At 39.8% G+C, this 60,948-nt stretch overlaps 1 protein-coding gene and 1 long non-coding RNA gene across 2 annotated transcripts; both read left to right on the top strand.

Moving 5' to 3' along the window:
- Nucleotides 1–16,692: 16,692 nt before the first annotated feature.
- LOC116792401 lies at nt 16,693–23,901 on the top strand. Its single transcript, XR_004359112.1, has 3 exons — nt 16,693–16,740; nt 19,371–19,479; nt 22,393–23,901. It is a non-coding gene; the product is annotated as an uncharacterized LOC116792401 (long non-coding RNA).
- An 857-nt stretch (nt 23,902–24,758) lies between these two features.
- On the top strand, nt 24,759–36,744 carry RFT1 (RFT1 homolog). Its single transcript, XM_032699303.1, has 13 exons — nt 24,759–24,948; nt 25,034–25,119; nt 25,691–25,807; nt 27,582–27,771; nt 28,337–28,438; nt 29,424–29,558; nt 30,459–30,537; nt 30,803–30,853; nt 31,509–31,639; nt 32,475–32,619; nt 33,093–33,198; nt 34,219–34,468; nt 35,337–36,744. Exons 1-13 carry the CDS (start codon nt 24,886–24,888, stop codon nt 35,499–35,501), a joined length of 1,620 nt encoding a protein of 539 aa, XP_032555194.1. The 5' UTR covers nt 24,759–24,885; the 3' UTR covers nt 35,502–36,744.
- The last annotated feature ends 24,204 nt before the right edge of the window (nt 36,745–60,948 follow it).

Below are 60,948 nucleotides of genomic sequence, written 5' to 3'. Positions count from 1 at the left end.
TAACAGAGTCAGCAAAATGTCAGCAAAATAGTTTCAGGTCCTGTGCTTAAGGTAGTTGGTTTGCTGTTTTGTTTTTGGTTTTTTTCCATTTATGGTGGTTAAATACATTTTAAGAACAAAAGATGACACAGATTATGACACTAACACTAAACTTAAAGCTTGAAAGGTTGTTGTGGACCTGCAGCTCGTCACCTGGGTGCTCAGGTTAGACCAAGGGCTCAGAAAGAAGAGCTCTAGTAGATGTACTTGTTTAAAATTTTGTAACTGAGCTCTGCTCTTTGCCATATGTGGACCAACCTACTGAAAGCTTTAGGTGAAAACTGAAAACCCACTTCAGTTTGTGTAGCAGGCTTTGCACAGTGTGGCTGGGACACAGGTGTGTGTCTGGCTTTGCTGCTTTGTTTGTAACCTCTGGCAAAGGGCTGGTGTGACTATCTTGGGACAGTCCTTTTTTCAATTACTTTAGGGAAATCCACCAAAGAAAGATGGAAAGAAACTTCCTGGACTCCTCCTGTCATAGAGAATCTACTGACTTTTCCACTTAATTTTCATAGTAAGTGACCCTGAATCCAAAATTTCTGTAAAATTCACTGTACTTAATTAGTGTCTTTAATTTTATTTAAAATTACATGAAGAAATTAAAACTGATCTTTTTTTGTTTTGTTGCAGTGCAGTGCATCGTTTTAGGACCAGGCATTTTCACAATTTTTTTTTTCACAGAGTGCTGAGTGCTTTGTTTTATTTTTAGTGTAATGATAAGTCAAAGTAAGCCTTACAAAATCACAGGTCCAGATATCTGAAATACAATCATCCATCAAAAACCCTCAGCGGGACAATTACAGCCCCCACATCCTCCCACAGCAAACCACGACTGTAGGAGAAGAATTTTGGGGGCTGTAGCTGACATTACACAATGTGAAGTACTCTTGCTTCAGCCTTCATGAAATCACCTGCTGTGAGTCTTAGTGATGAGATTCATATTTTCTCCATTAATACCAGCTTTACGTATTTCAGTTTATTTCAGCATCTGTGGTAATATCTGTTTAAATTAGGTGTGAATCTCTTACGTGGTTTTCGTGTTCTTTACAGAGCAAATACAGCTTTAAATACTCCTTCAATATAAAGTACATATCCAGTACTTCCTCTTCACCATTGAGTGCCCCCAGCATTGCTTTTTCTACCCCACTTGTGTTTTCATTGCTCCCAACATCCTCTGTGCTTCTTGGAAGCCAAAAAAGACCCCAATGTCTTCATTCCTTCCTGATGGTTTTCAGTGTTCTTCCTTCCTCTATTTTAACTCACTCTAGAAACCGATCTTCAGATGATGCACATTTTATTGTCATTTAGATGACTGTAAAGGAACGGTAAATGAGGTCTAAGGTGTTACTCTGGTTTAAACAGAGAGTGCTGTGATTTGCTAATGCTCTGCACAGACTGCAGAGCCCTGAGGTGCCGGAAAAGATCCTCAGCAGTGAGTGATCAAGTCCAGAATCTTGCTGTGCCATATGCAGACCAGTCAGACCCGTGGTGCTTCTGTGACTTTCCCTCACAGGAAATGTTTCATGGGGAGCCTGAGCTCCGAGTCAGACTTTTTTGTTGTCTGTTTAGAAATTCGTTTGCAAAGGTATATATAGGAGGATAACAATTACCTGTTGGGGACAATAATATTACTAATGGTAATAATGACAGAATCCATCAGTGAGAAAATGCATGTGTTTATTCCTCTGGGTCTTCAAGTGCATCAGATGAAAATCTGAGCTACAGATGTATCACATGGAAAACCATATGGCAACATGCATGCTTGGAAAGGCATTTGACTTGACTAAATAAATTTCTCAGCAAGGTTGTCCTTGCTGACTGCAGGGTTTTGGGGATTATAAGAGGAATGTGGACAAGGCTGTCACGTCCTTCAGCATTTTCAGCATGATGTAAGTATGGGCACAGGTGGGCAATGAGACATTCTGTGCTTCATTTCCCACCAGGTGTCAGTTCTCCTGTCACTCCCACGACTGGAAATAAATATCAGTGATGATGGAGCACTCTCCTCTATGGTCCACTGTCAAATGGAGGCACAGCAGCATCTGAGAATCTGGCTCTTTTTCTTTCTGTAGGGGATGCTTTGGCTCTTTTTTCCTAGCCAAAAAGTATGTCTAAATCTTGCTTGCTGTCATGGATTTTTCCTCAGAGCTGCACTGCCACATCTCTAATGATTTGGACAATGTTTTTTGCGATTGTCGTTTTGGAAAAACTAAGGGACAGAGAATAAGAGAATAACATGTTGTCCTCTTGTGAAAGTGGATGCATGATTGGAGAAGTCTGCAGAGAGTAGTGACAGATAGCAAATGGTGCTGAGTAATATTGTCTGACTTTTTTTTGCTCGTTTTAAGGAGAGTGTGGATGCTGGTTTAGGTAATTTCTTTTAATATAAAGAATGGTTTGTAGTAGAATCATTCAGACTTGTGAGTTCTGAGTCCAAGTTTTCATTTATAAAGCACAGCTGTATAAAGTAACAGGGAGACAAATTCAACCTCTACAGCACAGATAATTTCCATCTTGTGCTATGAAGCATAAAGCAAGGTCCCAGTTTGCTTGTGACTCAGGTGCAAAGTCTCCAAACTGACTTTTGAGTGTCCTTCAGTTTGGCTGCAAGAAGCTGAATTTTTATTTTCTTAAACTATCATCTTCTCATTTTCCTAAAGGAAGCTTGTAACATGGTTCTGGGAAGTAAGAGCAAAGATGTTCCCACCTGAAAAGCTCATTCTCCAAGCTTGGTATTACCCAATATTACTTAGCTCTTGTCTGGCGAGGTTCAGTGGGTGGAGGAAGGGAATAGGTCTTATTTTGAGATTTTAAAAGGAGCTGAATTTTGTATTAGCTTCACAGTTTATTTGTTTTTGTTCCTGTCCAATAGAAAGCTGCTTCTCCATGGGAGCCTGAGGAGAGCTTCAAGATGAAAGGAAGTGGAATGTGTCTGAAAGAGCAGCCAAATTTTGATGGCTTTTTCTTGCTGATGGTACGAGCAGCTAAATCTTTTAAAAAGGGGGTGTTGCTTTCTTCTTATCTCTGTTATTTGCATGACTTTTTTCCATCCTTTGTAAGTGTATCATACTTGATCATCTACCAGGATCTTTGTTTAATTAACCTCTTTTAAGAACAAGTCATTCTTCTATGAAGTTTTGAACAATCATGTGCAGCTTTGGGTTTTCCCTGGTACATTCAGGTTGGTTTTGATCATTACCGTAGCACATTGGATTAGATTGCCTTTATGAGCTGCTTAGTGACATGAAGGGGATGGGGCAGAGTTGGATTTATGCTTCATTACCTATACAAATATTTAGCTTTTCTCTGTATTTTACAGTTGTCTGTTTGTGACTTGACTTGAATAAGAAAGCAATGTAGCTGTAAAGAGATGTTTATTATTATTTCTCACTAAATGGACTGATAACCCAAATCATCCACACAGTGGTTACTCTTGATGTAATCCAAGGAGTCCTTGTGGTGTGAAGCATTGATACCTGTATCTCCTCAAGTTGTCACTGGAATGCTACTGCATAAAGAATCCTGGCAAACTGTCTTGGATAGGGAAGCAATAGAGGACACCTAAACACCTGTGCTGCTGATTTATTGGTTTATTGGTTGGAGTAGCTCAGGCAATGCTCTGATCAACTAATTGAAGCTTAAAGTTATTGGCAGGAGTTCACAGGCAGCTCTTTTTCTACTTCTTGCCTTTCCTTCTCATCTTTGTTGTAATTTTTTCCCCCTCTTGTTTTGTTTTCCAGAAATGTATTTTCTTTTGCATGTTGCAGCTTCACTTCTTGGTAGGAGTTTTTCCTGCTTTAACTCCACTGACAGCAAAGCAAAACAACTGAATGTGTCTTTTGTTAAAACTTTAAAACTTTGTTTGTAGAGATAAGTTCTAGTAGTTAACATACAGCACTGGGTAGGAGTTTACCTCAGTACAGTGGCCAATTATCACTTCTTTTCAGAAGCTCACTCTGTCTTGCTTTATATCACCACCTACAATTTCAAAAACTACTTCCTGACATACAGTGTTCAGAACACTCTTCTCAGAGGAGAAAGAACTAAACAGTTTGAACAGTGTTGGAAAACAGGTTTGAATTTTTAAACAGAAAATATGTTACATATGCTTTAGTTTGTTTCCTTTTTTTCAGAAAGTGTTTATAATTTAGTTTTGTCAGAAAGCTGGTTGTTGTTTATTTTTCACATTTCTAATTCTTCAGAGCTTGCAGACTCAAGGGACAAGACCATTCTTTCCTTCTTTTTTGTGATCAGTTGTTCAAATTTTCTTTTTCAGTCATACTCCTTTTTTTCCCCCCAGAAATAATTTTTACTTCTAGACCATCAAAAGTCTTCTATCAGATCTGTCTGCTAACATGCAGACTGGTTAATCTGAGAGCTACCCAAAGTCCACTAGTTGTTTTTATCAGCAGCCTTTTTTTGTCAAGTGATCCCAATTTCCCTTTTAATAGGAAGGTGTGCAAAGTTATTTACCCCTGAGCTAGTTGGCTGATTTTCATTCTTTTCACTTTATATCAAGGGAATTACTTTGCTGTTGTAGTACTGACTTTTAGCTGTGTATGTGATTTGTTTCAGGCTATGCTGTCCCTTCATATGCTTATAATTCTCATCTATGGTGCCCAAGCCTTAATTATTCTCATTGCTTCCCTTCTTTTGGACGTTTCAAGTATGTCATGATTTATCATATTTTGCTTCATACTGTTTGTGAGGAATAATTTAATGTCTTGTTTATATTTTAAGCATTCTTCAACTTGCTTTTCGCACAAATGGATTTTAATAGTTCCCTCTGTTTCATATTATCAACTGTAATTCTTAATTACTGAAATGTCTCCTCAGAATCTAACCCATCACACAATTACACTTTATATCTCTTTTTAGTTTTGCAGTGGATTCAGAAAGTATATGAGCAGTGGTTCAGGTTTTCATTACTCTTATGGTAGTAGCAATTTGTCTCTATCAGGAGTCATCATTGTCAAGTGGCTGCAAAGGTAAAACAGAATTAATTTCTGTTCACTTAATTATATGTACCAGAGTATTTGTGCACAGTCTGAAGAGTTTATATGCAGCAAAGTCTGTAACTGGTAGTAACTTTTCAGCTTTATGGTAGATTAATTTTGGTTATTTCACTGTCTTTGCCAAAGATAAACTCTATTTCATTTGTATTGGAGAGAGGGTTTATTATCTTCAATGCTGTAACTGTCATCAGTAGTGGTCATTTAAATTCTAGATGCCAAAGGGATCTTAATTGGACCCCATGTAATAAGGTCAAGTTGACTGTCAGAGCTGTGTAAGCAAGGGAATTATTCTCTCCAGCACTTTGTCTTTCATTACAGTTGTGTGATTCCAAGTGGCAGAGATGAGTAGGCACACAGAATATCTGTGACAGAGTTTTTAGACTGCTTCTAAAGCCTTGCACGCTGAAGATCTAGAAATGTTACTAAATTAATAAAAAGAATTTCATAGAGTATTAATGATAACAAAATGCCATTCTCATTCTTTAATGTTTTCATGCGAGGCAGTCACACAGAGTGAATGAGAATATGTAATGGGAAGACATAATTGATTAAAACCTCTGTGCAGTAAATGGGAATTTCAGTTTGAGCTCCATGACATTAAATACTGAACTTTTGATTGCTGTTCACCAAAATCAATGCAGCACAGAAGTCTGTAGCTAATCTTGTGCCTGCAGCAATAATGCAGTTTGACAATAAAAATCAATGCCCAGTCTCAAAATTGAGCATTTAATAGTATTCATGGTTTATGTCTTCTATTGATTCTTATGGTCCTCGAGGCCATCTGTTAAATTCCTCCCCTTCTCTGGATCTGGGGAGGTCAGTGACTTACAGAAAGAGGTTATTTTTTGCTTATTTTGTATCATGATTGGGTTACTGCCACTAAAAGCCATAACTCTTGCCCGTGGAATTGTTGCTCAAGGCATTAACCCATACACATCTCTAGAAGAAATGCCATCACCCAGGTAGTGAATAGGCAGGACTGTTCCTTTCACAAAACAAAGCACAGTTTTCATGGTTTGTTCTTTAAAAGTCAGTCTCCTGACAGTAGCAAAGACAACTTTGTTTGTTTTTCGGAGTTTTTTTTTAAGTCTGTAATAGACTCCGTATTAAAACCAATTTTAATATAACTAACTTAGTGCAGTCAATTTTTATATACCTTGTAGAAATATCAGGACTGGAGGTTAGTTACAGATAGATTCTGTGTCATCCTAGAGTAAGCTATCCAACAGCAATGTATGAAATAAGTGAAAATTTAATCCATTGTTTAGCAATCAGACATTTTACAATTTTCCTAGAAAGAAATTGCATCTTATCCTCATTCGTCAGTCAAAAGTTAAGAGCTGTGTGCCCTGAACTTTCATTTCAGTAGCAGTTCTTTCTTTTCCCAAAACAACTCCATGCATATGAATGTTTTATAGAATATAATGACAACTCAGTTCTTAATATTTCTCAGTGAGTCTCAGAATTTTTACTATTAACCCATTTATTTTTGTGCATGTATGTAGTATGTCTTGTCCTGTACTGTATTATCTTTGTGGAGTATTTTGTATACAATGGAAAATAAGGCACTTAAAATGTGGATGAGTACTTGAAGTCAGGTCTCAAACATTACTGGGAATTGAGCCTGGTGTCTTGACTTGCAGCCCTCTAACCATTAACATTTCTTCTTGAATGGTGAAGTACCAAACCCAAACTGAAATAACCAATCATTTGCAAACCTAGAACACAGTCCAGTTTCAAGTTGCCTCAGAAATCTTCTACACATCTGGCAAGTTGCAGAGCATGCTCCAAAAAAGTGGGGGAGAAGTTTCTGTGTCCATACATGGTAAAGAATTTATAAAAATTGTTTTGGAATTAGTGCTGAATCACTCTTAAAATACTCAGGAGAGACTTCTGAAAAATGTGGAGTGATGTGAAGCAAATTAACTGCAAATATCTGTCCTGCCACCAGAAGTATGTCTTTTTAAAAGGCAATTAATGCATACAATTTTCCCACTATAAATTTTGCAGAACTACTGTGATTTTTATAGTGAGAGAGAAATGTAGAGTTGCAGTGTTAGTCTAGACATTTATCTGTGGTTAATTTAATTGTAGAAACTGCAAATGCAATGTCTGGTAGTGTGACAGTGTGCATGGGTTCCAGAATCACAGAATGGGTCCTGCTGGCTCATCTGGTCCCACCCCCCCTACTCAACCAGGGCCATCCCAGAGCACGTGGCACGGGATTGTGTCCAGGTGCTTCTAGAATATCTCCAGTGAGGGGAAACTCCACAGCATCTCTGGGCAATCTGTTCCAGTGCTCGGTCACTGCACAGGAAAGGTGTTCTTCCTCATGTTCTGGTGGAACTTTCTGTGCATGTTTGTGCCCTTTCCCTCTTGTCCTGTTGCTCAGCACCACGGAGCAGAGCCTGGCTCCAGCCTCTGACACCTCCTTGCAGGTGCTTGTGTGCATTGGTGAGGTCCCCTCTGTCATCTCTTCTTGAGGCTGAGCAGGTCCAACTTCCTCAGCTTTTCCTCATAAGAGAGATGCTCCAGTCCCTTAATCACGGGATCACATCCTTTTGCTGCTTTTGTTTTAATGTCCTCTTAGGTAATGACAGCAGAATTATGGCTGATAAAAGTATACACATACCCCCTAACACCAACACAGCTTATTTTGTGCAGTTACAGTAGGCAAAAGAATTAACTTCCTGATGATATGGCTTATTTTGGTTGTTCCAGTGATGAGAGAAGCAGGACAAAATTTTGAAAATCAGGCTTGTGTGTTTATTTTATTAGGCCAGCTCGCTTCTCTTTGTTAATCAAAGGGAGTGTAATACCTCTGCCTTAAATTCCTGCCTTGCTTATTCACAGATCAACCTAAACAACAAAGGAAGGCTCTGTATCTTCAGCATTATTCTGTGTAGTCTGTTCCAGCAGAGCCTGTGACACATCCAGGAGCCTACAATGATGTAGCTGTGGCAAGTGGTACCTAATTCACTCTTCATCTCTTAATCTAATCAACTGGGACACAGTAATTCCCAAAACATAACTGGATTATCAGCACAGTCAAGCTTCTATCCAGTCACAGTTTAATATGAACCACCTTACTGAGGCCATGATAAAGGCACTTAATTGATAGAGACACTTAAAGCACTCTTAATTATGCAATGTGATTAGTCAGAGCATGTTTGAAATCACACTGAGATTTATCACGTGCAAGTATCATTCTCTTTTCCCAGCCTTAAGGTACGGCTGTTTGCTTCACTGAAGGAGATTTTTGTTCCTCACAATGTTTGTAAGCAATAGTTGCTTTTCACTGAGGGACGGGTATGAGTCCTTTTTTCCCCAGTTTTGTTTGCGTGTGGAGAGTTGGTTTGGTTTTGTTTGGGTTTTGTGGTTTTTTGGTTTTTTACATTATGGAGGTCATATAGAGAAAGCCTATGAAGGCAAGGTACTACTGGATAGTCTGTAGCCTGGATAAACCTCTGAAGTTCATAGTCTCTCATGTTCCAACAAATTCTATCACTTAGCTGTTTCTTTTTTGTTTGTTTGTTTGTTTGGTTTTTTTTTAAACTCTGTTAAATTAAATGTCGAAGGATTCCTATTGTTGCCATCCACTGGCTTCTGTTTAGGAAGTAATTATAAATTTTAGAATTTTCAGCCACTCCCTGGTAGCAGCATTATAATACAAAAGCAGCTTTTGAAGAAAAGAACTACCTCTCAGATCCTAGGGCTACACCTTCATCTGGGATTCTTCCAGCTAGGAGTGAGAGGTCATTCAAGAGCAAAGTGAGTTTGTTACCTACTAACACTTTCACTCTGCTGGCTTGGCTATCACATAATATGTCAAGTTCAGACAGGAGTTACCTCATCTTTAAGCGTTTGCCCCAGAACAGTACTTTTAAATACTGTCCTGCAGAGCTGAACTTCAGCAGAGGTCAGTGCAGTCTCCGGGTGGGTTTAGTTGCAATAGCACAGGTACTCAGAACACAATGCACTTGTTCCTGTGTAAGAAAAATGTAATCCAGTAACCTTGTGATAGTCAGAATTGGTAGTTCAGTTTTACTAAAGACATTGGAAGCTTCTGTAGGTACTGAAAAATCAACTTAATAACTGTGTAACTCGAATAATTATGATACCTGCTGATTTAATGCTGTTAATGAAAGAGCTTCCTGAAACTTTTCCAGGAATTACATCCAAGTACTGCATCCCTTCAACTCTTAATGTTTTCTCTATCCATAACACTTAGCTCTTACAGAATAATGGATATTTTTGGCTTTGTCAGTGTATCAACAGTGACATTAAAACAAACTTGGAGACTTTTTGGTGAAGATTTCAAGTAGCAGTAGCCTAAATATGCTCTCAACAAAGTCAACACAATCAGTTTAATGCTTTTAAAATTGAAGTCCAGAACTGTACTAGGGTGGATGTGATTATTAGGGTGATGGGACAAAGCTGGAGACAGTACATGGGTCTGCAGTTTTGTATTTTTTAAGAACTTTGTGTCTTTGTTAATTATATAAGTTACTAGAACATTCTCCAGTCCATTTATATTACAGCTTCTGGGTACTCTAGCTTAAAAACCTCTAAGCACATGCTAATTTTCAACTCCCATTTTACAAATGTAGTTTTAATTGTGAACTGATCTCTTTGCTAAATAGTGAGTCTTCATTAACTTGGATTTACTGCAAGTGATAATGAGAGGCAGATCCTTGCAGAGTGCCTGATGTCTGAAACATTTGTGGAAGGCTTGTTTTTTCAGATATGGCCAAGTTTGTGTCTGTACCAGCAACATCACTGGTATCAATACCTGCTCAGAAGCCTACATGAAGTGATTGGCTCTTGCAAGGGCTAAAATAACTTCTCTTCCATCATGACCAGTGACAGGAGATGTTCCTGTGGCTCCCAGGGCTGAGAAAGCCTCAGGGGAGGGTCCACCTGTTCTGACAATTGAGTGTAAAAAAACAAATCCTGGTTGATTCCACCCCTGAAATCTGTGGTGACTCACAAAAATGCCACGTACATGGAATGGGTCTGAGGGTACTGATGATTGTCTCTTTGGTTTGCCCAGCTGTGTGAACAGATTTTGGATACAACAGTCAGCCTGCCTGGTTTGCTGTAAGAGGGAAAGCTCTGTTCCTGAGCAGCAGTGCACACCTTAATGTCACTTGGTTGTGACAGTGGCTACTGATGCCCCGTTGTTAATGAAGACACATCACTATTAACAGAGATGTGACTGAAGTGCAGGAAGAAGGGCCAGAAAACTACTGTCTGCATGCAAAAAATGCTTTATGAAAATAGAGGCAGAAAGCCAGTCAGATAAAAATCAGCATTTCCTGGACACTGATTGTTCTGTTATAGTTGTCTGTCTTTTGCCACGCATTATTATTAAGTGCTTAATAATCAGTATTAAATCTAATTTTGGGATAACTTCTGAGAAATTAGTTTACAGCATTAGCAGCTGGAAGAATGTACTGCCTGTTAATTATTTATATTATCTGTCTCTTGGGATAACAGCTGGCAAGCAAAAGAGTCTAGAATTAAAGCAAGTACCCAGATAAATGCTACATTTATGTCAGTGTAGGAGTATACTGTGTAATCTCTTAAAGCCAGTGCCTTCAGAAGGTGATGTAAGGACTCATTTGGAGTACATCCTGTATTGATGTGTTTGAAGTAAATGGGAGGTACTTTTCTCTGTGCAGGCGTACACAGGATATGTAATACTTGGAGTTTTGTAATGTGACAGAAAAGACCTAAAGAGTCACTGCATGGGTATAAGCCTAAAAATGTGTGAGAGAGACAGCTGTCATTTCTGAAATGGGACCATCCTGGCTGATTTTGAGGAGAATATCAAGATACTTTTTGTGAAATCTTGTTGGGGTTCTGACATGTGCGGGTTTGCTCCTCATTTTTCAACAGTGTTTGAGCACAGATCACTAAGCCACAACACCCTCATTCCAGGTAGTGGGAGTGGGACTTGTTGCCAGAACTGCTTTTATTTCTGGACAAGCTGTGAATGCTGTTGTGCTGAGAAGGCAAACTAGTAAAATAAACCCATGTATTTTGTCCTTTCAGAGTCTGAGCCTTTTCAATCTGATTCCCAGGGTGGCAGGTTTCAGTCTGTTCCCCAATTTATTCACTCAATTTCTTCAGGATGGATCTTCCCATGGGAGTATTGTGAGGAGTTCTACATGTGCTCACTCTTTGCTTGGGGATGCAGCTTTAGCAGGTCCTGTGAGGTCTTGATCCATAATGAGTCATTTGACCCCTCTCATATTTTGTCTTGGAGAAGGGAAGTATCACACAGACATCCTTTTAAGGAGCCAGCATGATTTGTTGGTGACAAAAAGGAAGACAGCAGACAAGCTGTGGCTCTTGAAACCTCTATGTGATTTTTATTTTTTTAAGAAGAGGACATTTGCTCTCAGGATCTCTGAATTATTTCAGTCTTTGAACACAACTTTCAGGTTCAAGTAATTAGATGTGCTTTTTCCTCCTCTCTCCAGCCAAGCTGTAGTGCTTGAACAGTGGAAATACTGTGTTTTCCCCAGAGGCAAATACAATCTTGTGATGGACGAAGTATCTGGGAAAAATTGGAATGAAAAGGAAGTTTAGGAATTGCATGGCATAATTTACAAATAAAATTCTCAAGATGTTTCTTAATCTTACAAAGGAATTGTTTGCTCCTTTCCCTCCCAGCCCCACGATTCATTTACTTTTGGAGTTGGTTCTGTAGGTATGTACTGTGTTGTAATGCTTACTGAGAATATGCAGCTGAAGTTATACTATTCAGACTGGAATTACTAGGGAAAAGCAATGATAATAATATAATGATCCGATTGACTACAGTGCTGTTGGTAGCATCTGGCTGTCAGATTTCTATTTGCTTGTCTCATATGAGCATTCTGACAATTAATCAATATTGAAATGGTGCTCTGGATGTGTGAAGCACTGAATAGAGTAAGTGCCAACACGACCATATGCCTCTTGGCAGAACTCGATGGACTCAAAGAATGTTTGGCTTTTTAAGTTGTACAGATTTTCACTGGGTGTTAATTTTTTTCTCAAAAAGTTAGAAACTAATAATGAAGTAATATTTTTGAGGGCTATGAGCGAGACCCTTTTTGCTATTCTTGGTACACACATTCAGAAAAAGCACTAATGTTGCATGTTCAGGCCATTCATTTTTATCTATGTTGACAATATATTCACAAATTTTCTGCAGCTTGCAGCAAAATACTGGCTAATGTGCACTGCTTATTGACTTGGAAATCCTCTTGTGCACTCCCAAGGGAAGTCTTGCTCTTCCATCTACTATTCCTCTTACAAATTGCATTGGAATAAGAAGAGTGAAATTTCCTATTTATTCACAAACCAGCCAAAAATGGGCAGTAACAGCAGAAACTGTCCCAAAATTGCCCAAGTGGTTCTGGTGCTGTCAGCATAATTCAGTCTGTAGCAGTCCAGCACTGCCAAATTTACTTTAGCACTAGTTGCAGAGGAGAGTTGTGTGGAACTTCCCCACCCCCCACCAGTGTTTTGGGGTGAGTTAAAAAAAAAAAAAAAAAGGCAATTCTTGGCCCTGTTCTGCCTTGGCAATCCCAGCCAGTTTTCCCTTTAATGTTTTCCACATATGGTTGTGAAATCCAGCGTCTGACTTGTTTTCTAAATATAGAATTGTAATTCTTTTTAAAATTATTGATGCAACAAGTCTTATTTGTTTTTAGGACCTTTTCCTTCTCCTTCTGCAATATAGTGAAGTATTGAGTGTTCTTGTGTTGTCCATTCCCCACAGTCACTTTTGAAAACGTTTAAGTCTTTATGTTTTCCTGCATATTGAGAAGTATCTCCAGTTTTGAAGCAAAGAGCACAGTAGCAAAGACCATACTCCTTTGGCAGTGGAAGAGTAGCCGGGCATGAGTAGCCCCAGTATTAGCCCAGAGCCTGTTTTTCACACAGCTGTGCTTGGTTCTTCAGTAGCATTGGTAGAACAAAAGCAGTGGTAGTAGTAGCTGTAGTAGCAAAGCAGAGATTTACTGGTTTCTTAGCTGAACTTTGAGCATTTATCTCTTACACTGCACTACCCAGCTGCAATTTCTTCGTGTGCTCCTGCATTACTGGAGTAGTCAAATGGAATTACCTTTAAATGAATGACTTAATTCTCTTTTGTGTGGTGCAAGATTTTGTCTCAGAACTGAATGTAAGTCTAGATTGTGCAAAAGCAAGGAAAGTGAATAAGTTTTATTTCCCCTGCTCCCCACAAATATTCGTGTGCTTTTTATCTACACAAAAAGCAGGAAACAGCCTGTGATTTTAGTAATATGCTTAGAACAAAATCTGAGGTTTTGAACAGCTGTCACCACTTTGGCAGTGCTTTCCATTGTCAAATTTACAATGACTTATTACACAAGTATTCAGAAGCAATTCCACCAGCACAGATTTCAGTTTCAGTGGCCTGTAACACCCCAAACCACTTCACTTCTTTTGGTAAAGAAAAAAACATACAGTGTCATATTAGGGAAGAAACAGGAAAATGGTACTTGAAAGCAAACAGTTCTACACATAAAGAGAATTAATTATACAATTGGTAGTCACAACTGGCGATGGTTTTTTAAAAGCAGACAGTTCTTCTTGGGTAGTGGAGGTGAGGGGTGGGTGATACAAAAATATGAAGTTATTTTAAAATTGCCTGATATTTTTTTTAAGTTGGACTCAACAGGTTCCATCCTGCTAATATATGTGTTGTTTTGAATAAAAGCATGTTTGGAAAAAATCAACAATCAAGGAAAGGAGCAGTTTTAAACAAGATTAGTGAAAAATCCAGAATTACACGAAGAAAAGGATTGTTTGTTTTATGTCATTACAGGTTGCCAGAGTACCTGAAGTTTTGGGCCTATATTGTTGCAGAATATGTATTCTGTACCTGAATAATGGAATTAATTACAGTCAAGATAAGAAGATCTCTGTTTTCTTTCTTGATAATCGCATGCAATTAGTGATATAAAGATGTGGAAAACTGCCAGAATTGTAGTAACAAAATAAACCTAATTTCTTACATAATTTCCTGACTAGCACTTTCCCAGGCCACAGTAACCCTGCATATAGATCTGAAAACATTATCGACAGTTTTACAGAACAAAGCCCAGTACAGTTTAGTATCTGAGAAAGGATGAAGTGATTCAAGTGAAAGTTTGAGAATTCAGTGTCAGTGGAATGGTCAGAAGGGACATGTGTTCCTAGATGTTTCTATAAGAATGTTACAGTGTTCTCTGGGTGTCTGACTGAAAGGATTTCAAATTTGGTACTAACTCTTTGCCATTAGCAATTTCTGGCTCTTTCTGTTGGACTTTTAGTGAGACTGATAACATAAAATAGTGAGCTTTGCATGCAGATGGAAAGGAACTTGTTTTGTAACAGATTGGGTTTTAGGAGTAGGGTGTGGGCAGAAGAAGATATGTATTGCTGGTTTAGTCTCAGACATGTGGTCAGATCCTTTTGTTTGAACCTCCCCACATTCTTCAGGATGTGAGTGGGAGTATTCTCCCATACATGAAAACCTGAAACAACTCCTGTGACTTCTCTTACAGTGAGACTCTGATATTACTGGTTTCTAAGAAAAGAATTTTAAGTTTATGTTTAGGTAGGACAGACATGGAGGTCTAAAAACACACGGTGAAGTACACAGGGCTTCTGAAATCTTCTGATGAAAGAACTGTGGTGTGAACCACGGCCTGCAAGCTGCAGAGTGGTGAGTAAAGGTGACAAGTTAAGGTTCCAGATTGGTAGCAGTTGTGTGCTGTGCCTTTAGCTTTCTAGTGGAATGCTTGTGAAGTCAGGAAGATGAAACTTCTTCCATTTAATGGTGTTTCTCTTTAATGGGAGCAGTGGTCAGAGATGCAAGAGAGAATACAAGAGCCAGGGTGTGGCTTTCCTTGCCAGGCATGTGCACTGCTCTGTGTGGACACCAGCATTTGTGAGAGGGATGCCCAGCTCCTTTGATCTGGCATGAGCAGTTCTGTCAGCTGCTCATTCCGTTTCTCCCCTTTGGTAAGGACAATAAATCTTTTCAAGAATTTTGAACTCCTATAAACCTGGGAAGGCCTACCTTTTTTACTATTATTATTGTTTTGGTGGTTTTTTTTTTTTATTTGAGTTACTTCTGTTGTCTTATGGGCTATAGAGTTGACTGTGTTTGTTTCCAACCTCTGTTCCACGGGGCAAAAAGTCACACCATGACTCTTGATGTAGGGATGCAGATTTTCTGGTACAGTTTAATATCTGGTAGGAAATAGAAGTCTTTCCACAGCATAAATTCTTAGGAACATGGAAAGCATAGTGAATATAGAAATATGAGCATCAAGGTGCCCATTCAGCCCTCATGCAATTATGAGGGAAGGAAATAGAGCCCACTGAATGTGTCTTTAGTGCCTTCTTATTCATGTTAAAGCTCTGCCTTTACTATTTATGTGTATATTTAAGTTGCCTGATAATTTATGCCCAGGTGTCTTCACAGCACTACCAGCAATCTTTTCACCAGGATTTAGGCAAGGTCAGGAATGCATTAATGGATGACAACATCTTCTATTGTAATAGGCAAATTTTTACCCTCTGCAACTAAAACATGAACCTGCAGAGGGAGAGAGGAAGCAAAAGTGAGTAGCCCAGTTGAGGCAACAGTTTGTTGCTCTTATCTTTGGGGGCTTTATTCCAATTGTGAATTTAGGCTAATATACTGTTGCTTAAAAAAAACCCCTCAATCACCTTCTCAACCAAATCTTAGTAGTGAGAGTGGATATATTAATTTCTCTTTCTTTCAAGTTCAGACAAACTGTTGACACATCACGGTTCAGTTGTAATACAGTTACAACTTGGCTGAACAAAGGGAAATATTTTTTTTCTACTTGACTGCTTACCACACAAACTTAGAATGATTGGCAAAGCTGGAAAAAAAAAAGGTCTTTTAGAGCAGCTTGTTTAGTAAAGAAGCAAGAGTTTTACTTTACATTTCCTTAACGGACAAGGTTGGGGAAATCCCTTCCTATTGTTAGCATGACATGAGATCTTGTGTTTGAAGACTTGCAGAAAGATCTCTCATGTGATGACTAATCTCACTTGTCTTTTCTGTTTTTCTATCACTGTAACTGTGATGTTTGAGGACAGCTGGTGTCCTTAGAGCTGAAGACATCCTATGTTTGTTTGTTCCATATAAGTCTACAGACTGAGCCAGCAAAGATGGCAGTGAAGCCAGACTTGGAGCAGAGTCTTATTCCTGATGAACTGAGAACAGTTGGACTTTCAAGGTGAGTTGTCTTATGACCTTGGGCCTCCTTGAGCATGAAGAGAATAGCTGTGCTTTTATCTGAAGAGAAGGATATGCAATGAAGTCATGTTTTTGATTCAGGTGGAGGCAATGAAGCTCAGTAGCTTGACTATATGGACATCTGGAATAGAGGCAGAGATAATTTTGGCTCTCAATATTATTTCTCTATATTGAGAAGTTATTTTTAGGTAAGGTAAAGGTAAACAGGCCTTTTGGGAGCTCTCCTTTACCCTTATTTTTAATTGAGAGAACTCTACTGTGCACAGTGTAAGTTCTGCTTCCCATATTGCTAGTGAGTTTTTTTTTTCTAATATTTCAGGTTTTTGTACTGAAAGTGAAGTTTGACTGTTGAAGGATAACGTGGGATTTTCTGAAACTGAATAGGTAAACATATGCTGGGACTGTCTTTTTTAAGACATCCCTTGTTTGCCACTGAGGAAGAAGAGGAATCCAAAAAATGTTTTCCACTTAGCTGTAGCTGTCATGAATGCTAGAGGAGGTCCCATAAAGCAGCTGAAGGTATTTTATTCTGTCAGTTTGTCACACTAATCACTGTCTTGCTGAGAGGGGTTATTTCAGTAGAGAATGAAAGTCAGCTCTCAAGTGAGATGGAAATGAATGACATGAATACATCCCTGACTGATAATTAACTCTGATCGACAGGTGATCATGCACAGTATTATATAATATCATATGAATGTAATTTGAAGGCAGTGTATGGTGACTCACAAATTCTGTATTCTCAGCCTCTGTAAGGCATTGCATTGAGTGATCCTTCTCCTCCTAGATGCTGAATTACTTAGGGTAGCAAAAGCACTCATTCCATTTCACATCAGATATCCTCCTGGTTGTAAAGTAACTCCTGCACGTCACCATCTACTTCAAAAGTAAGTCTCTCAGTGACATGAAGAAAAGGAAAGAGAAACTGGAATATTTTTCAGGAATATCTTGCATTCAGTGCATTTGCAGAATCCAAATTCCTCTGATGTGTATTTCAGAAGCACTTGCCAGTTGAGTCCTTCCACTGTGCATATTTTACTGTGTTCACTGAGTTATTGTCACTGTTGATTTCAAAAGTCTTAAGGTTATTTCATGCACAGACAAATCATGCTGAGGTCAAAGTAAGTTTAATAACACTTCTTGTTGATTTCTTAAATACAGGATTATTCTCCATGAATACTTGGCAGCTGTGAAAGTGTTTTAATGAACAGAGCCTTATTTCTATATGACTATTAAAGCAAATAGTGTTGGTGAACATATGTGTTTGTATAGCTAGCAGACTTTCTGCACCTCTCTTTCAAGTACATTTTTTTTCTCAAGGGATGTAGCCTGGAGCTCATGGAATAATTTTGTAGTGTAAAAATGCCCAGCACTAGTTAGTGAAGGGTTTTCAAGTGCAAGTGCTCACAGCTGCAAAATCTTATTTCTGTAATTTTATTCTGGCTGTTATGTCCAGAAAACATGGCTGGCTGTTCACTAGTAATGCATTAGCACCAAAACTGCAGCAGCAAGTGTTACTGTGAGGTTAATCCTACAGAATGCATAGGAATGAGGTAAAATGTACACCTACTCACCACCATCTTTACAATTCAGGTTTATAGGGTAGGATTTGGGATCTCCTGCCTTCCAGAAACAGTACTGATCAGAGTGATAGTTGAAGTTGTCATACCTGACATGAGCAATAAATGAAGGCAGTTAGGTTTTACAAGGTAAAAGAAACAATCCACCAGAGAACTTCTTATCTATGATTACTGCTGACATGATAAATGTTCCATTATATTTTTCTTATTTTATATATTGATATGCTTCAAAAGCACACAGCAATTAGATAAATTGCCTATCAGTGCTCAAAGTGAGGGACTGATACAAAGCTTCCTAAGCCACTTAAGAGACAGGTAAGACAGAGACTTAGATTGCAGCAAAAATGGCTGGAATTTCTAGCCTTAAGAAAGGCAAGACAGAAATCATCTTTTGTTGAACATATATGCATACATACAAAGGAAATGTTTAGTATTTAGAACACATAGGACAGTAAAGATGGTGCACAATTGATTATGTACATGTTCAAGGAATGTACAAATTTTGCAAGAATTCTAAGCAAGAGGCTTGCCAGTTCTTGTGACAAAATACTTTAATTTATTACATCCCCCAGATTAACTAACCAGAAGATGTTCTTTGTAGATTTTTAGAATGTCTCTTGAATGTCACAGATTTCTGAATTGAAAAGAGACCAAGAAAAATGTAGAGCTTATTGGAAGTAGACAGCATTGCAGCAGACAGCAAAACACTTGGTTTTGCTCTTCTAATCAATACATAAGATTTCTTAAAATCTGCCTAATATACTGTGAAGTATGCAGTTCAATAACTTAACAGGCTTTTTGAAAATTTAGCACTATCCAATCTTTAATATTTTACTATCTGACTTGTATATTTGCTACATTTCTTTGCCTTTCCTTTGAGTTGAACATTTGTTTGTTACATTTTACTTGTATAAAAAGTGTCAGTCTTCCATATACTTAATACATAAAATATTTCAATAAATAAAAGTTGAATTCAGAAGTGAAATTGATAGGCTAATAAAAACTGGTTGATCAAATTACATATAAACAGTGCATTAAAGGCACTGTGAAAATGTGTGAGGCAAAATGAACATTACAAAGTCAAGGGCTACTCTGTAAAGCTGGGACACTGTGGTTTCAAATGTTGCATATCACAGAAAAAACCACTGCTCTGCATACTTCAAAAAGCCCCTTTATTCTTTCATCCCAAAGAAAGGATATAAATGAAATCCTTGCTGAACTAATAAGGCAGCCAAGAAAAAAAAAATGCAGATTTTTGTTTAACCATTTAACATGCACAGGGAGATTAACTCAGTCCACAGGGCCTGGGGAATTAGTCTGAAAATCCCTCTGGGGACACTTTGGTTGGAGGGAAGAAAATCTGGCACAGCAGTAACTCCTAATGTGTCCTTAGCTGGTGAATGGCCTGTGACTCTCTTCTTTTTCTTCCTGCAGTTCTGCACTGAATTGGAAATGTTACATCCCCAAGCCCAGATATTGCTCTGATCCAAGAGGGGTGCTCAGAGGAGGGAAGAAATCTTAATGAGATTTAGTGCCTAGTCTGGTAAGTCTCCATGTGACTCTCTGCTTTGACCCAAACCTCCTACTTATTTCTGAGAAGGAACAAGCTTTTATATGATCAGGAACAAAGAGACAGATCTCTTCTATGCTTTCTTTTCGGAAAAAAACCCCAAAGAAAATTAAACCCACACTTAATGTAATTTGTCCTGTGCTGGCAAAAGACTTCTGAGCAGAATAGGGAAAATAATAATACAAGTATTTTGTCCTTGTTAGTTAAATGGCAAAGTGTGGACTTGTAGCAGAGGCAGGGCAGTTGTGTTAAGCATCACACTCCCTACAAAGCATGGTGGGGGTGTTGTGATAAGTGAGCTGTGCAGAGCCAGCTCTGTACCCACTCCTCTGCTTTACTAGAATCCACATGTCCAGCCATGAGGCAGAATCCTGATGCAGGCCAGAGGGATGGGAAGAGCAGTGTGTATCCATCTGTTAATGCAGTCCATGCTCTCAGGGCCTGCTGCCCTCACTGCCTCTCCCCCTAGCTGCAGAGGCCCAGAGCAGGGCTGGGTACATGAGCAGCAGCATTTGGCTGCTCCCTGGGGATGTTGAGGATCTTGGTCTCTCTGCACTGAAGAAACTGGGCAAGGTGCTGTTGAGGGGGAAGGTTGCTCAGGCAGCATCAGGGGTTTTGAGTATTTGTTTTGCTCGTTTCTAAAATTGGTCCTGACTCCAAAGCTAAAAGCTTTTTAAGCAGCTGTAGAAATCTACAGTCTTTAGCTCCCAGCCCAGTCTGTCATTTTGTGTTACATCATGCACTATTCCAGGAGGTATCAGGCAGCAGCAGAGAACTGCCTATGATTTCATAGCACAGTTGATTTTCTAGCTTGATTCTTCATGGGACCTTTAAGGGAATGGAAAGCCACAAATAAAAATGAAGAAACGAAAATATATTACTAACTGTAAACTGCAGTATTTATTTGGATTAATAATATAAAAATTGCTGACAATCCTTTATACTGGATTTGAATTTGGTTCTGCAATGAAACTTTTTTTAGGACAGATAAGAAATTAGAACTGATCAGGCTTCTTTCAAGGACTCACTGCTGATTCAATAGATTCCTGCTTTCCAGTGTCACCTTGTTGTTAATTTGGGAAATTTTGTCCTGAGGGAAATTAGCTATAATGTTTTAGCTGAAGAGGATTTCCTCTCTGAGGGAGGTGATACTATGGAAGTTCTCTAATTGTTCCAACAGGTTTTAAATTTTCAGTCTGTATAAAAGATGTGATTTGAAATCAAAGTCCACTTTTCATCTTGAAATAACTTATTAACGGAATAATTAAATACCCCAAGTTCCCCAGGTGTAAACACAGATTGAAGCTATTGAAACACAAAGATTTTTCATTTTTTAAATTCTGAAGGAACAGTCCCAACTCATTCTAAGGCCTGTATATAAAGCTGTCTGGCCTTTTTGGACTCATTAAACTTTGGAGTAGATCGAAGGAGTTCTCTCTGATGTAGAGGTTCTGCTTACCTCTAATAACATGTTTATCCCATTGTCCCAAGTCAAGGAGTGTATGGGGACTGCTGGAGGAACATCTGGCCTAGTTTAGTTCCAGATGCAGCCTAACTTTGGAAGTCAAGGTCTTTGCAGTAGTCAATCTTGCCTTCTTTGGTGTTAAGGAAAGTGAACTATTTTAGAGTATCCTGCCACAAACAGTTGCCTCAGGACAACCAAAAGATATGTTGTGATGAGAGGATGCAGGAATGCTCTAAGTAGGCATTGCCTGATGTGGAAATTGGAGAGCAATTGTTTTGATTTCATATTCTCGTGAAACTGTTGTGACACTGTGTGCCAGTTCAGTAACTTGGTCCTCTTTTAAGTTATTCTCAAATTATATTACTAAAAGTAAGCATTTTCTGTTGACTCACTTGTTAAGCATACTCATACATGGTTGTGAATAAAATTGATTTAACTGATAGGTCAATTTATTTTTTGAGGAGGATTTGGGGGCGCTGGTGGATGAGAGGCTGAATATGAGCTGGCAATGTGTGCTCACAGCCCAGAAAGCCAACTGTGTCCTGGGCTGCATCACCAGCAGCGTGGGCAAAAGGTGAGGGATGGCATTCTCCCCCTCTGCTCCACTCTGGTGAGATCCCACCTGCTGTGCTGCCTCCAGCTCTGGGACCCCCAGCACAGGAAGGATAAGGAATTGTTGGAGCAAGTCCAGAGGAGGGACAACAACTTGTTTAGAGGGATAGAGCAGCTCTGCTATGAGGAAAGGCTGGGAGAATTGGGGTTGTTCAGGCTGGAAAAGAGAAGGCTTCAGGGTGACCTAATTGTGGCCTTCCAGTAACTGGAGGAAACTTAGAGGAAAGATGGAGAGGGACTTTTTACATGAGCATGGAGTGACAGGACAAAGAGGAAATGGCTTTAAACTGAAAGAGAGAAGGTTTAGATGAGGTATTAGGGAAAATATTCTCTACTGTGAGGTTGGTGATGCAGTGGCACAGGTTGCCCAGAGAAGCTGTGGCTGCCCCATCCCTGGAAGTAGTCAAGGCCAGGCTGGATGGGGCTCTGAGCAGCCTGGACGGGTGGAAGGTGCCCCTGCCCATGGCAGGGGGTTGGAACGAGATGATCTTTAAGGTCCCTTCCAACCCAGGGCATTCCGTGATTCTGTGAAACACTGCTCCTGCTCCGATTTGGACTGGTGCTGTGCCACATTCCGATCACGAGCTGGCGCGCTCTGCCTGTCGTTCGGACACAGCCCGGGGCAGGGCCTGGACCCGCCGCTGGAGCGGGAGCGGCCCCGGCCCGTCCCCTCAGGCCCTGCGGGGGCCGGTGCCGCCACCTGGCGGCTGAGCCGCCTCAGTGCCCGAGGGGGCCGAGGGGCAAAGCTGGTTCGTATAAAAACCCAGCTCAAGTTACAGTTGTTTCTCTTCTTTTTCCACCAACCCCAGGCTTTGCAGCTGCTTCTGTTTCGGCTTTATGAGGTGACAAGCCAAACTGTCCAACAAAACATGACTGAGTTGTCACTTCTGCCCATGGCAGATGCCTGAAAAGGTCAGACAATTGCCTCCAGTTAGCACATTGATTTCTCGTGTTTCATTGAAGTTACCTATTTTTGTCACGAAAACATTCATAATCAGATGGAGAAGAACATGAGTCCTTCTTACTGGAGTGTTGGTAGATGCTGGAGCGTGTCCAGAGAAGGGCAATGAAGTTGGTGAAGGGTCTGGAGCACAAGATGTATGAGGAGAGGCTGTAGTAGGCAGCTTATAACTGATCAAAATTATAAAGGAGGCTCAGGGCAGACCTTATTTGTCTTTACAACTACTGAAAGGATGTGGTAGCCAGGTGGGTGTTGGTCTCTTCTCCCAAGAAACAAGTGACAGGATGAGAGGAAACAGCCTCAAGTTGTGCCAGGAGAGGTTTAGATGGGATATTAGGGAAAATTTTACACTGAAAGGGTTCTCAAGCATTGGATCAGGCTGCACAAGCCAGAACATGCTAGAAGTCTTTTGATTTCTGCTGTCACCATTGCTGTCATTAAGAAAACTCCACAGCCTGAGTTAGGGCAATATTTTTAATTGCTTTTTCCATTTAAGAAGTGGAAAACTGCTTAAAGGAAAAAGGAATGGCAATGTTTCCTCCCCTCTAGCTACAGTACTCTTCTATGACTCAAAATCTGTCTCTGCAATTACCCAATGCAGATTAATTTCTCCTCTCTATCCCCATATCTCTATCTTAACAGTGGGATAATAACCCCTTTTTTTTGTGGCATTTTTTGTTTGTTTTTATCATAGGATACCATATATGTCTACATTTATACATCACTTCCAGATTAGTTAAATAATGTTATTAGGAAAAATGACCAAAGGGAAAAAAAAAAGAAACCAAAACAAAAAACCTGGAAAACTTTACTCTGAACATTGAAGGAAAAAAGTAGTGGAGGAAATGGCTCAGAGAAGGAGGGGGTTTCAAGCAGAAGACAATTGATGGGAGAGATGGCTGCTTTGCATGAACTTGAAGAATTTTGGTTGATTATCTAGTTTCTCTTAAGACCCTGATTTAAACTGTTGCTGTTCATATTCTGTCACGAAGAAGCTGAATTAAGTAGGGCTCAAATACTTCTTGCCCCCTCCTCTAACAGCTGCTGTTAGACATGAAAAGTTTTAGCTCAACTGTAGCATTGCTAAGAAAAATGTGACCTCTGAGCTGGAAGCGCGGTGCTTTTGAAGGGAATGTTCTGTAACATGGAAAGATACATTCTTTTTATATTTTGCTGCTTAAATGGTAATCTGAAATAGTATGGAACTGTGCAGATTTACAATGAGCCTGAAGTCTTAAAGTCTTGTCTACTTGTAAGGCTTCAAGTCAGCATATTACCAGATTCGATCTGTTATGGTTAAATTGCATTGTGCTATTTGAAGGTGTATTGGCTTTTGGGAATGGGTTTTGTGTTTGGCTGGTGGATTTTTTGTTTGTTTGGGGGTTTGATGGGTTTTATGTGGGTTTGTTTGGTTGTTTATGTGGTTGTGCTGGTTTTTGTTTTGGTTTTTTTGTTTGTGTTTGTTTGTTTTCCGGTTTTGTTGTTGTTGTTTGTGTGTGTGTGTAGAGTTGTTTGGTTTTGTTTTTTTTTCTTCTACACAGAATGAAATAAGAACCTTTCTTGATCCTGCAGCAAGTGTATTTTACCTCTGTTTCAGCTGCCTTTCTCCTTAGAGTCAGGGAAGGCTGGAGGGTTCGCCCTCAAGTTTAGAAAGGGACTGATGGAACTCACGCAGATTTTTTTTTTCAGAAATCTCTGGAAAAAAACAAACAGCTTTATCAGAAAATACTATTTACCAGGGTATCTCCTCCCCTAAGCCAGTGTGGAGTTTAGGGGTGGCTTTGGAGGGACACCTGCTTGGCTGGCGCCGGTGGGTGCTTGGAGCTCCTGGATCGTTCCCAGTTTGCCCCAAGCGCCGCCGGACCGGCCACTCCCCTCCTGCCTCAGCCCGTCCCCTCAGCTCCATCGCGGTGCCGGGGCGGTGCCCCCTCAGCTCCATCGCGGTGCCGGGGCGGTGCCCCCTCAGCCCCATCCCGGGGCCGGGGCGGTGCCCCCTCAGCCCCATCGCGGTCCCTGTCCCGGGGCCGGGGCGGTGTCCCCTCAGCCCCATCGCGGTCCCGTTCCGGTGCGGTGTCCCCTCAGCGCCATCGCGGTCCCGTTCCGGTGCCGGGGCGGTGTCCCCTCAGCCCCATCGCGGTCCCGTTCCGGTGCCGGGGCGGTGTCCCCTCAGCCCCATCGCGGTCCCGTCCCGGTGCCGGGGCGGTGTCCCCTCAGCCCCATCGCGGTCCCGTCCCGGTGCCGGGGCGGTGTCCCCGCAGTGCTGCCGGGCCGGGGCGGTGCCCCCGCTCTGACGGGATCCGGCGCGACGGCGGCCGCGCCATTTCCTGCGGCGGGCCCGGGGATGGCGGCGCAGGACGTGCTCGGTCAGACCGCCCGGCTGGCCTCGTCCAGCGCCCTGCTGCAGGTGCGGGGCCGCCTCAACCCTTCTCCTTCTCCTCCTCCTGCTCGGCCGTGCCCCGCAGGTGTTTCCCGTGCGGCTTCTTCCACAGGTGCTGTTCCGGGTGGTCACCTTCGCGCTGAACGCCTTCACGCTGCGCTACCTCTCCAGGGAGCTCATCGGCGTGGTCAATGTCAGGTGAGGAGGAGGAGGCTGAAGAGCCCCCGGGCAGGCGGCCCGTGCCCCGCATCCGACCCTGGACATCCTTCAGGCACCCCCAGGAGGGCTTTGGGACGATGCTTGTGGGTGCTGGATCTCGGCTCTGTGGTCTGTATAGTGTTGCTTAGTTATGTTGTATAGTTATGCTCTACATAACGCTGTTTAATCTACTTTTGGGTTTGATCATTTAATGCTTCCACAGTTCTGTTTTGCCCTGAAACACTGGTAACACTGGCCTGTTTTCCATGTTTAAACCATCACCTTGCAAAGGAAAAGCCAGACACAACATGCTGTTCCCATAGGGTACACCTTGTCTCTGCATTTTTGGTTTGTACCATGTATTCTTGCCATTCGAGTAATCACATCTAATTACTTTACCTCTTTTTCTTTTTATTTTTTTTTTTAGGAAGAGGTGGTAATTTAGCTCAAATCACCATGTTTGCATACCTGTTAAGATTTGTCTGTCTGTCATGCTACTGCATGAAGGATTTTAGTAGTATGTAAAGAAATAGTTTTCTCTTCTTTTTTTTTTCCTTTCCACCTCCTTTAGGCTGACTCTGCTGTACTCCACAGTTGTCTTCCTCGCCAGGGAAGCGTTTCGCAGAGCTTGTTTGAGTGGAAGTACAAAGAGAAACTGGACCAAAACAATTAATCTCTTGTGGCTGACGTAAGATACCTCTAAAAGTTCACTTCTTTAGAATTTGTTTCTAATTCTTGTCTGAGAGCTCACAGAATGAGAGGAAGTGTTTATTTACTAAGGTAATTATTTTAGCACTGAGCATTTAGAAGCCATAGTCATGTTTCAGGGCTGATGCAGGAAGCTGGTCAAGACTGTTGTTTTAGCATTTATGGACTAGATTTCTTTTTGGAGCAGGTGGGAAAGTGCATTGCCAAAGGTGTTACCAGGAGCCATTTGTTCTGTTGCTCAACCAGAGTTCCATTTACATTGTAGCTGTTGAAGGAAAACCCTGTTGCACAAAGTCTTTTTTTTCCCCTTCCTCTGCCTGCTCAGTCTTGCTCTTATATTACCTGATGCACATTTGTGAATTTGCTTTAGGTATCCCCCCCCCCCGACCAAGTTTTTATTCTTGAGCCCTGATGTTGATTAATGGCAGGCAGCATAAATATTTGGGTAGGGGGGGTGTGAAAAGGTGAAAGAAAGGGTCGTTGGAATTAAAAAACAGGAAGGAAGTAGAACAACTGCTTTCAGCAGTTTATGGCAGAAGAGCTTGAAGTCCACGTGATGCTGCAGCCAGAGTGTGTAATCACACATTGCAGCAAAATGGATTTTATGACTTATTTCTCTCTTCTGGCTCCTGGATACATTCTCTCTTCCTCTGCTCTTTCCCTCTGTCAGCTGTAGCTGCTGTGCAGACACAATTAAGTGGGTTGGGAAGTAAATTTACTTGCTTGATACAACGGGAGACTATCCCTGCATGATAAAATAGTACATTAGGGCACCCTAATGAGTTTTCCTGGAACCACCCAACTGGTAATTGGCTCTGGCCCAGAAGTGAGGAGTTATTTATGGTCATCTGCATCCAGGTATAAAGAAGAGAGATTGACCCCTTCAGGGATAGGTTTAATACTAATATTTAAAATGCAATAATTCTGTTCTCTTAACTGTATTATACTCAACTTTATGCTGTGTGACAGCCTTTTAAATGGGCTTTAAATGACAGAAATAACATTAACTGTGTGCATCTTTTTTTATTTAAATTTTTCTTCGTAGAGAAGCATCACTTAAAATGAAAAGCAGCTTTCATGAAGCATCTGAAATATGTCTTAGGAGCTCGATGTCAAGTGCCTTAGGGAGTCTGATAATAAAATAATAAAAGGGGTGTAAAACTTTGTTCACTCTGCCAGAAGCTCCGTGTTCCTGAAGCAGTGTCAGCAGAAGGGAATGCATGTTTGCTCTCCTGTGCCTGGCCTGGTTTTTTAGCTGCACTCCTGATGGAAGTGGCTCTGAGCTCCAGCAGAGCACAGTGAGTTGGCACACCTGAGGGGCACACAGGCATTTCCTCATGCTCACTCTGGTGTTGCTCTCTGGAGAATCAGCGATTTCTGGAAGAGTGAAATTTGCAATTGGAGTGGTGGCATCTTTGTCTGTTAGAGCAAGATCCATCAAAGCTTGTCTGACAAACCCCTGGCAAACACAGACTGTAAATTTGCAGCAGTGAGAATTTGTGGTGTTCTGCAGGCTGATGTGGGATGTCAGAATTGTTTGGTCCTAGGGCACAAGAATGCAGATATTTGACCTTATGTTAGGCTCTTAAGTAGAAAATAGACAAGTGAGGAAAACGTTTTTTGTGTCTTGCAAAGAGTGACATAAAGATGTTCATTACAACAAAAAAGAATGCATTCTTGGTTTAGTAATAACATTAATTCATTGGGATTTTTTTCTTTTTTTGTATTAATTAGTTTTTATGTTAACTTTTTAGAGTCCCTCTTGGTGTTTTTTGGTCTGTTTTCTTGGGCTTAATCTGGCTGCACTTGCTCGAAGTCCCTGATCCTTCTGTGGTTCCTCATTATCAGGCTGGTGTGGTGGCATTTGGCCTTTCTGCAGTTATTGAACTTCTGGGAGAACCGTGCTGGGTTTTAGCACAAGCTCATTTGTTTGTGAGACTCAAGGTTAGTAAAGTACATGGGGAGGGAGTTGTCTTTCTCTTGAACACATAACTGACCTAGAGCTTTTTGTATTCAAGCATATAAAACCCCCCTATGTGTCCTGTTTAGTACTGTATGGCATGGTTGTAACATAGATAGCAATTTGTAACCATTCAAGCAAGAAAGTTGGTTTATTTAGAAATTATCACATTTGAGATCATTAAATGCTTAATTACAAGTTTTAATTGTGAGAGGCACACTGCTTCCATAACTCTGCATTTCAGTTGATTGTTGGTATAAAACTGTGGAATGTAGCAATTGAGAATAGTCTCAGGCAAAGATTTCTCCCTTCTATCCCATACAAAGGACTGAGAAAGTGCAATGGAGGAGTTCTGAAATGGAAGAATAGAAAATTTACAGAGAAATTACAATTTAAGCTGGCCAGCTCAGCAGGAAGAAACTCTGTGATAAAGTCACACTGACTTTAAAAATCTTACATTCCTACATAAATTCTGTGTGTTAAACTAATGTATTCTAAAGTTGTGTAAGTGGCAGAAAATAACTCTTCTCTGTTTTCTCTTTCTTGAAGGTAATTGCTGAAAGCCTTTCAGTAGTATCAAAATGCATTTTGACAGTTACTTTAGTAATCCTTTATCCTCAGTGGGGCCTTTACATTTTTGCCTTGGCTCAGGTAAGTTTTCTGTGTTTTCACTCACCTGAATTTTTATTTGCCTTTGACATTTAGCCTGTTAAAGAATTTTGGGAAGCTGAGGGGAAAAAGCTCCTGGGAGGTTTAGGGTTTAGCACTTGTATTTAGTATTTTCCTGATACTTGTTGACTTGGTGCCTTGAGCAGTTTAATGGAGGTACAAGGAAGGACATTCTGCCTGTGAAGGCACATTTTGCAAATAAAGTTATGTTATTTTGTGTAAGCTTTATGTGGACTCTTTTTCTTAATGAGTCACACCTTCTAATGCCTGAAGACTCTGTTCCCCATCTGGCTTCAGAATTATTAGACTTTGGATTCTACTCTGTAGAAGACTAATCATGTGCAACTTTATCAACCTGTACCACCAACCTGTATCACCTTATCAGGAGGTGCTAATCGTGTGCAATGTATTCAGGTTAAAATTTTTTCTTTACTGCAGTGAAGAAGGGATATATTGGCACCTGAAAAATAGAGTTGTGGCCTGTGTACTCTCAGTTCACCTAGACATAAAAATGTGATCCACTGCAGATGTGGACAGCAGGTTACTTTTTTTTTTTTGTTCACTTTTTGCAGTGGTTGTAGTAGGTGGCTCATAACTGATGGAAGATGGAAATGATTCTGTAAAGTAAGAGATGTAGACAGTAGCTACTCTGTCAATTTGATTTTTGATTGAGTGAATAATTACTTTGTAATTGGACTTTAAATAATCATTCTAAAAATGCTAAATAAAACATGAAAGTTAGCAAAGGACTGTGATAACCTACAGTTTTAAAAAAAGAGAGATCAATAGCATTCTTGAGAGGTGTTAAAGTCTTTACCTAGTTTAATATTCGACAGGAATAAGGACTACTTACATTTTCTTTCCACTAAATTTGCAACTACTGTGTAATTCTAGCATGTAAATCTGCATTTGTAAGGTAATTTTATATCACTCTTTGTTTTTTGTCTCTCCTTTCCAATCTTTCCAGCTTTTATATGCCACTGTTCTGGTAATGTGCTATGTAACTTATTTTGTGGTGTTTTTGGGATCACCTGAAGCAACAAAAAAGTCATTTCCAGTTGCTAGAGTGAAAGCTTTGTTACCTAACTTTGTGGAAGATGAGGTAGGTTGCACAGTTTTTCTTGATTTCCCTCCCTCCCTTAAAATTCTTTTGTTTTGAAAGTTACTTTGAGACAGTGGAGTTAATTGACTGATTTGGGGAATATTTCTGCACTGTAGAAGATATGGCAGGTTAAAGAAAAAAAAATTACATAAAAGTCCTGTTTGTAGTTTGTATTAGTAGAATCCTTGTCAGAAAAATAAGCTCATAACAGCAAAGAGTTTGTTGTTACTGACTTGGTTTGTGCAAAGATATTGAAAAATGTTAACTGGAGACAGAACATCTGCACTGTGCAGAGTATCACTGGACCTGAGGCAGGAAAGAAGCCAGAACCATTTTACCATGGATTTTGGTACTTGGACCTTTCCACAAAATAACCAGGGTGCTACACAGCATCCTACAGGTTCTCAAATATCTCTCAGACAAAAGCGAGGCAAAGAAAGAATGAAAAGCTGCAGCAAGGAGGGCAACATCTTGAAAAGATTTACAGATTGAAAAGATAAAGGTGGTTCTTGGATGCAAGACTTATGGGGACAGTTTGAAGAGCAGTTAGCACTTTATATCTACAGTGAAGGTGGAAGTTGTACTGGCATGCTAAACAGCATAGATGTGGCCTTTTCTGGTCTCTAATTACTATTTTCTGTAGAAAGCTTTTTTGGGTACTTTATCTGCAACAACAGTACTTTTCAGCAAGGGAATAAGTTTTTGCCAGATCAGAGTGATGTTGGTCCTTGAATTTAGCAATATTTTAAATAATATTTGAGATTGTTAGAACCTGTGACACAGTGGGTTTCCTCATCACTCCAGTTAGAGCTTGCCTGGAGTATTGCACTGGCTTTGTATTTTCTGTTTCTGCTCTGTATGTTCAATCATGTTTATTACATTTCAGTACTTTTTTTGCAGACCTTTGTTAACTGGAAGGAAGCACGTTTGACTTGGAGTTTCTTCAAACAGTCCTTCTTGAAACAGATTTTGACAGAGGGTGAGGCTTTACGTGTAGTCGTGGTGGGGAAGGGCTCGTGAACACTCCTTACAAAATGGACTTAGAGCTTCAGAAAGCCTGGTGGGGTGGGGGGAGGCAGGAGACTGTCAGAGATTGTTACCAACCAGAATGAAGCTTTTCAGGGTAACCTGAACCAGGTTCCATTTGCCTTAGTCTCTTAAATATTTACTATTGGAAATACTAGAACAAGTATTGAGAAATATTTAGGGACTTGTTCTCAAGTTTTTTGTTTTTGAACTTACAGGGGAACGATATGTGATGACTTTTTTGAACGTGTTAAATTTTGGAGATCAGGGTAAGTGTGATGGTGCTGTGGAATGGTGACAGAGTTTTCTTAGTCACTGCTCTGGAGATGGTTCTGAAAATGACTTAAAGTATTTGAAGATAATTTGAAAATCTGGAAATATTTCAAAGCCTTTGTGACTTTTGGGATACATTTCAGAGAATGATTGATATAGATAGAGAAAAGAATTTGATTTAAGATCATAGAAACATAGAATGGCCTGGGTTGGAAGGGACCTTAAAGAACATCTAGTTCCAAGCTCCCTGCTGTAGACAGGGATAACTTTCACTAGATACATATCATTCTCTTCTTCTGTATCCATAAATCCTTATCCTCCTGTTCTCATTCAGTGAATTTATCAGGATCCTCCTAATTCCTCTACAGTAAGGAATAAGAATTTTCAGCCTGGTTTGGTGCTGTTATTAGATTTACATCTGCAGCTGATGCTTTTGTCCTCCTTTGCCATCTATGAGCCAGCCTTGCAATTTTGAGCTGTGGTGCTGTGACTGTCAGAATCTTCAGAAAACACTGCTTCAGTGTTGCACTAAATTCCATTTGTTTTCTCTTTGTTTAGTGGAGATGTTAAATTAGAATTCTTGTTGTTATTAAAGACTTGGAACTAAAATGCGTCTAAAAATTAAAGATTGCTGCTGGTTTTGTTTTCAAGGTGTATATGATATCGTGAATAATCTTGGTTCACTGGTGGCCAGGTTTGTCTTTTTGCCTATTGAGGAGAGTTTTTATGTCTTTTTTGCTAAAGTGTTGGAAAGAGGGAAGGCTGTAAAGGATCAGAAGCAGGTAAGTTTATTTTGGATTGATTACATGTCAAATGCTTGATTCTTGTTACAGATAAGTTGTATCACAAAAGTGTGACAGAAATGTGTGTTTGAATTTGAGTGTTGAGGCTGTTAAAATTGAAAAGTTCAAGTGGAGAACAAAAATGTCAAGTGAGGCTGGACCTAAAAAAGACAAGAGAATAGGTAAAATGCTAAAGAAATGGAAATTAAAATATGCAGTGATGTGGTATTGCCTTGTGCCAATGAAGTGAACATCCTCTCCTCCAAACTCTGATGTAAAGCCTGCTGTACTGTGTATTTCCATTATTTAAATCATGAAATCATACTATTTCTATTAAATAAATTCTTGATATACTTGAAAATATCAAAAGCTGTTAAGTAGTGTTTCTGGGGAGTGCAATTTTGAGAAGGAAATATTTGTATTTTTCTTGCACTTTTGAATTGTATGTGGAGAATTAATGAATAAGAGCTTTACTGCACAAAGTAATATTCCTGTCAGCCTGGGCTGACCTTCCTGTGGTAATCCTGCTACTTGCACATCAGCACAGAGTTCAGTCCTGTGCTTCAGGTCATTGGTGGGCTAAGAGAGGTGTATGTATGTGTATATTTTATATCCAGTGTACCTGATGTTATAACTGAAAAAACAATGGAATAATAAATATATAAAAAAAGTTCCAAGTTAAGACCATCTGTGTGGGTAATTCAGTAACCAAGGATAAGTTTCACACCTTTTTACACTGTGCAAACTAATTCATTTTTCCTGTGAAGTATCATTTCTGTGTGAAGATGACCATGACATTGATTCTGGTTCATGTCAGTGACTGCATTTTTTTCAGGATGATGTTGCTATGGCTGCAAATGTATTGGAATTGCTGCTGAAGCTTGTGCTCCTGATTGGCCTTACCATCACTGTTTTTGGCTATGCCTATTCTCAGCTGGCTCTGGATATTTATGGAGGCTCAATGCTCAGTTTGGGAACAGGTAAAGATTTATAGAGCTGGCAAAAAACCCCCATTCCTTTAAAAAGAGAAACTGCAGCTATTATGAATTTTTTGATAAATCAGCAGATTTTTTTTTTCCTGTAAAATTCCTATTGAAATCTGTGACTAAGCTCATTGAAATCCAGAATTTGTGCCTTTGTAAGAGTGTCTTTAATAAGTAGTCCCTTAAACTAAAATATGCTGAGGACCTCTAATGAAGTATGATGAAGCTTGGGGCTCTACCCTCTTGCAATATCACATTGTTGAAAAACAGCATTTAAAGGATTATTTGGCTAAGCCATGATGTACAATTGCTGACTTCAGCTGTTTAAAACAGAAAACCCCCATGCAACAAATGGGACCCAAAGAATTAATATTTTTAGCATAGGAACAATAATACTTTTTTTTAAAATATCACTAAACTACATAATGGTCAAGGAATTGATCTGTTTATCTTTGTAACATGTTTTTTAGGTCCAGATCTCCTCCGGTGTTACTCATTATATGTCCTCTTTCTTGCTGTCAATGGAGTAACAGAATGTTTTACATTTGCTTTGATGTGCAAAGAAGAGGTGGACAGGTAGGAAACTGTCCCCAGAATATTCCTGTTAATTTGTTTGTGCTGACCTGATAAAGAAATTGGTGCTTTTGAAATCAGCATGATAATATCCTGCCCCACTGAAAAGCAACTCCTGGTTAGGCTGTCTGCATGTAGATTTAGATGTAGAACCTTTAGCAGATGTTAAAATGTTTGGGTAAAAAGGTCAGAAATTAAGAAATGCAGGTTGTTAAATTAGCTTTCAGTAAATCACTAACTGGGAAAGTAATTTAAGTGTGTGTTTTCTGTACAGATGAGCTGGAAATTATACTTTTTAAAACAATTATTTGACTCATTAGAACTTTGCAACTGTTAGAACTTTTCATGTACAGTTACTATATATACACTTAGGAGTGATCTAAATTGTGGATGTGAATTCAGTGGTTTATGTACTTTGTAGGAGGTTGGATTAGATGACCTCCTGAGATCCCTTCCAGCTGGGATTATTTCTTGGTTCTGTACTCAGGCTGTCCCTGATGTGGCCCTTCCAAATTAATCTCAGTGAGGTCTATTTTCCACAACCAAAGCAGGATCTTTTTTGACTTTGCAAGGGCTGCTTTCATGACCCCTTTAAAATGTGAACTTGTTTTCCAAGCCACTGTTTGGAGCAAAAACTAAATAAAGTGTCAGTTTTATGTTGTTGAGCATTTATTGTCTTTAATACATTCCTAAAATAAAGTAGCAAGAAAATCCACAGGTTTTTACATTGCTAATGATCATTACTAAATTTTGCTTTCTGAAATGAGTGTACAGCTGATCAGTGAAATAGAATTTCCTTCACATAATGTAGTTCTTGGTTTAGTTTGTTTGATGTATTCTCCATTCTTTCAGGTATGTCTTTTAACATCTCACTTCTCAAATTTGTCTTCTCCTCTAGAAGATAAGAGAAATTCTGTTCCTTATTGTAGAAAATAAAAGATCATCAGTAAAGGAACGCTGTAACTTTATGCAATGCTAAGTTGTTTCTTTTGTTTGTTTGTTTGTTTGTTTGTTTTAACCTAGGTACAATTTTGTTATGCTGGCCCTGTCCTTCATATTTCTGTGCATCTCTTATTTCCTGACCCACTGGCATGGCAGCATAGGCTTTATCCTTGCCAACTGCTTTAACATGGGCATTCGAATCGCTCACAGCATCCACTACATCTATGATTACTTCAAGGAAAGCACTTACAGGCCTCTGACAGGTTTGCTTCCCTCTCCCTTTTTGGTGATGGTTTATATCATCAGTGGAGTCATCACTGGTTTCTCAGAGGTGAGCATCTTTCTCTTCCCTTTCACTGTGAACATGAGTGTCAAATGACTTTTGTGTCCACAGGCAGAGAAAAGCATTAAGAAAGAAGGGTAGACTGGAAGGTTTCCATTGCAAGCAAGGCGAGATATAATATTAAGAGATTTAATCTTTGATACAAAGTAATCTTTACCACCTGTGCAAGGTGTGTCTGACAAGTGAAATAAATTTTAAAACATTTCTGCTGTCTGTAGATAAACGTGTCCTTAGTTATTAGTAACTGAACTTTTGCAGTAGCACAAAAAAACCCCTATTAAAAATTCTGTAGTAAAAAAGTGATAAACAACCAAAACCAGAACAGAAACAAAAATTCCTTAGAGCACATTTATCACATTTATTCAGACTACAAGGTGGTAATTGCATAGATGAAATATTACAGAGATGGTAGCTTTTCAGTGTACAAATTTTGACAACTTGAAAATCCATTATGCCTGAGAAGGGAGAGCTTTATATTTTGGCATGGGAGATTTCCAGTTTTGTTAGAAAATAGCCTAATATGTTGCTGCAAAGTAGCAGAACTGCATGATAGCACCACAGAGTTGTCATGTCATCTCAATTAATGGTTTTCTGCGTGCCAGATAATAGGAGCTTTTACTTTTTATTGTTTAGCAGATATGTACTGAATGCTTATTTTTTGTGGACAGAATTTTCTTAAGAGAAAGCAAGTGTTGTGCCTCCTAAAGGTGACTTTACTGTAGGATCAGTGCACGTGGCCAATCCGCGCTCACCGTAGCGTGGTCAAGGGAGGTGTTGGGCCTTATTTGTTACCCAGACAGTAAATTTATTTTGTGCTGACTGGTTTTCTTGCAATTGCTTGTTTCCTTTGTTGCAGGTGTTCTTCTGCTGTGATAAGGGGTGGATGGCAAGGCTGATCCACATCGGTGTGGGCTCTCTGTGCTTTGCAGCAACCGTTGTGACGATGTTCTGCACAGAGACCAAGCTGATCCACTTTGTGAGAAGCCAGTTCCTCTCCCGCTATTTGAAGAAAGGAACATGACATGCTCCTGTGCAGAACAGTTCTTGTATGTGCTTGCAGTAAAGGGATGTATTTTTTTCCATAAGATCTGTGTGGGGAAAAAGGTTTCCACACGTGTTTGGAAGCACTGATATTGGAGTGGCAATGTAGAAGATTGGATATTATTTTGTCTTCTGAACTGGTCAGTATGGTGAAAGAGAGATGAGTAATTTTCTCTTTATTCACTATTATTTTCCAAGCTTTTCTTCAAACAGCCTCGTGGGTAATGAATGAAGATCTAAGATGCACCTTCTGACATAACCTGGCTGACAGACTTCACCTAGAGAGCTCCTGTTCCTACCAGTGGGGAGTGTGTGTGTGAAGGCATGACGTGGTTTATATCATGAGGTGTACCTAAGAATGCCCTTATTTGGCATGGAGGGGCTGCTTTACTGATGAGAAAATTATCTGACCAAAACAAAACCCAAAAAAACCCACACTAAAACCCATTAAACAAAACAAAAGCTGAGGAAAACGCTGGGGCAAGGACCAAAAGCAATGTAAGTGTTGCTGGAGCAGAACACAGTGTGGTGCAGAGGGATTGAGTTGTCAGTGTTTTGAAGTGTAAAGAGGGGACCAAGAAAGTCCTGACGTTTACAAGTAAATTAGTGGAATGCACAGCGTGTGGCTGTGCTGGCCCTGTGGGATTACTGCACTCAGCATATCCCTCATTTCTGAGGGCATTGATTAACTTGTCAGAAATACTCTGAAGCCTCAGCTGAAAGGAGAAAGAGGGTTTGAGCAGTGTCTTGCAGGAGGTGTTAAGTACAATCACACTCATGCTGAAGTTCCAGGAGGTTAGTCATAAAACTTTCTTTTTTCGTTCCATTGTTTTTCAGTTTTGTCTGAGATTTTAAATGCCAGCATGAACACATATGTCTCAATAAAAATTATTTTTTTTTAATCTGTAAAAAAATCTGAACGTTAAATATATTTATTAAGATTTTTTACAAGGGTTTATGCGTATTGAAGCTTTCTTATTGGGTAGAAAATACTTTTCCTTGCAACATTTTCCTCTTTTCCTCACATCTTATTCCTTTACTTGTTCAATCTTAACCTTCAGATTGATTTTTTTTTTTTTTTAAATTGTTGAAAATTTGGGCATTCAGCAGTTGTAAAATTTGATTTTAGGCTGCTGGTTTAGGTTTAGTAATGGTGTATTTTATTGCTGCTCTAAGATCCGAATTTGGCAGCTTCAGAATGTAGAAGGGGCAGGTTTATAATGTACAGGTGAAAGCTTTTAGTTTAATTGTGTAGCAACTCTGCAGATCCTCTGCTTAAAAAAAAATAAATCACTGTAATGGCACTGTGGAGTTCATCCAGGTGACCACAGTGCCCAGGGTGAAAGGCTTTCTGGTATCAGGGCCTTCAGCTTGCTAATCAGGAATAGTTTCTGAACTCTGGTAATTCCCACTTGGAAAACATTGCCAAAGAAACTCAGTGTGGGAATTTGGTGATTGAAAAATGACCCCAGAGAAGCCAAAATGTAAGAGTGGGAGGGAAAGGTGCATGTCCTCAGCTAAGGGCAATGTCTCTGTTGCCTGGCTGGAAGGGAGTAGATAGAGACTTGCTGATTCTTCTAAAGCTATTATAAAATCCATCAAAATAAAACAAACTCTACGTTATTCTGTCCTGTTAACTGAGTTTGGTGGTTCTTTGCCTTTTAAATTTTTCTCTTCTGAGTGGTCTTGCAGCTTTTTTTCTCCTTTCTGTCAGATATGGAGTTTGTTTTGAAGTATAGCTCTATATATTGTAAGAGGGTTGAAACTTCTTTATTATAAACTGTTCAGTTCCTTTTTCTTTGCTCATTCATAGTACAAAAAAATCAAGATAATTGAACCTATGGACTGTTTTTTAGGGTATGTCTTTGAGACCTTACTGTGGAAATAATTCAATCTGTACAGTGAATTTTTATAACTGCTTGGAATGAGATATTTTGTATAGCCCTGCACTTGAAGTGCTTTGGAGATTGAAGAACTTTTCATGTGAAATGAGCTTGAATTCCTGCTGCCTTGTCTAGTCCTACAGTCCAGCTGGACACTGATAGTACTTCTGCTACTTACAGTGTCATAAGTAGGGTGATGTGAGATTTTACTGTTCAAAGGACTGTCTAGTCTCATAAATCTTTTTTAACATAAATGCATTGTATGCATTTAAAGACAAGTTAGATTTTTAAAGCAATTTGTTTTATTTCCTATTGGAAAGGCTTACAAGTGTCTCTTGCATCTCAAACGAGTGCAATTTCATGTGAATCAGGAAGACATTTAAGGTGGCTTAATGATTGCTCATTTGCAAATTAAGGACCCATTCCTCATTTGAACATCATCTGTAAGCAGTTCAGTAATGGTTGACTGGGTTTTGTGATGTGGGATCTTTTATTTTTAATATATTTTATGTGGCAGGAAACTGCAAGGAGAGTCGGGAAGTAGAGACCCATGAAGCTGTCTCCTGGTTTCTTATTTATCTGTGTGAGCCTTAATGTGACAGCTGTTAATTGCTTTATTGAGAAAGCAGTAAACTGTCAGACTCAGGGACCAAGCTGAGATTGAACTTGACCATGTTTCCCTTTTGTTCATAGTTCTGTTAATCTGTTAAAGGCACAATTGTCTAAAATTTCATGAAACTGTTTTGCAGTGTTCTGAAGTCTTTTAGTTCAAGCCAAAGGAGAATTAAAAAGTTTTCTTTGTAGAAAAAGTGATGACTCTATGGTTTGTGATGTGTTTTTCATATTGGTTGGACGAGTGGCTTCCAAAAAACTGTAAAATATAATGGTTATATAATAAGGTAACACCAAATAAAATTTATTTCCTTTACATTTTGTTTTTGTCTTCCGCTTGAGGGTTATTGGAGTTTTAGTTGTGTCTTTGGTTGCTGATGCTTGGTTTGTATTTTCTAGGATATTTTATGTATAAATTCTTTTGTCAGCCTAAACTTACACACCATTTCCTAACACACGCACACACATGAGCAAACACACAGATGAAATATGCTGTGCTAGTTTTGTAAGAAGTGGCATCATTATAGTCACTCTTTTCCTCTTTGTTTCTGTCAAAATGTTTGTTTGTATGGATTGGAATCACTAAGTGCCTTTGTTTGCCTTTACAATGCATTGTTGTGATAAAAACTGTTTCAGTGGCCAGGAATCAATCTGATATTTAATAAAGTTTGTTAGTGGAATTAGGCTGTGACTGGCAATGCTACTGTTGGGAACTAACCAATTAACCAGTTGTTCAAACGTTTTTTTCTAGTATGGTAAATGTTTTATTTGTAAAGAAGTAGGGCAGGGGGAGCACCTCTTTAGGAAAAGAAATTAGGAGTTAAAGCTTTGCCTTAATGGTTAATCTGTTTTAGCAGGCACAAAAGTAATAAATGTAAGCTTGAATGTTAATCACAATTTGACATCCAAAAGGAATGTTGATTCTTAGTGGGTATGAGGGATTAGGAGTGTGAGTACCTTGAGGTCAGCTGGTCTTAATTCCCTGGTTTATGGATGGTGTTCCTATCTAAACTGTGAAATTCTTTTTGTGGACTTCATATTTTTGCTGTTTGAACATCATACTTTTTTTTTTCCCTTGTAGTTCAATTACATTAAAGATAATGCAAAGAGAGGATCTGAGGCTTTTTGAGCCCTATCAGTGCATCAATAGATCTGCTGAGATGTAATGGTTTTGTTCAGCACAAAATGCATAACTCATCTGCATTCTGATAGTGCTGTGGAAATGGAGTTTGTCTTCATTATGAGCTGAAAATGAGGTTTGGAGCTCTGCACATGTGATGTACAGCTGGGCCGTGGAAGCTGAGTGCAGGTCTGCTCAAAAGCGTTGGCAGCTGGGGGATCTGAGGAAAACACTGATAGGAAGTGCTTATCTCCACTGCAGTTTGGATTGCTTCCATGGAAAGATGTTTGTTCTCCTTCGTTTCTGGAGCTGAGCTGTGGCTCATGCACTGCCTTGCTGTGATGGAGGAGGAGGAATGAGCCCTTCTCAGTTGGGGTGTCTGTAACTGCACAGCTGCCGTGGGGGGAGTTGTTCACCCAGTCTGATCAGTGTGAGCTTCCATGGGCAGCCAAGGGAGGATTTGCTTCTTACAGTCGTGGGGAAAGGTGAAACAGGTCTGGTTTTTGCTTTGTCAGACTTCCTGTTTAGCTGTGGTAAGTGAGCCTCTGACAACTCTGTGTGTTGATTTACTGGCTGGGTTTCGTGATTTACAGATGATCTGTGTTCAGTGTAACTTAGTTCCAGAGTTCTGTGCCATCCCACTGATCTGAGACAGTGGAAAGGAACGTAACCAAGAAAACAGATGTGCAATATCTGTGGCCCACTTAATAATGAAAGCTGTGTCAAGAAAAAGAAAAAAAAAAACCTGGGAGAGAGAGCAGTCCTTAAACACAGATAAGGTGTATGAGTAGTTCTAGTCCAGTAGTAAACAAGGATCATGTTTTGTTCCTTGCAATACACTTTGGAGAGGCTGCTCTAAAACAGGAAGGGGTGACAGAGCTTGGGAGAAGATTGCAAGGTTTAGTTTAGTTCTTCATGTTCTTGAATACAGGAAGATTTCAGACTCTTACAACCTCCTGGGAGAGGGGTGAGTGCAGAACAGCGCACTGATGCTGTTCCAAAGCGATGTGTTTGTGTTTCTGAGAGCAGCTGAGACGCAGTCTTGCACTGCCTGTGAGAAAGTGCCTTGTGGTCACTTGGGAATATCTTCAATTCCTTGGTTTTTATTTTTTTTTTTCTGATTACTGTTTCATTCATATGTTGGTTTCATTCATAACCAACTCCTGTGTGTGGGTGTGTCCCTTATTTGCTGTAACAAGTCAGTCTCAATATGAAAATGCAGGAGGTCACCAGAGCCCTGCACTGGGCTGGAGTGAGGAGGGTGTTGGTCAGCTCACTGCAGGCAGTATCATGGCCTGCTTACCAGTCCTGACAGCAAGGAATGAGGAGGGGGTAGATTATGATTGCACAGAAAAATTTAATTGTGGCTTCTTCTCAGTTCTACATGTTTGACTTGGCAGTACTAATGTTTTCCTAATGGAAGGGTTTTTGGGGAGTAATTTTATAAAACAAGTACCATAAAGTGCACTCATGTGCCTTCTCTTGTTTGTGTAATGGTTTTTAGCTGCCTGGGCGTGGGTGAGATGTTGTGGTACGAGGAAAGGCAAACGTGGCCAAGTATGGTAGCTGTGCAGGGAACACAGTGTCCCTGAGAGGAAAGACCTTTAGCTTGTGAGTTACTTCCATCTCTGAATGCACTTCTGTCGCTGCAAATAAAACTCTTAAGTATGTCTCTGCACAAGTGCCTCTCTAGGCAACTAGGAGAACATGCTTGGAAGAAGCAGAGTATGCCCATGAAGCAGAACACACTTTGCTACAGACTGCTTGTCATTTTGCTTTGCTGGTCAAGTAGGACTTATTTATGCATTGAAAATAGAGGCCTTAGTTTGTAACAATATTCTTTTTTGCTCTCTCTGTAACAGTCCTCCCATATTAGTCCTCTGTATTAGCCCGTGGAAAACCGTGTTTTTCTGTGGTTCCTTCAGAATTGTACTGATCAGTTTTAGTATATTCTTTTTCTCCCTCAGGTGACTTTATTACACAGTAGCTGTACACATGTTCATCTGGGAGCTCTGCTGAAGCACAGGGTGAGAGTCAGGGAGGTTCTACAGCTTCACTCAAATCCTGTTCCGCACAGCAGGGTGGGATGAAGTCTGGATAGAACCTGCACTGCTCAACAGGAGGTAGGTGTGATGTCCCATGGCCTGGGTCTCACACTGTACAGATGTGAGTACCTTGCTTCAGGTTTCTAAAGAAAAGTTGAGAGCTGTGAAGAAAAATCTGTAGTAAAGCCAGGCAGGATAAGAAAGCCAGGTCTGCTGTCTTGAGACAACAGCTCCAGGATTCAGGAGGAAAACCACCTACAAGTATACATTCCTGAATGTAAAGACAGAGTTGGAAGGTGGCAGCTTGTGAGCCCTGAAGGTCCATTTTGGGGAGCTGCAGAGATTCCCTGTTGAACCATCTGCTGGTTCAACTCAGAGATGCTGTGAGTTTTACTGAGTGTTGTATATATGCTGTGCTTTGTAGCTTTTAAAGTTTCACTGGTTTTGTGCATCTAAACCAAGACATGAGTTATCTTTTTGAAGTTGAATACACTATAGAATCGTAGAATGATTTGAGTTGGAAGGGACCTTTAAAGGTCATCTAGTCCACCCCTCTGCCATGGGCAGGGACATAATATCCTGCTTTTGGAGTCTATTTGCAGTTGACAAAACTTGCCTGAATGAAATAGCTCAGAGGGTGGACTGCAAATTTGTGGAGTGTGGGTGAACCAGGTCTTGTGGAGTGAAAGCCGAACACTGAAGCAGAAAATCAGAATAACAGAGACTGAAAACAAATGCACAGTGCACTTGTTTGGTAACTGGGCATTCAAGGTACTCAGTATTCCACTGGGACCAACTGCTCCCTGGGTGGGGAGAAGAGGGAAGGACTTTCTTCCCATCCAGAGGAAAATTCAGGGATGTAGGTCATCTGAAAGATATTTTGATGTGGAAGGAGGAAGCTTTCATGGCTGAAGATACGTTGAGGAAGGCTGAAAAAGCATTTGCAATCTGTCGGGGGAGCAGTACATCTAAGGCAGCGTTAAGGTTGCTGCAATATGGGCCTTGAGGTGAGCTGTAACCAATTTGACTTAATCTATTACAGTTAGGAAAAGGAAAATTAGTCTCTGTAGGGTACGAAAAGGTGAATTTGAAAGCAGAGGTTGAATTATTAAAGGAACAGGAACGGAATCAGAGTGGAAGCAGAAGAGAAGTAGTGCAGAGTCGAGTGTGCTGCAAAAAAGCCTGTGTTCAGCATCTGTGATGAAGTGAAACCAGACAGTGTGTGATGAAGGACATACAAAAGGCTAGACAATAAAAACTCCAGCTGTGCAGTTAGTTGGGAAGTGGAAAAAAGCTTAAGTAGCTTCAGGACGGTAGTTAGAGGCAAAATTATGGATTGCATCATTCAGCTTGTTTGAGGAGTTGCTTTGTCTTTGAAAAGAGCATTGCAGGAAGAACAAGGTGTGACTGGGTTTATCAGTGCAGAATTTAGGCCAGAGAACCTCAGCCCTTGGCAGTGAAGTGGAGATTGTTGGTACAGTCCAGATTGGACTGTGTGAATATACCAAGTTACCTGGAAAACACACACCCTAACTATCCCCCTGCTTTGCATTGAGACTTAGACCCTTCTACTAACCAGCCTAACTACTACTAACTACTACAGTTCCCTTCTGCAGCCCAGAGGCAAAAGGATGGGAGAAATTGTGGGTGGTGACAGACAGATCAAAAACTCTGTCACTACCAGAAGTAGCTGTCACACCATGTGAGTGAGAACATCCACCTCTGCTAGGGATCAGGGGACACAGGGAGTGCATGGCCATGAAGGGTCAAATTGTGGTGCAGACCATGGTTTCCCCAACAACATGCAAGCTACCTGAAGGAACTCAGAATAGCCCATAGTGAGCACTGTAGATTTAATAATTTGGGGAACAGAAATGGAAAATTATATGGATTTTGCAGTGATAAAGTATGGTTTGTGAATAGAAGTGTATGACTATTAATTTCCACTATTAAATAGTAGAATATTTGATGTGTTACATATGGATTCAATCCTGAATGAACAGAGAAAGACAATTGGTAAATATTGGTTACTTGCAGATCCACTTCCTTTAGGCAAAGGGGGATGTGTGTGATATACAGCAATTGGGTAAATGAAGAAACAGAAATGAAAGAAAGGGAGTGTGCTTTCTGGTTGAGGAGGGGAAACTTCAGCCATTAAAAGAGTGATAGAATACCCAGAGAATCAATCTTTTCAAAGAAGGGCATGTGCTGAGAGAGTGATAAAGCTCTAATACCTTTTGGGGACATGTGGCTCAGTCCCCAAGGATTATACAGGACTTACATATGTGTGGAAAGGTACAACCAGCTGTAATTGCAGAAAGAGCTTGTGCTGTCTATCAAATACTAGGATTAAGAATAGACCAAAATACAAAGATAGACCAGCCTTGAAAGAAGTAATGTAATGAATTTAGTCAAAACTTTGAAAGAGTGAATCCAAACCATAGTAACTTAATATCCACTGTAAGTTCTGGTTTATTTTACAGGATGATGCTTCTGGCATTATTGGCTTGAAGAGAAGTAGCTCAGTGTAGTGAGGATGATGTTGACTTCGTTCATGTCCCTTCAAGCAAGTGTTGTAGCTACAGAGGGACTCCAGGAGAGGTGAATAAAACAGAAGGGAGGTTTGAAACAGAGGAACACTAAATACTGACAGTACTTTAGTAAGGAGTACAGAGAATTGTGGAATTTAATGTGTATATGAAGGAGAAATTACTCCTGAAATAGTGCAATCAGACTGGGATAGATGTAACATGAAAGGAAGATTGTACAGATAGGTGTTAAAAGGAGGCTTTTGTGTGTGTGTTAATCAAAGCTTGCTCCCTCCCTCCCCTTATGTGTGTATCTGTGTAGCATTTTCAATGTTAACCATGATTTCAGTTGATAAACATGATTGCTATCAGTAAAATGAACTGTAAAATGAGTACATCTCATTAGAATAAAGGAAAAAGTGGTAGAGGTACCTGTAGTCCATTAACAATATCAGATAACCAAGAAAGAAATTTTTTCAGTGCAAGCTGTAAGAGTTGAGAGTAAAGACTAATGTGTGCCAAGGAAACATTATTGCTCTTTCTCAGCTGTATTAGATCACTGCTGCAACAGTTAGTTGTGCTAGATACAAAGTTTAACTGCTTGTTGAAGTAGAATAGTGGAAGCAATGGGGGTATCAAGCAAGTGGAAAACAGACATAAGCAGATCACAGTGTTATTCAGGCTTACTGGCTAGAATATTAGCAAAAAAAGAGTAAGAAGTTTGCTGCCTGGGTACAAATAATGCCTTACAAAGGTGGAAGGCTGGCTCAGTGGATAGCTTCATCAGATTTAAAAATAACACCAGTAGTAATACCCTATTTTTTTTCAGTGGTAACATAGTATTTCTCTGTCATTAGAAATGATGAGCAACAGTGATGGTATATGAACCTCCTGTTCAAGAATCTCACTGCCATGGAATATTAGCTGAAGACATCCCTTGGCTACAAAAAAGCTTTATGAAGGTAAAAAGTTAAATTAGCTTTACAGACCAAAAAAGAAACCAAGCTTAAATGTAAGTGAAATCTGCTCATGCAGAACTTGAGCAAGTCATTACATGCAATTACCCTTAATCTTTGGCACTGCAATTAGGAGCTGTTTTGATGCCATAACTCCATTATCAGTAAATCACCAGGCTGCTAACAGGAATAATTGTTTCCACATGCCAAAGCCTTCATCAATTTCTGTGCCATTTGTTGCCATCACAGACTGCTGATGTTTGTGTAGGTTATAACACACCCTGACTGCCAAATGCATTCCACCCAGGTAAACGTGTGTATGTCAAACAAATCTGTACATGTGTTAGATCACAGACCAAAGGAAATGTTTCTGTTACTACACAGCAAGCATTAAACATCAGTGAAATCCAGTTTGCACTGATGTATTCATAAATATTTATTAAAGTAGCAGTTCTCGGAGACCATTTCTTATGGAACACCACGGGTAGCTTGCAAATTCACCTCTGAAATAATTAGTAAGACTGTATGTTTTGGGGTTTGTTTCCTTGTTGTGTTTCTTGTGGCAGAGCATCTTGGTGACTGTGGCAACTTATACAAAGTCAGGATGAGACAAAGGGGCTGTGATAACCTTTGGCCAAGGGAATGGTGCCCTGCTGCTCCTGACAGGCAGCAGCAAGCTGGTTATTCATCAAAATGTGCTGGGTTTTGGATACACGTGTGGAGTGACTTAACTTTTTTCTTCCTGATAGAAGATCACTTGGGAAATTGTGTAAAGTACATCTGCTGAACAGTATTGTTTCTGTCAAAAAAGACTGATTTTTAAAAAATGCTTCAGGTTTTTTAATTTCTGCACGAGTGAAATAATTCATTGCGTGTCGTTCCTCCTCCTCCTGAGTGTCTCCAGAGCGGTGCACGGTGTGGTTCTTTGATGCACTGACTGCCAACCATTGCCAAACAGCATCACCTCAGCAAAAACAACAACAAAAATAATTGCCCCCCTGTATATTATGTCTCATTGTTCCCCTCTTTGCCCTCTCTTGATTCCATTGGTATTTTCCTTCTATATCCTTTGCTGTAGCTGCCATGGGACCCCAAGGAGGTATTTTTCATGCATTGAACTGTGAAATGTTTACGTGTTCGTTCCAGTTGATCCTTCAGCTCAGTTATTAGAGCAAAGTCCATGTGTAGCAATTCAGAACAAGTTTAGACACCATCAGTTACTTCACTGTCTAATTCTAGGCTTAAATGTTTGTGTTCAGGGTAAGAAAGTGTTCATCTGATCACAGCAAATAAAAAGCAAAGATTACTTATTTTAAAAATACCTCCTTATTTTGGGCATGAATTTAAGTGTTTAAGGTTTACAAGTCACCTGTTGCTAAAGTAAAGTCTGGAAAAGAAAGTATAAAAGCCAGAAGGTGTTAAACAAATACACTTTTCCAATAATAAATGGATTCTGTCACCTGAATTGAAATATACTACCTGAAACTAGTTCCCTGATTACTTTTAACAGTTTATGAAAGGTTTTGAGTGGTTATTTGGATTTCTTTTTTTCCCCTGCAGCTGTGAATTAGATGGAAAAATACTGCAGCTGAACATAACATTGTTTTTGTCACTAGAAAATTCACTGCTGGCATTGAATTCAGCCTGGAAAAGTAAAGAGGTCATGACACAACATCTGTTTTACGGCGAGCATAGTTATTACCACCAGTAATACTGCAAACACTGGAGTGGAAAAAATAACTCCAGGGCAGAGATGCTGTAATGATGCCTTTTTGACCATTGTTTTATGGACTGTGTTATCTGGATTTCCCCTTAGATGCATGTTTGGAAGGTAAGTTTGAACAAAACACTCATGCTGCTCAAACATAAGGTGGAGCTGTTTCTTTGTGATAGAATTTCCACCTCAGCATCTCCCCATCTTCCTTGTTTGTTTTTGGTTTTCTTTTTGTTTGTTGTCTTTTTTTTTTTTTTTTTTTTTTTTTTGTCCTTACCACATTTTCAGTGTTGCCAGTGATTTTACAGGCAATGTGCTGGAGGCATGTGACTAAGGTTTGTTAAACTCCTGTGATGATTTACATTTGCTCTTGGATTTCATTTTTAGCTAATGCAATCCATATGAGATGTTAGGGGATCTCACCCTGCATTTAGCTTTGGTTAATCCTCCCCACCCTATTGCTAATCTGAACTAACTTTAAATCCCATGCCTTGCTCCCTTGGGCTGGTTGTAACTGGGAAAGCTTCTTACCTCTTCCTTGGGGTGATGGCCTTTGTGTATCAGTGACAAGGGAGACTCTGGGGTTTTCAGTTTTTTGACTGTACCACGGTATAAATTTGTTCTTTTTTGCTGATGCTTTCTACAGAAAAATCATTCCAATAATTAGGAAAAGCTTGTGTAGAATTGTTGTGTTTAAAGCATTGACACCATTGGGCACCTGCTTTACATGTTGGGATTCTGAGCAGCTTTTTGTGTCTTCTAAAGCCAGACAAAGCTAATTCCAGCCTGCAGTAAAACTGATCCTGCAAAACGAGAAACGTTAGTGAGTACTTGGAGCTGCAAGAGATTTTCTTATTTCTATCAGCCTTAATATGTCTGTCAGAGTTCCAGTGGAATCTGGACAGCATTCTTAGTCATGGGATGTGGTTTTAGGTAGTCCTGCAAAGAACAGGGAGTTCGACTTGGTGACCTTCATTGGTCTCCTCTAGCTTGAGATATTCTGTGATTTCCGAATAACAACAGTGCTACAGTGACAGTAAAAGGAATTCTTCCTGCTCTGGTGCCTGGGAGGGGGGTGGCCCATTTTACATAGGAATAAACTTGGGAAAATACTAAACATAGGAATAAACAAAGGAAAATCATGGTTTGCCATGGGCTCCTGGTAGGTTGGATCACTGACAGGCCAGTGTGGGGATCCAGGCAGCTGATTACTTTTTCATTCTTCCTGATGACACAACTTTTTGTACTTGTGAGAGCTACTCAAAGCACCACCACCTGCGAGGTTTTTCTAGCAAAAATGTTAGTTCCCCAGTAAAGTAAAGCAATTGAACAAGTATTTTTCCTGGAGTGGCAGTTATTCTCTGCCTATCCTGGTCTTCTGTGTTATTTCCTGGTACTCCAGACTTCCTGAAGAAGCCAGCCATGTACAGTCTTTTTTTTTTTCTTGACTTCTTTGGAGCTGTGGTTCTTTGGGTAAACAGGATAAAAGTTATTTTGCCACAGCAGTTTGGAGACTGTCATGCCTGCTGCAGAGTCAGAATAAAATTCACCTCTTAATATGACTAGTAACTTAGATTTTAATAAAAAAAATTATTTATCTGTAGCCCTGATGCACTGGAGGAATTATGAAAAGATATTAAGGGTGTTTTCCTGTGGATAGTTTGATATTTTATAAATTTAAAAATATTGTAAATACCAAGAAGTCACAGATGAAATGTAACAGGTTTGCTGATCAGCTCTAAGCATTATCAGCTTCCCACAAACCACAGCTTCTGACAGTCTGCAGGGAGTTATGGTTCCCTGGATTGTGATTAGAATCTACAAGCTGTCTACCAGAAACGAATCCACATTAAAAATGTTTTTGAGAAGAGCTGTGTAAAGCAACCTTCCCTTTGAAAATCTGTATGGGATACAGCAAATAAATAAGTTCTAGTCTTGCAAACACAGAGGAGAGTTAATTGGGGAAGAGGCTACTCATATATTTATTCCTGGTAGTGCCTGCTGGGATTCACAGTGATGCTGCTGTGTTTGATTTTGAGATGGTCTGTGTATCCCTGCCTAGAGAAAGAAGCCAAGTGATGCTCTGCATTTTCCTGTTGTTTGCTAAAACAATCTTAGAAGTGAAACTGCATTTCCTTTTGGTGCTCACTCCTTTGTTTGTCCCTTTCCCCTCCGTAGAATGTTTCTTCTCTTATTTCTTCCATTTTTCCCTGCTTTTTAAAGTAGACATCTAGTTATGCTTGCCAAAATCCAGTCTGTTGTAGTGTAGCTGGGAGTTTGTAACTAAAAGAGTAGCTGAAATTAACTCCCTGGTGCAAATTGTCAGGTCTTTGAACAGTGCTTAAGGTAGTTTGCTGTACCTGTCTCTTCCTTGGTAAGGAGAGGAGCAGAGGTCAGCAGTTTGCAGATTGTTTTTCTGTTCTTTATGAGTTAGTGTGTATGAGTTAGTCATGTGGGACTTTCAGCAGAACATTGATAAAAGATTCAATATTAAATTGTAATATCGTTATCAGAGAACTTCACCTCTAAAGATACATTTTGTACAATAAAAAATGTAACATACATAAATATTAAGTATTTACTGTGCACTTCCTGAGGTCATTTCTGTATTTTTACTAGCAATTTTAGATTGTGGTTTCTAGTGAATGTGTGCCGAGGACAGCAAGTGTTCCACCATCCTTGGAGGTAAGGTTCAGAGTTAAGAGCAATGTTTTACAATGACTGTATTGACACCTGTGGCTCTCTGAGCTCCTGACCCTACTGAAAGCATCACAGTATCATATTTCTATGCTTTGGAGGAACGATTTGAAATATGGATGCAGTTGCTCCCAAGGGAGTGTTGGAGACTGCAGTTGCAGTCAGCCTCCAGAAACGAGCACCCTCTCCCTGTGCTCATCCAACCTCTCTTGTGCCTGGTTTGCTTTAACTTTGCAGTTGCTTTTCCCAGGTCCTGACTTGCAGAGCTTTGGACTCTTACCCTTCTTTGCTAAAAGCTGGCTCGTCAGTCAGTCCATTACCTGGCTCACTTGAAAGTCTCAGCTGTTGAGTTCAAAGCTGCCCTGTGAACTGGATGTGTGGAGGGATTTAACTGGGAGATGGGCAGCAGCTCCAAATGTAAGATTCGCTCTCTGTGTGTAGCAGACAGTGTTACACAGCCCTGAGAAAAGCTCCTCGCACCCACACAGAACAAAAACAACTGTGGCAGCTCCTTGTAATAATGAACATCTCTTAATCCTCAGGTTTTGCAAACACTTAAGGTACTGAGTAGTCATCTGCTGTCAGTGCTCTTCAAAGCTGCTCCCCATAAGGTCCCCTGTAGCCAGTGAAGTAAAATCCTTTTTATGAGGTCACTGTTCTCTCATTCAGTTCTGTAATAGAAAAGTTGACTCACCAACCCCAACCCTGTAAAACTAGATAGGATATCCACAGTGTCATTTCGCTTGTTCAGCCCTGTTATGCTGCCTATTAGTCGGAGTTCATTTATTTCATTAGTTTACTTTGTAAAGCAATTACAGAACTGTTACCACAATAGGACTAGAATGGTGTTTTACATTTACTAAAATAACTTGGCAATTAATTTCAAATGATCTCTGTGCAGTAATCTCCTGCATATAATAGAATTATTCAAATGTCTATGAACATTTTACATGCAGTACTAGAGTGAGTTAAATCAATCAAAAATTAATTGCATCCAAGGCATCAGTATAGCCTTCTGGGATCAGCTGAATACCAGTATGTCACAATAAAGTCATAATAATTGATGTAGCATTGAATCGTGCCTTTGCTTCTCCCTTATAATGGCAATTTTATTAGCTGAGCAGGCTAGGTGGAAAAATGAAAAGAAAAGAGAAATGAAAGTAAGTTAAATACCAGCTAGTGGCCATTAACTCTGATTTAATTCTGTGCTTATGTGGTTTATCATCCTGACACTTTCTATATGCTTAAAAAAGCTTGTCCTTGTTTTGCACAATTGCACTTTGACTGTATTTCCTACTTATATATACGTAGAGAACAATAGAATATATGGCTCAGTATTCAATTCAAGTTGTTAGCCCAAAATATTTCTTGTGAACTTTTGTGTAATGACTTGGACATTTAACATGAAAGATATTTCTTCTGGTAAGTATTTGGTGTCCCTTGGGCTTTCTTTTTTCTCAAGATGTGACTCTTGGGGCATTTATGTCATAGAAGTAGAGTGTGGATATCAAAATATTAGTAATCCCTCTTTTAACTAGCAGATTGCTTCTAAGTTTTTTATTTTTTTTAAGTTATAAAGCAAGACTATTGCTGTATCACAACTACTGAGGAGCTGGTGAACTGACTGCATACTTTTACATTTTTGTATATGTGTATTAGGGAACAAAGAGGAAATACTAAGCTACAAATTCAACTACAAACTTTTTATTATTTTCAGAGAATCTGTGAACCAGGCAAGAGTTTGTTTCCCTTATTTGGAAAACCATATTGACAGTCATCAGGTATAAAAAGATAGATATAAAAGAACAATTTTGGATTTAAGTGATTTTTTTTTTCTTTCTTTTTGTATGTTTGATATCCCTTTGTAACACGTCACTGCTTCTGTGTACACCTGCCCCTTCATGGTCCTTCTCCAAGTGCTGGTCTGGCTTCTTAAAGGCATAGTTTTGGACCTTGTTTGTACCTATTAGGTAGCCAGTGCATTTTTGAGTGACCTAAAATGGTTTGGTCCTTGGATGAAGAGAGATGTTCCTGCTGTCCTAGACCATATGCAAGATCCCTAGAAACAGGTACTGCTTTCCCAAAATGAAAGATGGAGAAGCTGCTGAAGCTCATACCACGAGTCTGTCACGTTGTGCTGCATGAGTAGTGTCAGAAATGCAAGTCTTCTTTCCCTAAACTGGACAAGAAGGGAATAAGACAGGAAGAGAGCAGTTAGGAAGGCATCAAAGAAATATTTTATGAGTCAACATTTGCTCGGTAGGTTTTGTGCTCTTGACTTCCCTCTGCTCCTTCCAGGGTTGTGTGCTCTTGCTCATCCTTTTTTATACCCATGCTTGTGTTCAAAAGCTTGCTACCTGTTCTGTGCTGCAGTTTGGACTGTTGTGTGTGCTTGTCTGAGAGGAGATCGTGCATTCTGTACATATAGAATGTATTTTTGCTCTCTTTTCTGTAGTCCTGCATCTTCTGAGGGGGGTGAGAAGGCAAGCAGAGGTGGTAAGGTGTAAAAATGAACAAGAAAACCACACCATTGCCTTGGGTGAGGGGAAGGTGGGTGGCAGCAGTTATTTTATCTTATTTCTGTGACAGAAGGATCTGAAAATAGATGTTGAAAATAGTTAAACACACTCAACTTGTAGAGCTGTAGCCAGATATTCGGGGGGGAAACATTCAAACACAAGAGGGAAATTCAGATCTAGAAAAAAGTTCTGAACTGTCAGTGTTCATGAGTACTGAAAGAAAGTGATATAAGAGGCTGCAAGACATGTTGGTGCCTGAGAGCTGGCAAATGGAGCACTGGAGATTAATGTAGGACTAAAGGAAGTCTCCTAAGTCCACATAATGTGACTTTTCCCCCATGAGTTTGTCTGTGTTGTAAAAATGTTGTTTTATCTTGCTCCCTTTGGCATTTCCTCTATCCAGTCTTCTTTCGTTACTTCATCTTACTGCTAAATTCTTAAAAACAGGAGCAGACTCAAATCTGCAAAGCTGTCATGTTTGTGGACAGGCAGGAAAACTGAGTTTTCAGAGTGAGCATCAAATGAGTGGATTCAACTTGTGAATGGTGGAAGGTTCAAGAGAAATGTGAAAGTCTTTGGACTCTGTTCACAAGAAGTGCTCAGATCCTGATGGATATATTTACAGACAAAAGCACCTGAATTTTAACAGTGAAGCTGTTATCAACTCCTAAAGATAGCCCTATTCTTGGAGGGCAAAACCAAGGCAATAAGTGGATAGGTGATTTAACTGTAATTGATTTAACTATTAGAGCATGTGGGTGACTTTGCAGCTAGAGCAACTGCAACTTGACCTCTGATAAGGGCATTTCATCACTACTGACTTGACAAAATTAGGTTGTCAGAAAAGTGGGTAAAGCATGGAAGGGGGCTGGGGAGGAAAAAAACTTTCGAAGTTTGAAAAACTGCAGCCCTTTCAGGGCAGGAATTTCTCAGGCTGCATCTGAATTGCAAGACCTGCGTTTGGTTGGTGATGACAGAGCCAATCTCTTCAGCCAAGCTGAACTCAGTGTAGCTGACCCAGTGCTTCAGACTCGTGCAGGTTTCCAAGCACCAGAGCTGGTTGCACTCTGCTGCCCAGCTGGTTTTTGCACACTGGCTCCCAAATATCTTAGTTGTATGTGCTTAGATTGCAGTGTGCTTAGATTTGCCCTGCAGTTGGTGACACAGCCACAGATGATTGTCCAGACCTTTGTTTAATTAGGTACAAGAACAGGAAGGGATTGTGGCAGTTTACAAGAATTTACAAGGCATGGAAGAGGAGGAAGAGGTGAGATAAGTTAGTGGTGTAAGGTTGGCATGTGGTAAAAAATGCAATGGTTGGCAGGAATGTTTCCTAAATTACAACTTTCTAAGTTGTTCCTCATTTAAATTTCTCTAGCATAGATATCTCTGTGGAAGTGACAGCAAAGCCCTCATGTTTGAGACATAGTAAAATAAGCCAATATAAAGATGCAGAATGTACCGTAGATTGTGTAGCTGCAACTCTGTGATGGAAAAATCTGTTCCTCTTTCCATTTACTGATTAGAGATTTTAACATGCCATAGGTATTTTCCAATTTTTTTTTATGCTTAGAACCAAATTAAAGGGGACAGGGATAATTTGTTGGCTTTATAAGGATGTATTGTCTTGGCAGATGTTGCCAGTCAGACTTGCTGATTAAACTTGCCCTTCAGAGCTCCTAATTTGAAATGAAATGTAAAGTTGAGGCATGACAGAAATATTTCTCACAGTCATCAGATCAACTTTCTGATTCTGAGCAGAGTTTCCTTTCATTGAGTTTCCTTTTAACCCAAGTAACCTGCAAAAAGTCTTTATGAACTACGTGGCATCAACAAGTAGCGCTGGATACTGAAGAGCCAGCTCAGCCTTTTTAAAAAAATCAATGATTCCTGATAGTAAAAACCAACAACAGTTATGTGTATCTGGCTTTCTCTTAGACATGTATGTGCTTTGAAATTGTGTTCATCTTTCACTTCATTAACAGAATTTGAGAATATCTCCTTGCCCAGTGGTAATCTCTGGGTTGTTTGTCATGACTGCAGTGTGTCAGCAAACTGAGGTGTTTAATGGCTTTAATCTGATCCACTGTTCTCCCCCTGCACACAGTGCATTGTTTTCTGTTATTTCCCCCCACCTTTCCTTCCCCCATCTCGTCTGTACCTCTCCCCTCCTCTCTGCTTGCACATGCTGCCCTTTCAGTAGTTGTGTTTGCTTAGCCCTGAGCCTGATTGCCAACCTGTAGATTCCCTTGTTCTCTGGATGTTTCTCTCCCAGGTGCTGGGTTCTCTTTTGCTCCTGTTGTACAAGGTTTTACTGGTTGTATCCTCCAGTGCAAAAATGTGAAATTAATTTTGTTAATTTATGTTTGACTTCTTGTAGTAATGAAGAGTTTATTAAATTGCTTATAATTATCTCATTTATTTCTCACTGTGAAGAGACAATTTTTATTTGACTCAAAATTTAATCATAGTTGAGTGATTTAACTAAGCTATTATTTGTGACCTTCATTTGTACAAGTGTTCTTTGCTTACTGGCAATACTTGGGAGGCTCAGCATTTTTTTTTCTATTTGTGTGATCTGATCTATAGCTGTGAAGTACAAAATGTTTCTTCTTCCCTAAGCTGTGTTTGTGTAACAGTTTTCAGTCATCTAAGAATTTCTCTAAGGCTTTCTTTCCCCCTAACATTGCAGGTAAAGCCTAGTGAAATTCTGAGCTCCCCAAATTTACTCCCTGTCAGGAGTGTGAGGTGCAGTCAGCAATCAAGCTGGTGTTGGAATTCAGTTCAGTGATGTGGCTTCTGCTCCTGTCTTGGCTATTTCTATCCCATGTTTCTGTATTGCAGATTTAGGGCTTTACTTTGAGAGAATCAGAAGTTCTGAAAACACATTTACCAAAAATTTAGCTTCCTGGAGCATTCAATTTCTATATTTCCATAAATGGATTTGTGAATAGGACTGTCTTAATGTTTTTATCTTCCAGTAACTGAAAAAAAAAAAAAAAAAGGTGTTATTTAAATGAGGAATACTGGGAAATAGCTCCATGTGAGCCCATTTATCTGCTTTCTGTAATTGTGGGTTACATTAATGCACATAATGCTAATATGGCCTGAAGCTGTACAGTATAATAGCAGTGTCCTGTTAATAGTTATATGAAAGTATTTCCCATAACAGAGAAGTGATACTTACTTTACATGATTTTCTTTTCTTCCATGGTTCTTTTTGAGTGTTCGTAGAGCTGGGTATCATCTTCATTTTTTAAAGCTGTTCATAAGCAGGTATTCAAAATGCTGTGTTAAATGTTTACTTGTTCTGTCAGACTTCTGCTTATTTTCTACAGCTGAAAAAAAGCACCATTGCAGGTTTACTTTTGATAATTCTGTGGGCTTGCCTATTGGTTTGGGGTTTTTATGGCTGTTACTGAAAAACTTTGTAGCAAAAGAGGTATTCCCTGCAGCACCCCGAGGAAATATTGTCAGTGAGTAATGAATGAGGCTGCTCCCTTAATTTGTAATACTATTTTCATGCCTGTCAAAGTATTACTTCATTTACAGTTCTTTTCAAGGTGCTTTAAGGATGTTCTTTCTTATTTCAGCATGGATCTTGTTATTCAAATGAATTAAGCTGGCAATAACTTCTGGCAACTTCAGTGAGGCCAGAGACCTATCAGGCTGGAGCTGGGAACTTCCAGTCTGTACCAGCTCACTATTGCATGAAGGTCTTAGCTGAGACTTGGTGCTCTTGAGCAGCATCATTTTATGCAAGGCATCACCATTGGACATCTGGTTCTACTTTCAAAATGAGAGCTAATCGGTGATAAGCTTTCAGCCTGTGGGACAGGCAGTGCTCAAAGTCCTTTTGTACCCACAGCAGTCTGAGTTTCCAGCAGTTGGTGGAGTGGGGAAGGAAAAGGGAACATAAGTGCATTGCACTCCTTTCTTCTGCCAAAAGATGGAGTAAATGATCTACTGATCAGCCTGTGCTGCTAATTGATTTTCTAGGCAACCAGGAACTTTTCTGTGAGGAAGGAAGGTTTTCTGCTGCCTTACAGTGTTAAAGCTTCATACTTCTCATAATTTGTGCTAAATGTAATGAGGCAGTTCGTCTTAATGAATTGACCAAATTGGTTGGTAACAGATGGGTTGATGACAAATGGGTTAATTAGTAGTCTTATATAATCAGTTTTTATTTCAATTATTTTGTCTGCTTATGTGTGAAAGGGTTATATCAAAAAAGTCCTTTCACCTCTTGCAGAGAAAAGAAATATCTGTGTTATTGGTCAAAGCAGTCCCTTCTACAAATATAGGGATCCTCATCAAATCAAACTAAAAATAGTATTGGTGTGCCATAATTACAAGTGGAAAAGCTGGCATTTTCAGCAGTGCAAGGAGATTATTTTAGACAGTTGCTATGGAACACTAAGTTTCTTTGGCAAATAAACCCGTGTGCTGTAAGCGTAGCTGGGTACGTATTGTGTTTTTCTGCAGATTTTCATTGTCCATGCTAAAATCACCTGTTAGATCCTGGTGATTGAGCTCCCATCAGTAACACTGGCATGACAGTAGCTGACTTTGGTTTTTTTTTTGCTGTGTCCTTGTCCCCGTGCTTGTTTCTCTCAGCGTGTGCCTTTGTGCCGAGAGACTCTGCCTGATTGTTCCTCTCAGGTGTGCCCCAGGTAACCTAACCCTGTTCCTAACCCCTTGATTTAGGTGCAGCCAGTCTGAACTATTAAATGAGAAGTGCTGGGAAGACTAATCAGGAGAAGTTGGAGGAGGCTGAAATCACCAGAGACAGACTGTGTAATTTAGATTCATCAGGTAAATGAACTACAGACGTGTGTTATGGGTAAAACTGCTCCCAGAGTGGCCTTTTTTGCTTGGTGACACCATGGTGACTTTCCAAAGGTGCAGCTGCCGTTTTTACAGAAGTCTTCAGTATGTGTCTTGCATCTTATGTCTGCTGTCTTCTGTTGCCTGGAATTTACTGTCCCCCAGCATTCCCCTTTATTCGTAGAAATCTCACCTGTAGAAGGGGTCTCATTTGACTGCTTCCATAATATCCCTTTTTCAGTCCTGACTTTGTAGCTCTTCAGAGAGTTGAAAGATGGAGGAGTACTTTTAACTTTGAACATTTCTAGGAATGCAGATTTTTCCCTTTAAATGTCAGTAACTTGCAGCATTAGAACAGAAGTGAAATGTCTTGTAGGTGAAATAAATGGGGCAAAGAGGTTAAATGACTTCCCTGGATGCCCTTGGGAAGTTTGTGTCAGATTGCAGGTCCAGACTAGAGTTGGGATTTTGTTCCTTTTTCAGACATTCAAATGATTATGACATCAACTTCCCTGTACAAAATTTTAAACATATCCCCTTGATTCCCTCAGGTCCGACAAAAAACCCCATAAACCACTGTAAGCACTTAATAGGTGATTATATAAAATGCAATGTGGGAAGGTGAAGGAATTATGACAGCAAATTGGAGGGTTGTTTTGATTCAATGAATTTTGTATATGTGGGCACTGCAAACACTGGCAGCTCTAATGGTGTCTTACAAGACTTTATTCAGCTTTCAAGTGCATTTATGTAACTTTTTTTTACCCATTATTGTAAAAAACATGCAAGATACTTTAGCTAGATCAGTAGTTCACATGAAGAATGCTCACACTGAGAGGATGATGAGGAGAAAAGCTTTGATTTGACACACAGTGATGAGCTTTTACTTAAATGGAGTCCTTTGCAGTGCTGTATTTGCATATTACACTGTTCTCAAAATAAAAAGGGTTCTCATGCTTGCAGCAGTTTATACTCAAAATACTCTGACTTTGTTGCTTATTCTATATAAGGCAAAACTATCTGGAAGAACAAACTTAAATGTTAATCAATTCAACTGCTTTATCCATTCTATGTGTATTCATTTTAGGAGAATTGGAAGGTGTGAGCTGAAGGAAAAGGGAAAGGAAAGTAAGGGAGGAAAAGAGATGCTTTGTGTAAAACAGTTGCTTCTAGAAGTAGATTTTTCTCTTCAGGTCTAAGTTGTTGTGCTGCATGAGAAAGGTCTTCCGATATGGAGATGGCTAATGTAATATTTGCAACTTCTAGATCCAAATCACTGTAAATATTGAAAATGTGCTTCTTCCCTGACATCTCAAACAACCTTTGGTTCCTGTGGGCCACAGGTGTGGTGCTGTCCTTTTAAAAAGTAAAAAGCATATTTAATACATTTAATACATTCTCTGGCAGACCAGAGAATGGGAAACACTCTCTAGAATCTCAATGTTCTATTTCTGCTCTGTGATTGTTTTAGCTGTGCCAGGAGCTCTGTACAAGCTCTGTAGATAAAATTACCTGTGGCAGGATGCAGGGGTGCTACTCTAATGCTTGAAGAAGCAAGTAGCTTGTGGTGCCTACTCGTGTGGACGTGAAGACTTAGTTTAAGAGTTATCTGTGGCTGTCTTGGTGGTATAGACAGGTAGGAGTGGTCTCATTTTGTTGGTTGTTTACACCCATATAACGTGCTTTTCCTCGTGCACTCTGGCACAAGGCACAGAGCAGTGACATGGCTGTGGGAACTCTGGGCCTGCATTCATATAAATATCTTTCTTTCAAAGCATTTAATGCCCTTAAGCAAATTGACTTGGGATACAGGATCAGTTTGCAGTCTGAGCGCTCAGAAGTTAGTTGGACATTCAAATCAAAGGGATTGCCTGATCTCTTTATAGAGGAAATTGCAAACTGCAAATACAGTCTCTTGGTTTTAGTTTGATCTCTGGATGTCCTTTACTTAGAGCTGCTGAGAACAAGCAGAGTCATGCTGTAGCTTTGGTTCTAGAGCATGTAAATGGAGATTGTTTCATCTGTCACTGTAGCATAAAGCTACAGCTGTGAAGAAGCACTTAGTGGTATAATTGCACACATCATGATTATATGCTAGTTTTATCTGATCCTGCTCCTATTGAAGTAAAAAAACCTGTCTTTGAATTGAAGTGGATTTGAATTTTAAAAAAAGTTCTATCTGAAATACTGTGTGTGTATATATAAATGTATCTTAGAGGTCAAAAAGCTATCTCCTTGGTGTGCTGTTTTTTACAAGTTGTGCTCCAGTGTTGACAGGGCAGTTTAAATTGCGGTATTCATTTGTAGCAAGGTTGAGTGAGCTCCCAGGTCTATCTTTTAAACCCAAAATATTGACAGTAATGTCATCAAAGTTCTTACTTTTTAAAAAAGGTTTCCCGAGGCTGTCCATCAGAAACCTATTAAATCTGAAAAAGAAACAAGAACGTGGTCTCCTAAGGCTGACTTAAACAAGGCAGGAAAATCCAGACCTCCACTGAATCTCTCATTCTTGATGAGAAACTAGCATGGACTTTGTGAGCCATTTTCGTGTTTCTTTCCATGTGCATTCTTTTCAGCATTTATAGTGGGGAATGTACTGGAAGACACAAGAGCTCTTACTGGCTTTCTTTTTTTTTCTTTCTCCTCTTTCTCAGTGTTCTGTTTAAAACCATCTACAGGGGCTCTTCCTGCCAGAGCCTTTTGTATTTAAATCCATAACATTACTAGTGTAAAGACCCACTCTCCCTAATGAACTGGTTTGTTAAACATATGGATTTGTTTGAAAAAAAACAACCCAAACTCAAAAGGAGCAACCTGAAGTTTTTAAAAATACATTGCCATATTTCATAGTTACAGTGCTGTACTTACTGGTGGGATTAGTGGCATAAGGCCTTTGATTCAGTGTGTCTTCCAGTTAGCTGACTCATGACCTTCATGTGCTACTTCTGCCCTGAAATAACATTCTAAACCCCAAAGTGTCTGATGTGCTTACCATGGAAAATTGTCCTGTTCTTTGAAGTTCTTGTCAAAATTTTTAGGGAGAAGACTCCATTTGCAGGAGTGTCTGTAAGTAAATCATACATATTTGTAAGTACTATTCTATTTGCTCAGTTGTAACTTCTAAAGATCTTTCTAGCTGAAAGCCATTTTAGAATTTGTTGCTCAAATTAACTGTAGAAAGTGCTCATGATCTCTTTGAACCCACTGAAAGATGAGTGTCCATTCTAGTCATAGGCAAAAGTTCTTAAAGGTGTCTTGTGTTAATGTCTGCTTAGGTTAGTGAAGGTAGGACTGGATGCTGACCTGTCCTAAATCCTTCAAACTCTGCATTGTGTTGTTTTTATTAAAATGAAAAGTTAGCTGACCCATGAATATCCCAACTCTGCTTCACCTTTTTCCTACCTGTCCTGCAAATGCCTGGAGCTTGGAGCTTGCTACTCCTGTTTTCTTCTGTTCTCTGCTCTGCCTTGAGAGCATCATGTATTCCCCCACAGAAAAGGGAAGCTGAATGGCTGGTGAATTACTGTTTGTTTTTCTTTCAGATGCAGCTATTTAGCCCAGGTGTTTTCAGGAGGGGGAGAGAATTCAAGGAGTGTTCAGTGACCTTCACACTCACCCTACCATGTGGTTTAGTGTTGGCAGAACAGTCTGTGCTTCCAATGGGACCTGCCTGGTATCACCACAGTGGTTACACAACATCCAAGTTTCCTGTATGTGGTATTTTTGGACAGTCTTTCTCCTGCAGGTGGAATACTTCTTCTGTGTCAGGAACATTCCACATGTGTAACTAAAGAGGATTTTTTTTATTTGCTTTTGATCCCTGGCTCATTACCTTATTTTTCTCCCTCTGCACACGTGAAGGGATCCTTGTCATGTCCTATTTGTACTGGACACAGGCCAAAGGGCTTTCAGTGTAGTGGAGACCCAGCTGTGTGAAGTATTGGTGCTGCAGAGGGTAAAAACACAAACCTTGACCCAGGAGAGCTTACAGCCCACTGAGGGGCACCTTTTGGAGGCAGAGGATGGGACATGAATGCTCAGGGGGGTGAGGTGGAGTGAGTGCTCAGGGCAAAGCAGCAGGGCAGTGGTGGAAGCAGAAATAATCCCAAATTGTCTGAACTGCAGGTTATATTGCTCTGTGCCCTTGCCTTTGGTGTAGGTAACCAACCTTGATCAACTTAAAGGATCAAGTCCTGAAGAAAGAAGGAGGCTTTTCCCTTGATTGGGAAGTTATATGGCTGCTGTGCAGAGAGTAATATTTGCTATTAAATACAGAAATAAAGTTATATTACTTATTCTGCCGCTGTTGTTACTAGTTAGTAAACAAGAATTCCTTCTGTTGCCTAAGCTTCCCTAACTATCTCCAGTAGTTAAACAAGGACCACCTGGCTCTGGACAGTTTTGTTTTGCATGCAGATTGTTTTGATTGGATTTGGATTGATTTGATATCATTGAAATATGAATAATATAACCAAGATGTTATGAGTTTATACTAACATCTCCTATAGACACCTGTGGTGTCAAAG

The sequence above is a fragment of the Chiroxiphia lanceolata genome, chromosome 11 (genome assembly GCF_009829145.1).
Source record: "Chiroxiphia lanceolata isolate bChiLan1 chromosome 11, bChiLan1.pri, whole genome shotgun sequence".
Lineage (NCBI taxonomy): Eukaryota > Metazoa > Chordata > Aves > Passeriformes > Pipridae > Chiroxiphia > Chiroxiphia lanceolata.
This window is presented reverse-complemented; position numbering and strand designations above follow the sequence as displayed.

What these genes read in the sequence shown, in the direction of transcription:
- RFT1 (XM_032699303.1), top strand. Translation starts at nt 24,886, where the DNA reads ATGGCGGCGCAGGACGTGCTCGGTCAGACCGCCCGGCTGGCCTCGTCC. An exon ending in ATTAATCTCTTGTGGCTGAC is followed by an intron (nt 25,808 to 27,581) that starts GTAAGATACCTC and finishes TTAACTTTTTAG; the next exon opens with AGTCCCTCTTGGTGTTTTTT. An exon ending in CTGTAAAGGATCAGAAGCAG is followed by an intron (nt 31,640 to 32,474) that starts GTAAGTTTATTT and finishes CATTTTTTTCAG; the next exon opens with GATGATGTTGCTATGGCTGC.